The following is a 72,089-nucleotide window of genomic DNA, read 5'->3' as shown; positions in this document are numbered from 1 at the left end:
AACAAGGGATTAGACACTGTAGAGAATGACGTAGCCAGCATTGAGGAATCATGTCGTGCTAACACAAAGACAACGACAGAGTTCAAACGGAGGCTAGCTACAGTAGAGAGACAGGTGAGACCCTTACATTCACTAGCAAAGAACAAATCGTCGGATAAAGATGGAACATCCCACCTGAAATCCTCAACCAGTGAGGTAAGAGAAAGCCACACTAGCGAAAATGAACTACGAGAGACTGTGTCTGACACTTTGCAATATAACGAACCAGCATGCACAGGAACAGTCAACCTGTGTCAGCAAATAGACACCGACTCCCATGACTACCCACAGAGTATAGGACAACCTAAAAAAAAACAACAAAGCATGTGGTCTTGACAATATCTTCTACGAGCACCTCAAACATGGTGGGAAGTACTTATACAGCATGCTCTCCAGCCTCTTTGACATCATACTGAACACCGGATACATCCCTTTACAATGGAAGAAAGGCGTGATTGTGCCAATATATAAAGGTGGAAAGAAACCCCGTACCTCTCCAGACTCATATCGCGGCGTTACTCTACTGCCAGTAGAAATGGTCATCAGCAAAAGGATATCCCAACTCATTGATAGTAAAATGTTCCCAGCCAAACAACAGTGCGGCTTTATGAAAGGATTGTCCTCTTGTGACACATCTTTCATCGTGCAAGAAACTATAAACCACTACATGGAGAGATCAGACTCATTATATGTTGTCTTCTTAGATAGCTCAAAAGCTTTTGACACAGTTTGGCACGCTGGTCTTATGTACAAACTACACAACATAGACCTTTCTGACAGATTGTGGACAATATTTGACAACATTTATAGTTCAATGGAAAGTTGTGTTTTGGTTAATAACCAAGTATCTTCATGGTTTCCACTGTCCAGAGGTGTTCGACAAGGCAGTGTGCTCTCTTGCGAAACTCTACCTATTATACATAAATCAACTCCTCGAGCAACTGTCCTCCAGTAACAAAGGTGCAGTAGTCCTTGACCTACAGATCTCATCCCCAACTGAAGCAGACGACATAACTATCATGAGTCCGGCTTCAACGTGTGTGCAGCACATGCTATCAATATGTGAGAGTTATAGTGCGAGTTGGCGATTCACATTCTCGCCCTCTAAAAGCAAACTGATGAGGCTCTCAAATAAAAAGACGGACTTGGAGGAAATTCGACTCTATGGCAAAGTAATCACGCCCACTTCAGAGATCAAACTCGTTGGGATCATCCTGGAATCGTCTACCACTACATGGGAGAGGACACTTGATGCTGTTTCCAAACTGAGGTCCTCATCTACTCCACTCATTAGCTCAGGTCTCCACGCTAAAGCACTGAATCCCCTAACTAGCTCTAAACTGATTCAGTCTGTTTGCATCCCGAAAGCCCTCTTTGGCTGTGAACTCTGGTCCTCACATGAACTTACTGCTCTTGAAAGAGCTCAACGTTTTGCTCTAAAACTAGCACGAGGCCTTCCTCGTCGCACGAGAACGGACATAACTAATTCCCTACTGGGTTGGCTCCCAATAGAAGCCAGCATAAATGCAAGAAAACTGTTTTTCCAGGGTCATCTTTATCATTGTGCAAACCACCTACTTCTAAAGAAGCTGTTTTTGACAAGACTGTCTCTTCACCGTTATAACTGTGCTGCATCCAGCTCAGGTTTTATCCACGATATATACAGATTCCTTTCAAAGTATGGACTCGTAGATGACCTTGAAAAATTTGTTATATCCGGTTCATTTATGGCCCAAAAGTCATGGAAAAGGGAAGTAAAGGACACAGTTAGGCTATATGAACTAGAAGCGTGGAAGCAACGGTTGGCTGCAGACCCAGACACACGTCACTTCCTGGACATTCACCCAGTCATCACCCCTCACATGGCCTGGAAGGTTGCAAAGGTGTCTTTGAAGCCTGCTGCCAGATTCGTGGTGAACCTTTGTGCTGTATGGAGACCGGGAGCTGCTTGTGGACAATGTGCAATGTGTGGTCAGACGTATGATGACCTCCTCATTCACCACATATGTCACTGCACCAGTTTAGAGGACATCCGAGATGATTTATGGTGTAAAATCATATGTGTCTCACCAGTAGACTGTAGTGCCAAACTACACGCCAAAGCAGACTATGACCTGACCACCAGTCTACTGTCATGTAAGCCTCCCATAGAGCTGGACTCTGAGATATCCATGGACTACTCCAGAGTGATAGTCCGAGGACTGTTTGGTTTGAACATACATCTGCAGAGACATGCATCTTAATTTTCGCGGATGTCGCATTATCGCATTGACACATTTTTACTGTAATCATTATTTAATATACTGACTCTAATTCATTGTACTCTCTTCAAGAGGAATAAAAGTACATATATATATATCAAGTCATGGTGGCGGATTCAGGAAGCGCTCCACTTTTTCTTGTATGTACAAATACAGTAAACCATTTCTTCGCATTCTGTTATAGACGAGAGAGAAAATTACAGCGCGTCTCTTTCACGACAAAACGTTGTGAACAAAGGGTCGTAGTTGGAGTGCTGGTGCAACTTATATCAATTGTATATCAGGCACTCTCGGTGGCATGGAGATAAAGACTGTCAAATATTAATATTAAAGCCATAGATGGGGCGTTTCTGTCGGTGTTGAATAACGACAGTAACCGACAGACTCGTTGTCTGCACATCAATGCGTTTCATTCACTCTTTCACTCGCTCATTCACACATTCACTCCTTCATTCACTCACTCACTGATACACTCACTTCTTCACTGATTCACTGACAATATCCCTTTCACTAATACACTCCTACAATTACTCACTAACTCACTCACTCACACATTCACTCACTCACTGCCGTCTGATATGAAGGGAGTGTCGACGGGTCTAAACACAGCACAACAAAATTCAATATCCCACAGCACATACCCATGTACTCTTTATTTCGTTCATAAACACAGTAACATTCAATAGTTTAAGGCCCGCTTTTATCAACCCGGATTTCTTCAAGCGTGACCTTTATGAACATGCATACTCTCGTTCAGGGCTGATAGCCTATCTGGTACTACGCCAAACATGTATATATCATGAGTTTCGTGTACATTGAGCCTTCTGAAAAATGTCGGTGACATAAATAGACGTAAATAGATAAGGAGACAAGTATAGACACTGAACGAGCTATTCACGCTCAAAACACCCATTAACGTCCGTGGACAAAGGTAGCAACCCGCTCACGGGGAAGTAAAGATATATATATCTGATGACATGTTCACGTCGGGCATCAACGACGCATGCTTCACACTTTGTTTCCTTTTTAGGGTTCGTCAGTCAGTTCACACGACACCGTGCCAGATCTGTAGTAGTAGTGGTGGTGGGGATGTTGGTGGTAAAAGTAGCACCAGCAGAACATCACACTGACTGACCGTGTTTTAGTCCCGCGCATCAGGCATGGAAACAACAAATATGTATGACATGGCGTCCTTGAAGAGGGAAAGTATGTACCGTAGCCATGAGTATCAAGTTGTCAGTATCTGTCAAGACGGTGACACATGTTCTGCGTGAGTGAGTTTAGTTTTAAATAATCTGGACCAGACAACCCAGTGATCAACAGCATGAGCATCGATCTGCGCAATTTGGAACGACAATCTGCGCAATTGGACATGATTGTGTCAACCAAGTCAGCGAGCCTGACCACCCGATCCTGTCAGTCGCCTCTTAGGACAAGCAGAGTCGCCTTTTATGGCAAGCATGTGTTGCTGAAGGCCTGTTCTATCCCGGACCTTCACGGATCCTGGCCTCAAAGAAATGATAAAACCAAGAAAATGGCAAATTCATGTTCTCAAAAGAATAGACACACCAACAAATATACAAACCAAAGCAACCCTTGGAGAATATGACTTACCAAAGAACATACAGAAAAACTGACTCGAGAGCTACTAGTCAGTTAAACCGTATTTTGTTATAGGCATTTTGAATAAAATAGACAAGTTGTCGGTACAGAAACAATTTCTTATATCCGCCAGTTCCTGATAAGTGAATTCGTTGCAAACGTAGTTAATTGTATTCCCCAAAAGGAACAGTTTATACCCGGACTGTCGACAGCAACAAATTGGAACAGTCCGTCCAAATTACTAGTCGACAGTCCGGGAAAGGGAGATGATGTTCCACATGAGTGACTTAACGCCCAGTGTGCTCGCAATTAACAAACCAATGTTTGTTATACCCCCGATAAGTAACGGGGTTATATAGCGTTCATTCTGACCATATGTATTCGCACAATACGTTTTGGTATAGATATTTATTATATAAGTCAAAAATGTATTAACACTGGAGAATTGTGATGATAAAGTCCATTTCAGTAATGTGAATGTTCAGCCAAGATGAAGCAACTCTGACACGTGGTCTGTGTAGTTCAAGTCAGTAAGACTGTCGGCAAGAAGGTCGGCCTTCAACCAAATACGATGGACATGTGGCATCTGTACATCCCCAGTATGTTTTCTGAGCTCTGTGTCTGTTGATTCTGTACTTGAATCCATTGTGGTAAAGATTCTGACCTCCAGTAATGTTGTCAGTCAGTGTAACCCGCACCATAACATTTGCCATTTTGACAATGATAACAACAATTTCCTGATCTATTATATATTCCCAAATAATTCATGTTTTCAACAGGATTTCAGTAATTCTGCTACTCCCAATTTCACAACATAACTTCCGGGGATTTGAGTGTTTTGTGGCATGTGAAACTCCAAAATGGTAATCCTTCCATTTGCACAACGTAAAATAATAGTTTGTTTGCAGCCTTAATTATCTTACAAATTGTTAAAAAGACAAAGTTAATTCATTTCCTCATGATACGCGTATAAAGTCAAAAAAGTCTGTTTGCAACCTTAATTCTCTTACAAATTGTTAAAAAGATTAACTTAATTCAATTACTCACACATTGTTAAAATGACAACGTTAATTCAATTCATCCTGATATGCGCATAACGTAAAATAATAATCTGTTTGCAACCTTATTTCGCTTACAAAGTTTTGAAAAGGTTATCTCAATTCAATTACTCATGATTGACTAAGTCACTAATTAGGCAAACACTCACTTTAACACCGACACGGTTTGCTGACTACGCTATGTCGACACTCCGTGTTTTTAGTCTGTCGACGATTAGCAACATCACAATTTTCATTTGTCGACAGATTGGGCTGGCACCAAAGGAACGACATTTGACTGAGTGAGTGAGTTAGTGAGTGATATTCCACCTCCAAATAATATTCCAGCAAGTTTATGGCGCGGGACACCAGAAATGGGCTTTACACATTGTACACATCGATGCTCATGATGTTGATCACTGAATTGTCTGTCTCAGATTGGATTATTTACAGACCGCCGCCATAAACCTGGAATATTGCTGATTGCGGCGTAAAACTAAACTCACTGACTCACTCTTTGAGGCCAGAGTTTGAGCCCAGACAGATATGTGCATGTAATAGTCGTTCAAGGCTTAGATGTGTTGGGTTTTAAAAATGAATGTTGCTGTAGAATCTAATGGGAAAATATTGAGGTTTGCATAACCAGAAGTTACTGTTCAGTCCTGAAGTGCTGTAATACAAAAGTCGTAAATGCGGCAAGTTCATATTTTCTCAGTTTTTCACTCCCCAAACCCATTTCAGATGAAATTTGATACCACTTTCGTACCACGTTTGTGCAAATTCCCCTTGTTCTGACACAATTTGAAACATTTCAAAATGGAAGTGATTCCAAGGGGTATTCCCCGGACTACCCAGTCGTAGGACAAGTCAGCGAGTGAGCGGGTGAGTGAGTGAGTGGGTATGGTTTTACGCCGCTTTTAGCAATATTCCAGTGCTGGGGAACATCAGAAATGTTCTCCACACATTGTGTCCATGTTAGGAATCGAACCCGGGTCCCCGCTTTAACACCTAGCTGTCCACGGCTGAGTGTTATGATTCGTGTCAGCTAAATGCGGCATAACGCGGTCTTGACAAACCAAGGGCCATAACTAATGAAACCTTGGATCCTCGTACACCTAAGAGAGGCAACTTTACATTGCGAATGCCAAACCAGGGGCTTAGCTACCATTATGAAAAAGTCCCTGCTTACATATGATTGTTCCTTAAAAGGTTGGGCAAAGCCCTCAATACTAAATATAGAGCCTTGTAACCTATCGATCTCACACGAAAGAAAATGGCTTGCTACACGCATGCAAAACCTATGGGCAGTCCAAACCTTTTGATGAAGCGTGAGTTCGTGAATATCACTTGGGCATCAACAGAACACTTGACTTCCTTCTTCCTTCGGCCATTCAAGACAACTTGTGTAACCCCGACTTTGGAAGTTTCAACACGAAGCTCGGTATCGCGGAATATGGTCTCGGTATAATCGTCCCTAATACTCCAGGACCTATGACGGTGGCCAACTGCGTTGGGCGGTTTAACTGATGTTTCAACATCGGATCTAACATCCAACCTATATTTCTATAACCTATCAAAAATATGACAGCACAACGACTATGTAATGTCTTAAATTGACCCGTATTACGCAAACCACATCACACCTCACTCAGTTTTAAGTCATCACTTCAATTTCAGAAACATGAAACACTCATTCTTTAAAAAAGCAGTAGGTTAAGATGACAGATCGTTCTAACATCACAGAACTATATGTCTGTTTAGCCATTTGAGAGCTAATCTAGAACATAAAATTTTCCAGATGAAAATCTAGACACAAAATCTAAACACTAAAACAGCCCCTTTGAAAGGACCTATATAGAATACTGGGACCCAGGACTGTTTCTAAAGAAAAAATATCATAACCTATCATATCATAAGTACTCTGAGATTATGTGTTACGATGCTAAGCCGAGGGCATTTAAGCCCGGGTTGTTTGAAACATGAGAGTTACGTCCCTTGGTGTGTGGTCTGCGCGTCTGCGCTTCTGCTGGGCAATAATTCCCGTGTCTTCCAAACAAGGTATAAATGTATTGAATTGATTACTTGACAGTATCAAGTCCTTTGTCAACCCTTTTGTGGTATGATAGTAAACACTGTCACATAATAAGATCATATTATTGTCAGACTGACAGACCTGTTATGAGAGAGGCCCGTTAAGGTCCGGGTTAGAATTGATCTTCAGTAACCCATGCTTGTCAGAAGAGGCGCCTAACGGGAACGGGAGGTCAGGCTCATTGGCTTTGTTGACACAAGTCTTCGATTCCCAGATCGATGCTCATGCTGTTGATCACTGGACTGTGTTCACTGGAATATTTACAGACCACCGCCATATAACGGGAATGTTGCTATTTGAGGTGTACACGATTCTTTACACAAAATAATTGTTATCACACTTAATATACTTAATACTTATACTTAGATCAATGAACCATGTAGCTGGAACATTGCTGAGTGCAGCGTAAAACTAAACTCACTCACTCACTCACTCACATCAATGAAATAGTGTCAGATATATTGCGAACTAATGGAAATATTGAAATAACCTTGGTTAAGCTGCTTGTTTTACTCGAAATGCATACAACGAACGGTTATGACGAGTGAGAGTAGTTTTACGCAGCTTTAAGCAATATTCCAGCATTATCACGACAGGGCACACCAGAAATAGGCGCCACCCATCTTACCTATGTGGGGAATCGAACCCGGGTTTTCGGCGTGGCGAGCGAACACTTTAACCACTAGGTTACCCCACCGTTCCCCGGTTACAAACTCAGATTAGTGGTTCTTTTGAGTTCGTTTTAACTCTAGTTTGCTGGATTTGAATATAAGAATTCGGGTGAAAAAAACATACACAGGCGAACTGTATATGTAAGAAGAAGGCGTGGTTTTTTATAGGCGTTCCGGGTTGTACAAGGTATGAAAATTACTATACAACAACCACTGCCCTCAGCCATACACTGCTGCATTACGACTAGAGAGCAAATCTAGGTCAATGCGAGGTCGCACTCTTTTATCAGTGGCTGTTTGCGGGTAGCCCAGCTAGCCTGTTAGCCTTACTGCACAGTCGGGATATATATCTGAGTAAAATCAATGATTTATTACTTGAGTGTATCCTGGCATATCTGTATGGTGCGACAACGTCCTAGTGTACACGCTCGCCCTTTATGTCCGACACGTTGGCACTATTTTATTGTGGCAGTGTTTGCATAATATAGGTACACTGTGAAGTATATTGTCCCCTGATTAACGTGGTATATAGTGGAGGTTGCATTATGCATCAGTGGGTTATTCCCGAGAGGTAAAATTTTGCTGTTACAGTATAGTATCCCTGATGCTCTGTCGGTGTTGTTGTTCGGAATAACTTAAGTCACTGGGTGCTGTGAAATTCTGAACTATGTTGTGGAATATGATTCTACACCGCATCAGTTGAGGGGAAAGGGTTCACATTTAGAAAGGGGTCTTGAGTGTAGGTCTCTGTGGAGGTTGCGAAAGGGTCAAGGCAGATGGTAGTTAGGATAAGATTGGGATGGGTGGTAGTCCGAGTTGGATAAAGGTGAGATAGGCCGGGGTAGTAGTCACGATGGGATATGGGTGGTAGTCTCCGAGTGGGATAAAGGTGGGATAGGGGTAGTAGTCAGAGTGTGACAAGGGTGGGATATTGGTGGTTGCCAAGGTGGGATGTGGATGGTTGTCAGCGTGGAATATATATGGGCTATGGGTGGGAGTCTAAGTGGGATGAAGGTGGGATATGGGTAACAGTCAGGTGGGATGAAGGTGGTATAGGGTGGTAGTCAGGGTTGGATACAGGTGGTAGTCATGCAGGTTGGAATAAAGGCGGGATAGAGGTAATAGTCAGAGTGGGATGAGAGTAAGATAGGGTGGTAGTCAGGGTGGGATAAAGGTGGGATAGGGTGGTAGTCAGGGTGGGATAAAGGTGGGATAGGGTGGTAGTCAGAGGGGATAAAGGTGAAATGGTGGTGGTGGTCATGGTGTGAGAAAGGTGGGGTTATAGTGGGATATAGCTCTGGGAGTGACCAGGACTGTCGACAGAATATGAATCGAATATTAATTTATATCAGGGTAGGATGTATATGAGGGTTGTGGTGTATGAGCCGGGGTCAGGTACAGGGTGGAGGCTCAGAGCTGAATCAAGGCGGAAATCGGGAATGCTCTATGGAGGGTTCTGATAGGGTGGTGATTGTTACAAGGAACATTTTAGACATGTTTGCTGAGGCAGCGATGTAGTTACGACATTAAATGTTACGAATACCTTTTCTGTGAAGTATTATCAAGAGACATTACAGCAGCATTGAAAGTTGCTTGCAGTGAACGTCTTGTAAGCCATGTTTGCTAGGACGTTCATGGGTGTTATGATGGGGAATTTTACGACACTAACTGTTACGTGTAGTGTTATCAAGACGCATTACGACAGCATTGAATGTTGCTTATAAGGAACGTCTTTTAGCCATGTTTGTTAGGGAGTTCATGGGTTTTACGATGGCGAATTTTCCGACACTTAACCGTTAAGTGCCGTATTATCGAGACGCCTTACGACAACATCCCAAACGGCCAGATTGTTTACATCCTGTTTGCGACTTGTGTTAACCTAGTTCTTATCTATCAAGCGATATGATTACACTTACTGGATATACAGGGAGTGCACGACTTGACTGAATTTGGTTCATTCTAATAGAAAGTATGTTAAATGACACACGCTTAAGACACACACATCAACGCACACTCGAATTAAAGTGTGAAAGTTTGTATATTTCCGTAAATAGACAGTAGGTACGTTGTCAATTTTTATTATAATAGTGGCGTTACAGTAGGTATTTCTTCAGAGCTTGAAGCACATATTTAGCCAAGCAGTTAATACTGCCGTGTTAAATAAATGATAACACTGCTTGTTTGATGTCTGCTTTTGAGGGCAACGAAATAGACTGACAACCCGAGAACTTTACAGAGGTTTAAGAAAAAGACGACCTAGTTTTCAAAACACATAAAGTAGAAGCAAAAAGTAATATGTACTAGAAAGATAAAAATGTCAACGAATCTCAACTCGGCGGACAATATATGCGCCTATGTAATTACAATCAAGTTCAAGGACACGTCATATACCGTGTATGACCGCCTCGTGTATGACCAGCAGTCTGATGACGGTAGTGAGATGCGACACCGTTCTGTTATTCTTCTTGCTTGTTATTCTTCTGTCCTAGACCAAAGCGGGGCGTGGTTTTCACTTTTTCTGTTGTTTTTTTTTTTTTACATAAAAGAAACAAAAATACATTGCATTGCTTTCTTCATGGAATATTGTCTTGTTTGTACTTTAAAATTTGCAATGTTTATCTTAAAGTGGTAAAGATTATTTCGGCTGATTATTTCGGTATTCATATCATCAGCATCATTGTAAAATATACATTTCAAACAGAAGCCACATTATTCTGACTCGATTCCTGGGACAATACAAAATGGACGTAATCTTTCAGTTCGGACTAAACCCATCTTTCTCAGTTCTCCAATTAATAAAACATCACTCAAAACAATACGACACGTTGGTACTGTTACCTTCGTCAAATAAGAAACATTATTTTCAATCTTTGACCTGCTGTATTTAAGCCAACAATATTTCCCAGCCAAAGTACATTCTGATCGATAACCCACTAGTGGCGAGCGAGTGTTGCAAAGCTACTGATACCGCTTTAAGCAATACTCACTCACTCACTCACTCACTCACCCGAAACAAACCACTCTAAAACAAAACAAATCACACCTGGAGTGTCCAGTAGTTACATCCAGTCACCATGTCAGCTTAATAAGCCAATTCGTAAATAATATAATCATGCTGAAACAATATTTCCTTACCAGCACTAAACTGTCCAACCTGTGCAGACCTAGGTGAGAATTGATCTCCAGCAACCTATACTTGCCATGGGCGACTAACGGGATCGGGTGGTCAGACTCTCTACTTTAGAAATTTGACATGTCATCGTACCCTAGTTGCATAGATCAATCGTGTCCCTCGTCGTGATGGTGATGGAATATTGCTAAAAGCGACGAAAAACTAAACTCACTCACTATTCACATTGACATCTTATGAAGTATGCAGTGAAATGGTGTCTTCACCGTTACAGCTGACGTCCTCATCGATCATAGTATTCAGGGTGGTCTGTCACAATATATACTACCTACCAAAAGTTCAGACTCACTAAAAGCACTCGCTGAATGTTACATATATATATACATATGGTTACATCGGAGCTGAATTTCTCCACTAGTTAACATGGGTGAACCTACTGCAAATCCTTATGCAAATGCACAAAGACCATGCATCAAGTTGCTGAAAGGCATCTGCAAATATATATATATATCGTGCATGTGAACAGCTGCTGTTTGGTGTAAATGTTTCTGAAGAATTCGCCAATTTTCACAGTGTTTTATCATTTGTTGATCTCACAATAACTTTTTTCAAATTTACATAGTTGTTTTACGATACGTCAGATCATGTGTAAACAGTACCTTTAAACAGTATGGAATATTTTGCAAAATCTAATATAGAACAGCTGACTGAAGCTGCATTTACACTAGTGTGTCTAAACTTTTGATGGGTTATATAATCGGGAATTGAAGGGGGTGAGGGAGCGTTTTACTTCGATTTAAGCAATATTTCAGCACTGCCTGAGCGGCTGAAACAAGCAATGCTTTACACGTTGTACCCATGTGGAAAATAGAAGCTCGGTCCCAGGTGCAGGGAGCATGCAAACACAGCAACCACTTGACTACCCCACCGTCAAAGTATTACAACCCCTCGTTTATTTTGACATGAAACCCCCAATTTATAACGACCTATAAAACCCTTAAGATTATCGACTTCCATAACACCAAACAGGTTTTCCTCAAAGTAAACACTGAATTCATTGGGATAGCCTGTCTTACAGTTCTTGAACCACACTACTTTGCCTACTGCCAAGCCCTCTCTGTAAAGCCAAGACCCTAAATGAAGAAAGTCTAGCTTTCCTCAGGTCCCGAAGCTCTGGTTTCCATAGGGCTCCTTTTTTCAATTTAAACGGATATACAAGTTAAATTCGTTACTATTAAATTTACTGAGGGAATAAAATAAGGGATCACAAGAAAGCACAAGTGTTCCGTTATTTTTTTTACAGGTTTCTACACAAGCTATGCGATACAAAGCTTGAGAAGAAACCTTGGAAAAAGTAAAGGTACACTTGTCCATGCATTTGATCCTATATATTTTTACCCACAGTATATATTCAGAGACTAAGTGTTACCGCCATCAAAAGAGCAGTGCCGAATATCAGTAGAATAACGTCCTATATAAGTCATAAACAATTAAAGAAAAATTGAAATCGTCTTAAATCCGATATGCACATAATATGCACACTATAAAAATATGTGTATGGTTTCTGGTTTAATAGTAGATGCAAAGTATTCAGTAAAAAATAATCAGAAAAATTCAAACAGCACCGTGAAGCTCGTGAAGTTTCGGTTTGATATAGCTATAGATGACTGTGGTTGTTTTCCAGGAAAACAGGATGTATTCAACCATCGAGAGACTGGCCTACTGCGACAGCCATTCAAATTCAAATGACGCATTGGGGCAAGCGAGCTGAACGTTACGCGGTCACAGCATACGTGGACTGGTTTTTCGTAATCAATAAATCACCACCATTTACATTTTACTCAGATAACAACGACGATGAGACAATATAATATACACTTTAGATAAATGTATGAAATCGACATATACGAAAGATTAGCTTGAACATCTTTCTCAATATTGCACAACTGACACCCGCCATGTTTTCGACCTCCGAAAATACAAAACTGGTTTTTCCACGCAATCCATGTCGCTTAGGACGAGGGGAGACAACTTTGAAGGAAAAATGGCGATTTTAGTAGATATCTCCTTGATCTGAACTCACACTAACAAAAATGAAGGAACAGAAGATGAGAAGGACCTGATATAAACAGAAATTGTTCGTCTCACGTGATACAAACTCATGAAACACCTATTGTGCCTTGCGCAATATGGCGACTCCGTCTCGCTGAAATGAATATTTTCTATTTATATCTGCCACGTAAGTCCCTAATGCACCGGGGGAATCCCCAATTATTCGGAATACGTAGTTTTGATTGGCTGCACGGTGTCACGTGTTCCCTGGGACTTTCCCTCCTGCTCAGGTCGGTGCTTTCCTGAACCATGTTTCCTTGGGAATTTACGTTTGCTGAAATTACAAACTTCGTCCATGGTTCGATTCGAGAGGGAATTGGATTTGAGGGTGTCCCTCCTCAACAATGACAGCCACTTTAGTTGAATTTCCTACAAGTTTCCTCAAACAAGAGTGTTTTAGAAGCGTTATTTCCACCAACATGGAGGTTGACATCGATGCGAAGGAGCTAGCGGACAGAATGGCGGCCGCTGAGGCGATGTCTGCTCTGTCGTCTGTTGTGCGCGTCAACCCTGGGGATTCCCCCGCCTCTCCTCGGACCTCGAAAAGGATTGCTAGCAGAGGGACGCGAGGAGGAGGTAGAGGTAGGTCCAGAAAAACGAACCAAAGGGACAAAATCCCGAATTCAGAATCGACAAAATCTAGGTCACGTGTGAGGACAAATCATGACACGACAAAAAGCAACGTGACTGACTCCTCCCGAAATAAACCAACACGAGTGGCGTCAAAATCGAAAGGTGATGCACAAGAGCAAGCACCTAAGCGGTCACCAAGGAGAAAATCTAAATCAGGTCAGTCTGAACCAGAAACGCCCACGAAAACTAGAACGAAGCGGAAAAATTCAAGTTCAGAATATGGTGAAATGCCAGTGCTCGAACCTCAGGTCACAAATGCAAGTAGCACTGTGTCAAATATTCCAAGTTTACCAAGTACTTTGTCTTTGACTCTACCCAGTTTGAACATTCCATCACTGGGCACATTGCCAACATTAGGGAGCATACCCATATTTCACCCCGATACCAACAGCGGGGACAAGACAAAACAAGACAACAAGTCATTGCCTTTCAAGAAGAGGAGGTTGATAAACAATGAACACAGCGAAGATAGTGAAGATCAGGAGAGTAAAACAGAGGGTGCACAAACTCAAGGTTACTGTCAAGAAATTATTTGTATGCCTAAATTCTAAATCCTAAATCCTTGAATAAGCATGAAAGTTTGATTTGCAATATATAGCAGTAACTAACTTTTTCAAATTTCTTTTCAATAAAATTTAAGCAGTTAGACTTGATACGTGTATATATTTAAGTCAAATATGTATTTTTTCTGAGTTGTTGGTTTACCATACTTATTCAAGGATTTATAGAATGCACAAATTATTATTTAATAATAATAATTATGAAATTATAATTACTATGTCATAATTTGTTAGAACTCTTTAGATTCTAATGAGCAGTGTATCACATTCTTCTTAATGGTTGTAATTGGTTTAGATGGCAAATAATCCTACATTACTGATGCAAAACTGATTCTGAACAAACAACTAACTAAAAATTTGAGCATTCATTCATGCATTAAAATGACAAAATGCCCACTGAAGTATTTAGCCGGCATGAGGCACGAAACCCCTGGAGATATGTCTACAAACTATTCTATATTTCCCCAAGGTCTCTATATTTCAGGCATACTGTAACAAGACTGAAACTATGGTCAGGTTACTTCTGTCATTTTCTTAACTTAGTTTACATTTATAATCAGTCATGATGACAGCCCCTGCACATCGTGCATCAATGTTACAGGAAAGACGTTGATAAAGCTGGGTGGTGGGATAGCCTTGTGGTTAAAGTGTGTGCTCATCACACCAAAGTTCCAGCTTCATATCCCTACATGGGTGCAATATGTGTGAAACCATGCTAGTGTATCAATCACTTGTCATGTTTTTTTTTGCTGGTTTCTAGATTCAAAACATTACTGATAGCCATGCTGTGCATATCTTGTACAGTGGAAGTTGTAGAAACTGGCATCTGTCTATTCCAGCAAGTTGTCAACACCAGCAGAAAATCCAAGTCCCTTCCGTGGCTTGTACATTTGTCATCAGCTCCGCAATCCGGCACATTGCCTAAGCGGATTATTTCTTCAGTACCAATGAGTGCCGGATTAGACAGCTGTATTTCTTGAATGCAATCAATATTTAAAAAATTGCGTTTGTCTTTGTGCTGACTATTTAGCACTTAAATGTGTTTACAACCACATATTTCATTCTGGGTTACTTCTAAGTAAGGCTGAACATTTTCCAAAATGCAGTTGTTTTTCATTGTGTAATGTTCTACCCTGTCAGGGGGCGGACTCAGGATTTTGGAGGAGGGTGTACACGTGTCATGAAGTCCAAAGGATAGGAGAAAATACTCCTCAGGGAAAACCTTTTTAGGGCAGAAACTGGTGTGTGCACCTCGATATTCCCCGTCAGGATCCATCCCTGCTTGTTCATTGTAACCAGGTGTTGTCTTTTCAGCTTGTTTTCTGTTTAGTGCTGGAGCGGTCGAGTGAAGAATCAGTCCATAGACCTGTCTCTCTTGCCTCAGTGGTTATCAATGAACTCTAGAGCTTAATCAATATTCCTATGAAATTTAACTTAGACAGTATGGTTCTAATTGTTATATTTGTTAAAGAAACATAAACAACTCCTGCAAGCAACAACATAAGCATCATGTTTGCTTGTATGTCACAACAGGATGTACTCACAATCATCTTGATCATTGTATAATTGGTGCCTGTTTCATTTGCTCACTTGTATCAGATTGTACTGTAAGGTTTCATTGCAAGAACTACATATTTTTACCACAAATTTTAAACAGTGAGTATTGATGTGCGCCCAGGGGGATGCAGTATGTGTAACTTCCTGCGTCCATTCTTTGCATTAGTGGACAGAGGACTGACATTTCTGTATTGGGTAAATTTCATTGCAGCAGTGTATTGATCATATTTTTTATGACACAATTTATACGGTATATCAGTATATTATTTACACGTTAATAACCCCACTAGTTGATAACATTTCCAATGATTTATCTTTTAAGCCAGACCTAAACTGCCTTGTGTTGCACTCTGTAATTCAAAAATCTCACCATTTATCTGTAAGATTATGTAACATGAACTATGATTAAGAGATGGAGCCAAATACCATCTGAAAGAGAAACATACACAGAATAAGTTTTTATTTAGATGTCAGTTAACTAATTTCAAATACCCAATAAACTGGACCCAGGAACAATATGAATTATTGAATGGCTGATATAAGACATGATGATGACATGCCTCATACGGTTGCATGTGAACAATCAGTTGCGCAGAATGTGAAGAATGAGTGGGTGATTGAGTGAGTTGGGTTTTATGCTGCTTTTAACACTATTCAGGACAGTAGGGCGGCCTGGTGGTAACACTAACAGCATTCACTAATCTTGCAGAAAACTCGGTTTGGATCCCCACACGGGTACAATGTGTGAAGCCCATTTTTGGTGTCCCCATGCTGTGATTTTGCTGGAATATTGACAAAAGCAGCATAAAGCTAAACACAATCACTCACTTAAACACTATTCCAGTTATATTACTTAAATTTAACAAGACCTGCAGTAACACACATTGAGTTTCATGCTTAAAGGCTTGTACACAAACTGCCCAGAAAGTCTTTAGAATTTTTAAATGATGACACGTTTAGAAAGAAGAGGAGATAACATATGTGTTAATAACATTTGTTAACCCCAAAATAACTTGTGCCAATTTCTTTTGTAGGTAAATATTTTCGCACAATGAAATTTGACCCCCCAAAACACAAGGAAAATGTTCCATGAACACGCTACTTTACTTTACTAGTGAACAGTTATACCTGAACACTTTTGTATTGCGCAGGTGATGTGCTTCATCCAAGGTCATACACAGGATGTATGATTTATACGATTTATATGAGTAATCTTTGATTTTGAAGGGGTGTAGAGAGGGGTCGCATTATACGCGGGGTCGCATTATACGCAGATATACACGGTATATGCAAACTTAATTTTGGAATTCAGAAATTTCAAGGGTTTTTCAAAGTCTCAATCAAAGGGAAGATGTGAACTGTGTAATTTACAGTTTCACCTAATGAGGATTCAGCCATTGTAAAAGAACCTTCATAGAGTTTGAATGGATTTTTTTCATAATGTTTACTTAATATCCAGGTTAGAATTGGTCTCCAGAAATCCGTCTGCCTTACGAGAGGTCACTAATGTTATTAGTTTGTTATATTTTCGTAAGTTTGTTGAGATATGTCATCCTCATATTTTGATGCTCATGATATCAGTCACTTGATTGTTCAAAGATAAACGTCATACTGCTGGAATTTTACTTTACATAGTGTGATACAGCAGACAGTGAATCAATTATTCTTGTCAAACTGGGCAGTGAATGTCTGAAGGAGTTTCCTGTGATACAGTACCGAATATTGATGTCAAACCCAGCATTTATAGAGATTGGGTGGTCAGACTATCCTAAATTATTTACAGGTTATTGCTGACTGAAGAAATATATAAACACTCAACTACTTACTCACTCAACCATTCACTCCCTCACTCAATCATTCACTCCTCACTCATTCACATTCTCACTCAATCATTCACTCACAACCGCTCATTCACTCACAACCACTCATTCACTCCCTCACTCATTCACTCTCTCACTCATTCACTTTCTCACTCAATCATTCACTCACAACCACTCATTCACTCTCTCACTCATTCACTCTCTCACTCAACCATTCACTCTCATTCACTCATTCACTCACAACCACTCATTCACTCTCTCACTCATTCACTCACGACTCATTCACTTTCTCACTCAATCATTCACTCAACCACTCATTCACTCTCTCACTCAACCGTTCACTCATTCACTCACAACCACTCACTCACTCTCACTCAATCTCATCACTCTCTCCCATTCACTCTCTCACTCTCACAATCAACCACTCACTCTCTCACTCAACCCCTCAATCAGTTCATCAGCTGCTCACCCATTACTTACTCACTATTTCAACACATCTTCATAATTTCTTTGGAGCATAATCACATAAATCACAGTGTCTGAAACAGTTTCTAACACACACAAATATTTCAGTTATCTGTGTAACATGCTCATTTATGTCTCACCCCCATGCATAGATTGAAAAATCCCATCACCCATCGCCCTGGATAAGTCAGTTTTCATTTCAGGCAATAAAATAATGGTATCTTACTTGTCCATGGGCTGCCAGATAATTTCTCCTTATGGTTTCAAACTACAAGTAAACTTTGATTTCATTTAATATCTGCTCAAAATGTAGCCATTTAATTTCACAATGATAACAAAGTAGAGTTATCTTTCTTTGCTATTTATCACTTCTCAGTAAATAGTCCACTAAACATTAACATCAGATACTATGTTGATTTATCATTCTTTCATAATTACAGCATCATGAAAGAGTCATAAATATCAGGGAAAATTAGCATGGTTAGTCAGAACAAGTTACTTTCATAAGGTCACAAGTGGCTTTTAAAAAAACTGAACCCCTGCCATGTCAGATTGTCAGGATCTGATTGGTTCATATGATCTTAAAACAACACCATAAATCCTGCTGGAAAGAAAACAAGTTTGGGGAGAAAAATATCCCTCTAACCAGACAAGAAAAACCAAAAGCCAGTGGTTTCAATAACATGACACTACTGAATCTCATCCCCACAATGAAGTAAAAAGTTGTGTTTTATATAAGTGGGTGAAAGTCAAATGACACAGCTCAAATTAAGCCAAATTCTGACACTATTCCAGTTATATTACTTAAATTTAACAAGACCTGCAGTAACACACATTGAGTTTCATGCTTAAAGGCTTGTACACAAACTGCCCAGAAAGTCTTTAGAATTTTTAAATGATGACACATTTAGAAAGAAGAGGAGATAACATATGTGTTAATAACATTTGTTAACCCAAAAATAACTTGTGCCAATTTCTTTTGTAGGTAAATATTTTCGCACAATGAAATTTGACCCCCCAAAACACAAGGAAAATGTTCCATGAACACGCTACTTTACTTTACTAGTGAACAGTTATACCTGAACACTTTTGTATTGCGCAGGTGATGTGCTTCATCCAAGGTCATACACAGGATGTATGATTTATATGATTTATATGAGTAATCTTTGATTTTGAAGGGGTGTAGAGAGGGGTCGCATTATACGCGGGGTCGCATTATACGCAGATATACACGGTATATGCAAACTCAATTTTGGAATTCAGAAATTTCAAGGGTTTTTCAAAGTCTCAATCAAAGGGAAGATGTGAACTGTGTAATTTACAGTTTCACCTTATGAGGATTCAGCCATTGTAAAAGAACCTTCATAGAGTTTGAATGGATTTTTTTCATAATGTTTACTTAATATCCAGGTTAGAATTGGTCTCCAGAAATCCGTCTGCCTTACGAGAGGTCACTAATGTTATTAGTTTGTTATATTTTCGTAAGTTTGTTGAGATATGTCATCCTCATATTTTGATGCTCATGATATCAGTCACTTGATTGTTCAAAGATAAACGTCATACTGCTGGAATTTTACTTTACATAGTGTGATACAGCAGACAGTGAATCAATTATTCTTGTCAAACTGGGCAGTGAATGTCTGAAGGAGTTTCCTGTGATACAGTACCGAATATTGATGTCAAACCCAGCATTTATAGAGATTGGGTGGTCAGACTATCTTAAATTATTTACAGGTTATTGCTGACTGAAGAAATATATAAACACTCAACTGCTTACTCACTCAACCATTCACTCTCTCTCTCAATCATTCACTCCTCATTCATTCACATTCTCACTCAATCAGTCACTCACAACCACTCATTCACTCACAACCACTCATTCACTCTCTCATTCACTCTCTCACTCATTCACTTTCTCACTCAATCATTCACTCACAACCACTCATTCACTCTCTCACTCATTCACTCTCACTCAACCATTCACTCTCATTCACTCATTCACTCACAACCATTCATTCACTCTCTCACTCAACCATTCACTCTCATTCACTCATTCACTCACAACCACTCATTCACTCTCTCACTCATTCACTCACGACTCATTCACTTTCTCACTCAATCATTCACTCAACCACTCATTCACTCTCTCACTCATTCACTCTCTCACTCAACCATTCACTCTCATTCACTCACAACCACTCATTCACTCTCACTCAATCTCATCACTCTCTCTCCCTTTCACTCTCTCACTCTCACAATCAACCACTCACTCTCTCACTCAACCCCTCAATCAGTCCATCAGCTGCTCACCCATTACTTACTCACTATTTCAACACATCTTCATAATTTCTTTGGAGCATAATCACATAAATCACAGTTTCTGAAACAGTTTCTAACACACACAAATATTTCAGTTATCTGTGTAACATGTTCATTTATGTCTCACCCCCATGCATAGATTGAAAAATCCCATCACCCAATGCCCTGGATAAGTCAGTTTTCATTTCAGGCAATAAAATAATGGTATCTTACTTGTCCATGGGCTGCCAGATAATTTCTCCTTATGGTTTCAAACTACAAGTAAACTTTGATTTCATTTAATATCTGCTCAAAATGTAGCCATTTAATTTCACAATGATAACAAAGTAGAGTTATCTTTCTTTGCTATTTATCACTTCTCAGTAAATAGTCCACTAAACATTAACATCAGATACTATGTTGATTTATCATTCTTTCATAATTACAGCATCATGAAAGAGTCATAAATATCAGGGAAAATTAGCATGGTTAGTCAGAACAAGTTACTTTCATAAGGTCACAAGTGGCTTTTAAAAAAACTGAACCCCTGCCATGTCAGATTGTCAGGATCTGATTGGTTCATATGATCTTAAAACAACACCATAAATCCTGCTGGAAAGAAAACAAGTTTGGGGAGAATAATATCCCTCTAACCAGACAAGAAAAACCAAAAGCCAGTGGTTTCAATAACATGACACTACTGAATCTCATCCCCACAATGAAGTAAAAAGTTGTGTTTTATATAAGTGGGTGAAAGTCAAATGACACAGCTCAAATTAAGCCAAATTCTGACAAACAGCTGTTGTTCATTTTAGTATATTTTGTATCAATGTAAAAATCCTTCTTACCAGGCAGTGAAAAAAGCAGGAAGTGTATTGTTTAAATGGCAGGATAATAACTCCCCTGAACCCCACTATAAAACAATGAACTGCATATTTATTGCATTTAATAAAAAATAGTCTGAAATCAAATGGGCAGCTGATTTTTATCAGTTTTGATATAGTTTGTGTCAGTGTTAAACCTACTGATATAATAACTTTGTCTTACTACTTTATCCTTTCTAACAGAGTTTAAAGGATTGAGAACTAAACAAAGCCTGCTGTTCTACTTAGTTGAGATTATTCAGTCCTGGGTCATGTGACTCTCATTGACTGACCAATGAAGATCTTTGCTAGAATTGATCTTCAGGAACCTATGCTTGTCAGTGATTTGGTTGACACGTTATGCTATTGATCACTGGATTGCCTTGTCCAGACACAATTATTTACAGAACTCTCCCATGTAGCGGGAAATTTGCTGAGTGCTTCGTAAAAAAATAAACTCACTCATGAATGAATGAATGCCCCTTGTGATACTGCTCAGCTTTCTTACACAGTCATTCTGCCCTCAAGGAACGAACAAATATGTTTCATATTAATGAGCCAGAATGAATTTCCTCATGGCCACTGTCACATGAGAATGACTTCATTAACTGAATTTAAACATGAAAGAATTATAAAAAATCACTAATATAGATCTTGTCAGAAGCCTGTAAGAATCTGCAACTTGGAATCTTAAAATTATCAGATTGTCATGTAAATCTTGCATGTTTTTTATAAATGTATATAATGGACAGAAAAACACTACACCATAATCGAACAATTGCCACACAAAATAATATATTGTAAGTTGATTAGACTACAGGATGTTTGATATTTATATAGTGGCCATTTCCTTTGAAAATGACTGAGTGTTCAGATTTAAATGAAAGAAAAATAAGTTCAAAGTTAACTAATTCAGATATGAATTGTTTCTTGATTTGAGTAAGGATTTTCATGCAAATATATTCCACAGTCCCTATGAACAGAAAAACCTACAAATTCAGTCTCCAGAAAGTTCAGCTACAAATGAATCAAAAATATGCTCTTAGTTATCATTTAAATGGAATCTCTAAATAGTGAAGGATAATTAGTTTTTTCTTGATTTCAATGTATAGATATTTATACATTTTATACCAGGGATGGCAGTTATCCACAAATCCACAGAAGTCCACATATTTAAATAAAATTCACTCAATCCAGGACCCTGTTGGGGACCCTCCCCCCAGCTGATTTTCAGCTGAAATCACTTTCACTTGTTCCCATCCCTCTTATACCCCATTTCTTAGGAACATAACAACGTGAAAATTCAGCTTAAACATTGTTCAACAAGTGAATGAAAAATATGCTTATATATAAGTTCACAGTATAGTAGAATGTTGACAAAGGAAAGATAATGAATTTTTTCTTGATTTCAGTAAAGATGATAATCTTTTATCACCATTTCCTAAGATCAGCAGTGATAAAGTTTTACGATTTGGCTTATTTCGTGGCATTGCCCTTCCCCCTTTCTCAGATTGTTGATATATTTCATTCTAAATCCTCTTTTTGTCTTGTGGCCTTGTAAACCTATCAAAATGTATATAAAGCCCTTAGTATAACCATTCTTATATGTATTAGTGGTGGTCCTTTACTTGAACTAATGGAAGATAAGCTGCAGTGACTAAGCAACCAAGCAGTTAATCATATTTTCTCATTATTGAACACAAACAATTTACATTTCAGAAACACATTGCAAGCTCATACCCTGTCATGATTGAATCTGTTTTAAAGACTCCAGGAAACTTATGTTCCAAACGTATTAATCACCATTTAAGATGTGAAGTTTGTAGACCCTTGAAGTTAAATAGGCCTTCAGCAATACATGATTGCCATAAAAAGCAACTGTGCTTGTCGTAAGATGCGACTAACGGGATCTGGTGATCAGACTAGCTGACTTGGTTGACACATCATTGGTTCCCAGTTGCAGATAACAATGCTCATGCTATTGATCACTGGATTGTCTGGTTCAGACACGATTATTTACAGACCGCCGTCCTATAGCTGAAAAATTGCTCAGTGCAGCATATGACTAAACTCACTCACTCATTCAGTGAAAAGTTTAATTGCATATTGTGCAACTTGTGAAAAAAACAGAAACTGCTTGTTTTTTCTATAGCTTTTTTGTGCACTAGTAAACATAACCAGGAAAATTTAACACCAACCAGTTACTTTCGGTGACTGATTGGTTGTAAAGAATCAATCATCAATTAGAAGATTTTAACCAATCTCCAACACTAATATGCAGTCATGACATAAATCTGGATAGTATTTATGTGTTGATGATCCAAATCTTGCATAAAAGACATTATGTCTCCCAGTATGAAACCGAGTGTTCAACTTCAAGATGTTTGCTTGTCACACTGAGGGCCCAGGTTTGATTCCCAACATATGAAACCATTGCTTGAAAGCTGATAAAAGTGGCATAAAACAAACTCATTCACTCTTTTAATCTTATCTGAAACAGTCCAACAAATATGAGTTTCTAATGTGGCTACTTAACACTATATAGAGTGATGGCTATCTATAGGGGAACATCAATAATTTATGGGAGGGGAAGAAGGAGGGGATTTTATTTTTAGATGGGTTACTCCACCTATATTGCTCTTGGGGGTAAGTGGGGGGTAATAATCAATTTTGTATATAAAATGTTAAAAAAAGAGTATTTAAAACATATAGAAAGAAGGGGTTTACTGATTTTGTAGATGACATGCAGTAGGGATGGGTAGAGTGTCACTTACTTTGTGCATGAATTTTAAAGTGGGGAGTGGGTGTCACTCACTTAGATATTACATGCTTCCCCATTGAATAATTCTCGAAGGTCAGCTGATCGATGTCACGTACATGGTCTGATGTCACATTCTCTACCAATTCTCTAACTCACTTCTTGAGAATGTTTAGGTAATATTTGGTAAGTCACAGCCACTTTCACTCACATTACTTCCTGAATTGATTAAATTGTGTTTCATACAAGCATATTCAATAATCGTCTTTTTTTAATTTATATATCAGCATCCATGATAGTGTTTCAGTTTCTAGTAACATATACTGACAGTTGAAATCAGTAGTCTCATGACACCTGCACATGTTAGTCCATACCTCCACACTGACCAGTCAAGTGGGTCCAACTGACTAGAAACAGGAAGTTGACTGCACAGCTCACAGGGGGAATCCCAGCATGAGATACATTTAGCTGTGTTTTCTAATCGTGTAGGTTGACGAGGTATTTAGTAAACAAATTTCAGGAATAGGTTCATATGTTACAAAGTGGAAGTAAGATATGCATCCTCTTTAGACGAGTGGGCTATGTGCATGAGTGGCTTCACTGAAATGTACCAGTCATTCATTGCAGTAGGAATGTAGGTCAGCGATATTGATTACGCAATACACGCCTGTGATACTGAATCACCAGGTGACTCTCTCCATTTATAAAAATAGTCAAAGAAATTCCCAAATATGAATTCTTACTGTTGTGATTCCTAGTTCTAAATTAGAAACATAATTCCCACTGCAGATGAAACTTGAAAACATGTGTATATTCCACTCAGAAAGCCATGGCCAAGCATTCGTTGTGACAGCCATGGAGCCTCCTGACCCAAGAGATAAATTTTATAAGCTCTTAGAAATTGATAAATCTAACGCAGGCAAAAACCATCAAGAAAAGAGGTATATTGACAAGGAATTGTATGATAAAACTATTCAAGCTGTTGAATCTCGAAAATATGAACGCTGTCCAACAGGTGATGCCCATTTTAAAGACTGGGCTAAGGGATTTTCGGTTAAGTGTGGATTAGATGGTGTCAAAGTTCTTTTGTCGAATCCGGACAAATTGATTGAAAAGCGAAGAAAGCAGGAAATGCAACGAAGGAATAGACAAAGAAGAAGAGTGGAAAGCGAGCAAGAAGAGGAAGATCTGGATGGTGTGAGGAAGAGACCCAAGAAGGAAACTAAGGAGCTGCCAGTTCTCATCAAAGAAAAGTATTTTGACGAGATTTTCAAATGTCACCAGGAGGCCAAGCATAGTAAAGAAGGGACATGGAGGCTGGTAAGTCACATTATGTTTTGTAGATTGTATTACAATGATTATTTGAGTGTGGGTTCGAATCCTGAATGGCCCTCTACTTAAAGTACTAAACTGGCAAAACCTTTCATTATTAAATCAACCTAACTGTATAAAAAAACAAGGGACTGATACATGATACTCCCCCCAAAATATTATTATTACTAGCTTTTCATAAATGTATTTTGAATGAGATTAATTTGTGTTTGGGGATTAATTTGATGAAACAAAAAAATATATAAAAAAATAACCCCATAATGTTGACTTGAAAGAAACATTTTATTTTCATAAATGTATAAAAAATGGTTCTAAGATACTAACCTAAGTGTCAAATCCTGGAAAATAGTATTATTTTTTTCATTAATGTATTTTGAATGAGAATGATTTGAGTTTGGGTTCGAATCTTGATGTGGTTTCTCCCCACAGAAAGTATTAGACTGGAAAGAACATTTCATTATAGTACCATATTGAAAATTGTCATTGTATGTGTGTGTATGAGCTCACGCATGTGTGCATCCGTGTGTGTGTGTGAGAGAGAGAGGGAGAGAGAGAGGGAGGGTGGGGGCAGAGAATGCACTGTTCACTTTCAACAGCTGTTTCCACGTGTGTTTCAGTGGTCTTCAAATATACATTGAGGGCAAAAGGGAGGGAGCTCACCCTTGCCAACACAAAAAACGCACACATACACCCTCCCCTTCCTCCATTGTACAGTGTGTATTGAAATCAAACAATGTACCTGATCCATATTAAGGTACTACTTACGGCAACAGAGAACAAGTTTGTTTCAATTTCCTTAAATGTACATTTAGAAGATAACATTATTCCGTTGAGTAGTTTTCAGTATAGTGATTTGTTAATCTGGAAACTACGCCAGTGCGACATATGTATACGACAGATATCGTCATATTTTAGCAATATTTACAAAATCAGTCTACTGTTAATTGAATTAATGAATCAGAATTAATTGTGATACTTAATTAGCCATTTGCCAGTGTGTCCAGCCTGTTCACTGTTGCCAATCACGTTTTTTGTATTTTGCGGCTGAAGGGAATCATTATCGTGTAAATTGATGTTTTCTCATGACTGAATGTAACTGTTATCATCATTTCAGAATTTCTCATGTCATTCATGAAATAATGTAGAATGTTTATATCCTAAAGTAACCTCGATTGATTGACTGACTGCTTGATGGCGACTGAAACATTTAATGACTTTTGTGAACTTGAACTTGCTATTGTTCAGATTGTCTGATATGCACCCCGTGAATGTCCTGGGTTACAACAGGCCTTCAGCAACCCATGCTTGCCATAACTGGCGACTATGGGTACAATGTGTGAAGGTCATTTCTGGTGTCTCTCTGTCCCCCTCCCTCCTTCCACCATGATGTTGCTGGACTATTGCTAAATCAGTGTAACACCATACTCACTCACTTACCATATTATTATATTTTGGGGGTAGCTGTAAATGGCATGTCCCATAACTTGACCCAGTGTTTTATGTGCCTTTTAATCACTGGATGAACAGGGAAACCTTTTGCTCATCATCTACCGTTACACAGAGGAACGTTTCCTTGGAAATATATGCAAAATATTTTTAAGTAAATATCTTATGTAACTTAATGCAAAAAATAGAGTTTGATATGCCTGATATTTCTTATATGCCTACAAATATTTTAGCTTGACCAAGTTAATGTTTTTATTAAGCATGCAGTTAAACATTTGTAGAGTGAAACAACATCTTCGGTTTAATTTTTCTTTTCAAGATAATGTTATAACACATTTCAAAATAGGATCAACTTTCAGTTTATACATTTTTGCAATAAGGTTGTAATAGATATATGTGCAAGTCTGATGGTGTGAACCATTAATATAGTGTGATGCTCATGATGTCAATCACTGGATTGTCTGGTCCACACTCAATTATTTAGAGACCGCTATCATTTATCTGTAAAATTGCAAGCGTAGCATGAAACAACAACTGAAAAAAAAAGAATCACTTAGAGGGTGATTTGTTATACACCCTATATTCATAATGACCCTGTTGTTATAGGTCCATTTGAGGGATGGGAGATATAGACATGTAGTAGTTAAATGGTACACTTATGTCACAGAAGATATTGCCCATGAAAATACAGATTAGAATTGATCTTCAGTAACCCAGTAACTAACAGGATAGGGCAGTTGACTTGGCTAGTTCATGTTATGCCTTCCCAATTGCGTAGATCGATGCTCATGCTACTTGTCATTGGATTGTCTGATCCAAAATTAATTATTTACAGACTGCCATTATATAGCTGGAATATCGCTGAGTGTGGAATAAAACTAACCTCACTATCTCAGAGATGATATATATTCGATGTTACAATCTGAATGTATTTTTTCTTTCAGGTGAAGGATCGTTGGTGTATGGTGACCAAGCAGATAATAACCCGATTCTGTCAGACATGCCCGACCTGCAATATCACCCAAAAGAAGAGGACTTGCCTGGGTCCATCTACATCAGATTGCTCTGCAGCAAAGAGAGCATGTGCAACCTCTGTCACAGACACTGAGGCATCTTGGTCAAGTTATAGCTCATCTCAGACTGATGAAACTACACCAGTGATCTCAACCGAGGTCACCCCAGGCTGGAACCAGTACACACCAAGGACATCTGAGATCATGCCAGAATTTCTAAAAACCTTCACTGGCCATTCTCAGAACCTACCATCTGATTTACAGAGAGTGGATTTGCAGACTCTGGACCCAATGTCAGCTACTTCAAGTTCCTTTGGATACCAATGGTTGCCAGCTCCATCTTTCTCTGTCAGTCCTGGCTACAATGAAACAAGAGGTACACAGATGCGTCAGCGGTTTTCCTGCTCAAGTGTGGATTCATCAGGATCCTCATCCTCATTTTATCACCAAGAAGCACATGGGTCTCTTGCCCTGAATTCACCAGTACACTCTTCAGTTCACACTATAGCCAATCCAAATCTGACAGGGAGCAGGTCACAGGAAACAAAAACCTCCCATGGATTTTCAACAGATTTTGGACAATTTGAGTTACGTGAATCCACAGTTCCTAATCCAGTAGAGTCCAAAAATATAGGATTTTCCAGTTTGCGTCCTCTCATGACAGCAATGCCAGGCCAGGGAAACAATGCTAATGTTGGATCACAAGTACCTGTACAGACCTTTCCTCCTGAGCCTGAATCCAAGGTGGCATTAGCCACCAGTCAAACCATGACCACATCTACAACAATGACTCAGAGATGGGTAGCCAGTGTCCAGGCAGAAATGACCGACATGTCCAGAGCAACACTTCCTCATCAAGTTGAAAAGGTATCCAGAGAGTTTACGCAATTGCTTGACAGTTCTTCCTTAGCCTCATCCTCATCTCAGCAACTTGAACCACCCACTCAGCACACACTGAGCATGTCAACAATGATTCTTCCATCTCAAAACCAAGCTGCATCTAAAGAATTGATTTCCACTAGCCCTATTATGAGGGCAACCTCTGCAGAGACTTGGGGATGGGTGAGTCCGACTCAAGCACAAACTGCCCTTATACCACAAATGTCTCTCACAGGAGCCATGTCTCACAGACTGCCCAATGCCACCATACCTCAAGTCTTTACATCAGCGCCTGGACTAGAGGCCTATTCACTGCAAGAGGGAGATGGCCAGCCCATCACCAGCATAGGCCAGACTCTCAGTAAGTCAGCTGTATTAAACACCTCAAGCACACCACAATCAACATATTCCCAATCAAGTTTGGGCTCAGATCAGACTCAGACTAGGATAGATGTCCTCCCAAGATCTGAGAGTTCAATGACCCATGAGTGTCAAGCTCCATCCCATGTGATGGGTTTTCCTCTCAGTTCTTATCTGCCCCCTAAGGAATCCTCCTCAGTATGCTTATCCCCAGCCCCAACCCCAGCCCCAGCCCCAGCCCCAGCTCCAGCCATCCCTTTCACTCAACATCAGGTCCAGTCTGTTCACACATCGACTGTGCCCACTAATGTCACTTCTGATCATGGACTTATTTCTATGTTTCATCAACCCAGTCCAGGTTTGATGTCACTGACATCCAGACCTACTCGTATGTCAAATCAATCCTTATTACACTTTTACGAACAGGGTCAAATGTCCAATTGTCCCAGACCTGGTCAGGTGACCAAATCACCCAGACATGGTCAAATATCCAAATTGTCCAGCCAGGGTCAAATTTCATTCTCACCTCAGCCTAGTCAAATATCACTTTGCCATAGACAAGGTCAAATATCAGAGTCTGTAGTTACTGTGAATGCTCATAAACTTACCCCTGAAGCAAGCGTTTATCCAAAACAAGCACATTTTCCTTCACGTTATCTATCCCAAGCATCATCTCAGAAGACATACAAAGTCCCTGTGTTTGGCACTGAATTTCCTCAGACCAGAGAGTTTAGTTTTGGAGTCTCAGGGTTTTCAACCTTAGATGATGCCAACAGCCAGCCTGTAATAGCAGACACCCAAAGAATCACCACAGAACAGGACCTCATTACTGCAGAGAACTTAGTTCCAAGTTCCCAAAGCCAGGGCAGGTCTGTAGAATGTGATGTCCTCACTTCAAGGACCTTTGTTTCAAATAACCAAACACAGGACAGCTCAGCAGAACAAAACATCTCTGTATCAGCAGTTGACCATCCAAGGTGGACTCCTGCATTACAAGATGTCCTTCCTAAGAAGAGCTTAGCAGAGCCTGATGTCCCTAAAAGTTATTGCTCTCTTCAAAGTCATAACATTCCTGAGAGAACATTATCAGAACAGCAAACCAGGGCAGAAAGTGATGTGTTTACTCAAATGAGTTGCACAGAGCTCATCCAGAGTGTGGAAGAGTCGGACCTTCTGCTGCAGTGGATACTGGAACAGACTCCTGGACTCACTGGGGATCATGGCACACATGGAACCCCTGGAGATCAAAGCACTCCTGGCCCGGATTTCTCAAAACAAACTTGAGTCTGAGTTTTACTCAAATTTGAGAAAACACATTTCACAGAATGAACTGAAATCGGTATAAAATTCCAACTACATGAGACAACTTGAGTTTGGTGGATTAAAAAATGCAGTCATTTTGAGATTTGAGTGAAAACTTAAGTTAGTTTCAAGAAAAGGGCCCTAGACTCACTGGGGATCATAACACTCCTGAACTCCCTGCAGAGCATAGTGAAAGGAGTGTTAGCTTAAAATGATCAAAAACATTTTCCGTAGAGGGAGTAATAGATGAAGGTCAAAACCGTCCACTGAGATCAGATTATGAAACATTGGTGTTGCCTGATAATGGAAGTTATGGTTGTAAATAGGTCTTGAGCTTAGTGATGTTGTTCATGGTAGACGTGACATGAGGTCACTGTGGAGTGCAGGAGTTCAGTGTGGATGCATAACTAGTCACCTTCTAACTGATGTTTTTTCATCTGTTGCTCAGAGAGTGTCACCATCTGTCTCATATGCTGTGTCACTAGCAATTGGAATACTGTTCATAAAAAATATAATTCATTTTAAAAAATAAATATTGAAAACTGTCCAGGTTTGGGACATGTTGGACATGACGAATTGGATTGTCCTTCCCAATTTACCAAGTTTGTCAGAAACAAATCCCTGAAATTGACTGACAATTTGAAAGAAATCCTTATGTAATTTTTGTATATGTATTTGAATTCCTCAGAATTTCTGATTCTGTGGAATGTAGAATATTCTGCACATGGAAATGAGTGAAAATAAATTAATTGAAAACAAAGTGTTGCTAATCTCCATGAAAATCTAATTGTAATGAAATGTGGAAATCTTAAATTAGAGTGAGGATGGTTTTGAAATATTCCAAGATGCTGTTTTTAACAATATTCCAGCAATATTGTCTTGGGAAACACCAGAATGGGCTTCACAAAATGTACCTATGTGGGAGGATCGAACCTGCCTCTTCAGTATGACATGCAGATATTTTACCCACAAGGCTACATCACTGCCCTGAATTAGAGATTTATGGCCTATTTGTGAGTTATGATTCAGATGGGTTAATTTCTTAAATCCTTTGTATTTTTGACAGAAAGAAATTTGTAAGACTCGTAATTCCATTGGTTTTTAACTTTACATTGTAACTTAAATATACAAGTGAAAAATTTAGGTAGAAATTCTTCACATTATGACTTAGAGCATATTATTAATAGAGAAATATAGAAGTGCATTTAATTTTATGTTATCAGATGGTCTTAACTGGGTGGTGGGGTAAACTAGTGGTTAAAGCATTCGCTTGTCGCACATGAGTTCCCCACATGAGTACAATGTGTGAAGCCCATTTCTGGTGTCCACTGCCAGAATTGATATTGCATGGAATATTGCCCAGCTCACTCAGGCATAAAACCGAACCCTCACTCGGAATTAGTAGGTAGATAATCAAAATGTTGTGAAGATTTCTGATGAAGAGAGGAAATCCTTGTATGCATATTTCCTGACAAGAATATCGTTGTGTACTTGTGCTATATATGAATGATGACAATTCACCATTTGTACTTTTCTAAATGGCTGGGATTTCAATTTATTTAGATTTTTAGAAAATCCTACCCCAGGTATTGTTCTGAAATATTTTCTACTCAGTTTTATGATATATATATTTATTTATGTTTGAATGTTCACAAATGTCTGTTTTGTCATATTTATAGTTTATTTATGGTGAAATTTACATTTATTTATTGCCTGAATTACATAAATGTTGTCTGATGTTGCATCATCACCACTGCCCAATTTGATAGCTTGTGACATCTAAATTGTCCTGAAGACATATAATTTTCAAAAGATTGTTTTTCTTAATCATCATCATCATCATCATCATCATCATCATCATCAATGATAGTGCCTGTTTCATTTGCACAACCTTTTAATGTTGTCCTCCTATTATTGTCCCACGACTTTTGTGGTGAGCTTTACAATTACAGTCGAATCCATTTCAGTTACTAAGCACGAGTTATCAATATCAGTTTTGTGAGTGGTAACAAGCACTAGTTCTTTAAGTCTTTTACTCAGGTATCCTGAAGCAGATATTCACCACCAGTTCGCTTTGACTGCATTTTGTATATATTGAGTCTTTTTTAGTTTATCTACACTGCCAGGTCTTCAGTTTTCTTGGATTGTTTATTTGATTGAGTTTTTTTAAACTGATTGCTTCACTGTGGTTGTTTGTCAATAAAAGATGATCTAATGTTTGTTTGGGTTCAGGACATTCGTGTTTTTCCCTGATAATGTACGTTCAAATACTTTTTACTTTTAATTCAATATCCATTTTTTAACATTAAAATTGTGGTCGCATAAATGTCTGCATTGGCTTACTAGAGCAATCCTGTTGCTAATATTATTTTCTGTTTTTCATCAGATTTATTAAACTGAGCGATACAGCTTTTTGTGTGGGTTTTTTTTCCTGTTTTTTTTTTAAAATTTTTCGAGAACATTAATATGAGAGTTTGAGGGATACAGGATTTCAGCATTGATCTTAAGAAAAGCGGAAGCTTTCCTTATGAGAAATAGGGTTTGCATTTGCTAAAAAACCCCTGAAATTTGGATATTTTACCTTAAAAAGGCGGAAATTTGTTTTAGCCTTGAAAAGGCTCCATGTGCCAGTAGTGTTGGTCCGATTAATTGACATAATTGAAGAAACGTCGCAGTGACCAAGCAGTCAATCATAATGGAGCACAAAAACATTTGGAACACTTGCTTACTTTAATAATATTTATCAGAATGTTGGTTTTTTCTTCTGTTACATCTCATAAGCACTACCAGCTCTTTCCAAGTCAGGATTGAATTTATCTTAAAAAGGCCTTACATTTGACAGCTGATAATTTGTCTGAATCCTGATAAACAGTGCTTGGAATCGGAAACCAAATTCACTATTGATTATTGGAAGACTTGTGGCAAACAATAATTCATTATAATATTGATATTAATACCTACATTATTAATGTAAGCCCCATCTTAAGAGCTTTTCCCCCAATTTTTTTCTAATTAATGTTTTTATTACAACTAACACTGTCATGCAAGAAATGCATTGAAACTGGGATTGTTATTAAACAATAAAAGATGTAAAATTTTACAATGCACATAGCTTAATTCTGTTGGCGGGGGGACATAATTGTTCATAAATATTCATCAAATTTAATGGTAAGTTTACTTCATTCAAGTATGTTATACTAAAACTTCAAAATTCCAGTTAATCAAAATGTGCTTTTTACAGTCAGTAATTATATTTAATCCATTTTTTTTTTCAATCACTTTTCAATTGTTTAGGATTATTGGAACACCACTACTGATAAGGTTGTGTTGGTCCCTAGTGTTGGGAATTGATTAAAATCTCACAACTAATGATTGGTTCATTACCAGCAAGCTGTCACTGAAAAAAAAGTCTTAGGGTTAGTCTCACTTTTCAGATGTTCCTGTTGTTGTTGCAGAAAAGTATAATTTGCTTCACTGTTGTGCTCAGTGTAATTTAGAAACTCCACAAATACCGTTTGAAACTTTCACATCCAGTGTAAAATGATGCAACTTGCTGCTTTGAAGTGATGACTTATATATCATGAACATAAACTTCGTGGAGTTTTCATGAAATATTCAGTAACTGAAATGAAGTTTCCAAGAATTGAACAGGTTTCCTGGCCCAGAAAAATTCTAAGATATGTTCCAACATCAAGTATTCCAAACACTAAAATAGCAGTTCCAAAATCGTTTGTGTTCTATTATGAGAAAGTGTGGTCAATTGCTTGGTCCTTTGGTTGGTGCAACCAATCTTCGATTTCAATTAATCAGAACACCACAATTGGTCACAGGATTAGAATCAGCTCTAGACACATGAAGACCAGGTTGTCCTTTCTATGCAACTGGAGCAAGAATAGATTCATCAGGGTCTATGAATGTTACAGAATGGAAACACTTTAGCAACCAGTCTTTCATTTAGGTCTTTAGACAGTAATATGTACTATGATACCCCTATATATACATAAGTGGTTTTGGAACTAGTGAAGATTTGGGTTAGAATTGATGAAATTTGGGTTAAATAGGTCTCCAGCAACCCATGCTTGTCGTAAGAGGCAACTAACAGGATTGAGTTGTCAGGCTTGCTTAGTTGGTTCACACATGCCATTGTGTCCCAGTTGTGTATATCAATGTTCATGCTGTTGATCACTGGATTATCTAGTCCAGATTTGATTATTTACCAATGGCCTCTATATAGCTGGACTATTGCTGAGTCTGGCGTTAAACTACAACCAACCAGCCAACCAACCATTAGTGGTTCGGCGATGGGGTAGCCTAGTGTGTAGTGTTCACCCTCTCATCAAAGAATCACTCAGCTTATGTATACTCTATCTCATACATATAAATATACAGTCCAATCAACTTGCAAGATTTAAGAGTTCTGTTCTAGTAAATAAGTCATACATTTTACTAAATATACTCATGGAAACAAACAAAGGAACACATGGAAGGACGTTTTCCTGGAAAAAGAATATAGGGACACCTTTGCTTTCATGTGTTCCCTTATTTGTTTCCATGAGTATATACTCCCAAGATCTGTGTGCACAATTTAGACAATTTTCATTATGTTCAGTTCAGGAATTAAGACTGTGAAATGATTTGTTTGCACTTTAACTTATACTATATTTATTTGTGTTGTAAAGAACTCTAGTTTGTGCCAGAAATATCGGAAATATATCACATGGGAGGAATGACTAAAGCTAGCAGGACAAGGTTCTGTGATTCATACTCATTCTCTAAAACATATCTCACTAGTCCACAATCATTTCACGGAGTTTAAGCAATGGCTGATGTGTATCACATAATAGTTACATGCTGTTGAATGGCATATTTTATTATGTTCTGGTTCTGTGAGCCAGTACTGAACTGAATGGAAATGCTGGTGTTGCCCATTGTGTACATGATATATTTGTGCAGTGCTGCATCCAGGCTGCACAACTGCAGGATTCTCCCTGCTGACATACATCTCCCACAAAAACTGAAATCAGTGTGCGACCTGTCAAGCAATTTAAATGACAACATATCTATCATATTGTGTCGACTCTGTTCAACGTGTGGGTCTCATAGAGGCATTTATATATTGCAAATCAAAAGCGTCTTTGTAAATATATATGCAAAGCCACGAATCATGTTGATATACTCATCCATTTATCATGTCAATTACTATTTTCTCTCTTTTCATAACAAATACTCAAAGCAGTTTCTTGACCTATATCATCATTGTGATGACATCAGCATTACCGTAAATACCTATCTTTTGTCAATATGTGATACCCCTGCTTGATGTATGGTCCCCTCTTTGTAACAGTTAAGATGCATGTGCCCTTAATTTCAAATTTGTGGATGCAACACTGTTGTGTACACCTCATTCTGGATGCAGCCAGACAGAATCATATGAAATAGCTGCAATCCCTGATGTTATTTTGCAGATCAATACATGACAAGGTCAAGTATTAGATATTAGTCTGTCGGTCTGAAATTGGGCTAAGGTCAGGACAAATCTATTGTTCACTCATTAGCTCATCTCAGGGTACATCCAGGGCAATAGTGTTTTTTATACAGTGCTCCCATAATTTTATCGCTATTTTGCATATAGTTGCCAAAGTGATAAAAGTGAGCTACAGTACTTGTATTTGTTGTTTGTTCAGTGATAGTGTGTAATAGTTGGACTGTGTGTTTGAGAATAATTACGACAGGCTTTGGGTATTTGTTGTAGGTTCATTCAGGGATAAATATTTCTACTGTTTGTTACAGAGCAAGGGCCAAGCACCCCCTCACATAGCACCCCCAGTGTCCAGATTGACCCGAGTCAGCACTTCCGGCTGTTCCAGGAAATCCAGGCAGCACTGACGGCTGATGAGGATGGGGATGTGTGAGTACCACGGCTGAATTCTATTGCGTATTCATTGAATTGAACCTCATCAGTTCATGACTTCTATTCCTTGTTCATGATAAGGGACCATTTCTATTTTATGGCATATTTTGTATAATTTGACTGATGGCCCCCTCCCCACTTAAAAAAGCAAAAACATTATGTACAAAGTAAGTGACACCACCCCAACCCCAACCCCACATGCCAATTTACAAAATCAATGCCAACAGCTCCCCACTCCCCCATGTTTTTTAAGCATCATTGTAAATTATCTCTAGGGACAAAATTGCTACCCATCTCCTATTACATGTGTACAAAACTGATGACCTACCCTACCTCCCCAGAACAAAAAGGGTGGCCCCATCCTCTTCTCTTTACCACCTAGTAGAGTACAAGTAGAAGCGGCATCAGTCAAACTAAACTCACTCACACAAATACATAGATCCAAGTATATCCCTGCACCTTGTAAGACTCCCTTCTCTGTTACAGTCCACTGCATCTGGCAGTTGTGCATGAGCACATACCTTTGGTGCAGAAATTTATCCAGCTCATGAAGATTGCTAGGAAGAGTGTGGATCGCTTCAATAAAGACAAACAGGTAAATTGTAGCTGCTTACTGATGGATCGTTCATTCGTTCGTTCATTTGTTCGTTCATATGTTCTTTCATTTCTTCTTTCATTTGTTTGTTCACATTACCGCAATAGTGATCAAAGCAGTGCTAATCCCTTCCCCTCCCTCACATGATCTTATTTACGGCATTCACAGATATAGATGACCTACATAGCTGAGTAAAATGCGCAGAATGAAATTATTATCCATTTCAGTTTAAGAACTTGGATGAACAAAATTAATCCAATAGTGTAGCACAAAGTATGTATTTCAACAGACAGCATATAGATCAGTAACTGCTGTTTGAATGTAGCAATCTGTTAGTTGCAGCAACAACAACAAAAAACATGAAAGAGGCATGTCTTTGTTGTTAAATAGTCATGATTTCTTTGCTTTGTGTTATACATTTGGGTATCACGGGAACAGATGCAGAATTAACTCAAAACATGGATTTTTTTTTAGAAATGCTTAATCACTGGCGTAAAAGTACCAAACAGACTGGACTCAAAGGAAAAGTTTTCATAATTTATAAAATGTAACTACCCAACAGCTAAACATGATCTCTGGAGCTCAGTTGATACTTCTCACTTTCCTCCCCACAGACGCCTCTCCATTTGGCAGTTAAGCTGAACTTCCTAGAGGGAGTCAAGGCCCTCCTAGAAGCAGGAGCAGACGTCAACTTTGTGGACAAGACAGGCTGTACGTCCCTTCATCTGGCAGTCAAACACCAGCTGCCTGAGTGTCTGCGACTGCTAGTCAGTGGCACCAAGGAGAAGGCGGACTTTAATACCAGGAACTTTGAAGGTTGGTTACAATAACTCACACCTGGGATATATCTGGCTCATTGTTGTCCTGATGTAAGACAGGCGTTCTTTCCAAACTGGCTTTTACAGGAGTATCACTTGATTGCTTTGCAGACCATTGTGATGTCATTGGTAACAGTACATCAAAATCAAATGACACAATAGATCTTCCTGCCATATTAGCTGTAGTATATTATAGACTGTTTTTATTATTCACAAGCTGAAATTGATTTGGAATGAACTTGTGTTTATTTGAGACTTTTCAATCTGAGGTACATTCTTCCCAATTTCACCACCACCCCACTCATCTCTAAAGATGTTATCATTATTGGCACACCCTTTCTTTTAGAACGCCAATTTTTTAATTTTATCAGACTTTAATCTCACCACTCACCGTCTCCTGTAATTAGTAAACTTCTCAATCCTATGAGTGTTATTTTACATTGATCTGCCGTGTTCAGTACTTTAGATGAGACATCTCTATTCTTTCCTTCTCAGGGTTAACTCCCCTGCACACTGCAGTGGAGCTTAGAAACAAGAACCTCTTGACGTTTATCCTGGACCATGGTGCTGACATCAATATGATGGTAAATATACCGCCAGCCATTTGTTGTTTGCTTTTTAAACTCGAGTGTGACAACAGCAAACTGCAAACCATGCAAATCACAACTTCCTTTGGAATGTGATGCCCTGACACCTACAGACAACACGGCTCGGTATTTGTTATTCCCATTTGGAACTACTCTGCGTCATTGTTTTAGAGATGCAGTGATTAGATGCGTTATTCCCAATATTTGATGGGAGGTGGGATGTTTAAGTTGGTAAGTGGATCATAAAACCTAACCAGGTGAGATCCAGGTTCGAATTGATTTGCAGTAACCTATGCTTGTCATAAGAGACATCTAACAGGATCAGGTGGTCAGGCTCGCTGGCTTGGTTACCCAATACCCCAGTTGCAGAGATTAGTCAATCAGTCAGTCAGTCAGTGATGTTGACTGGATAAGGATGGACTGGTGATTATATTATACTAAAAGAATATTCCCCTTTGACAGACAGTATTTGTAATTCGTAACTTACCCCCAAGATTTGTGCTCGTTCATGTATGTTTGACCTATGCCTCTGTCCAATGGTTAAAATACCAGAGCAGGGGGTTGTCTCCCCTAGCACAGTGTGTGTGCAATGAAGGAGTTATCTCCCTTGTACATCCAATGCATTTTTAACCCAGTATATGTCTCTGGTGTTAATCAGTCCCATAGGAGATAGGTGTTTTTCAATGCCAACTTGAATCCAAGTTTTACTTCAGGTTTAAAGCAGGACCCTTCACTGTGGAGCAGTAAAGGAGTTCTCTCCCTTTGTATATGCATAGTGGCATGTACTGTTGTTCCAATGATCTTAAATCATCGAAAAGTGGTAGTGTTTGTGAAAAACATATTTTGATTCATTGGAAATTTGTTGTTTCTGTATAACCTGGTTGGATGAAGAAAACTAGCATTAAATTTGAGGAATACAATATAAAAATGTACATATTTCAATTATAATTGATAATTGTTCACCACAAATCCTCTGATGATTGATAGTGGACTTGGTTTATGATTTCCCAGACACCTGTAGCATAACTGATCAACTTGAATCTTTCCTTCACAAAAGCTTTAAAAACTTGAATTTCACAGTGGATTTTGTCTAGACACATAATGATATTTTTTTGTTTTGGTAAGACTGTACGTTCTTGAGGATAGTTCTTGTAAGTGTTTTCGTTGAAATCATTATTGACCACCTCTGTTGTATTCTGGTAAGAGTGTCTGCACGAAGTGTGGAAGGTCGTGTCATACCAAAAGATGCTAAAATACGGTACTTGTTTGTCCCTGCCTGGTGCTCGGCATTAATAGGTACAGCAAGGGGTATTCATGCTTAACTGAAGTATAATGAGTCTGAGTGGGGTATTCATGCTTAACTGCAGCATGGTATGTCAGTAAGCTAACACAATAAAACCAGCTTAAGTCTGGGCTAGTACAGTAGCCACCCATACACAGACATGCATGTCATCATATGAGCGAAATATTCTGAAGTAAGACATGACATCAAATCATGATTAAGTAACAAGAACAACACATAACCAAACACAGATTATGAAGATCACTCACCACTTTAAATTTTCTCTTTTGTGAACCCTTCAGTGTGAGTTAAGAACAAAAAATTAATGGCCATCAACTTGTCAAGGATTGATCAGACACAATACTCCATTCAACCATGAAGTTGAAGTTTAATTGACTGATATTGAAAATTGATATCATTTTGTTTCAATTCTCAGTGACTTCATGTTATTCTTTATCAGGTGGGCCTTGACATGATAGTGTCAAAAGGAGAGCAAATATGTATAGTAAAAGTTATGTGATAGCGCATTTATCTAGCCGAATGTTTTTACAAAATCCAAAGAAAACAATATCCATCGAACATTAGAATGTTTTACTTCAGTTTAATCCTCAGTTGTGGCAAAAATTTCCTTACCGCCATGTTGACACCAACTAATCTATTTACCTCAATGCAGCACACATTACTTAAAGACTTCACGATGCACTCTTTTCTCACTTCGTGTGGTCACTGAGGCATGGCAGGATATTATGACTTTTGAACTCCCTGCTCACTGATGGTGACGGGTGTACATGGAGTATCAGGGTGTGCAAGTATCAGAGTCATATGAACCAATCAAAACTCGACATTCTTACATGGGGCTGGATAATGTGCATTATCAGGGATTTGCCTTGAGTCATACATGTGAAAGTCCTTGGGACTCATACTCCTAACTTGAAGGGTCCTGTGTCTGCAAAATGGGGGTCCAAAACACTTAAATATTATTATCAACCCTATGTTGTAATATTGTTGTAATTAATTTACTGGGATTGTAGTACATATCATGATCATTGTTACAGTTACTTTACAAATAATACCAGTACGCAGCTAGTAGTACCTCAGTAATAGCTTATTGTTACTTGGTCGATATTTTTACAATAAATATTTGGATTGTTTTATGTCCATGTGGAGGCGCTAATAAATACTGTTGTGTCCATTGTTATTTTTTATGCATATGGGATGCAGGAATTTGCTTAAATCCCTGCATTGTAGAACAAACAAACAAACTAACTAACAAACAGACAGACAGACAGACAGACAGACAGACAAACAAACAAAGAGACAAAACATTGCAGAGAAATGGAATCCCATATATAATATGTGTTCAATGTGACTTGTTTCTTTATCCCAGGATGGCAAAAGTGGACGTACGCCCATGTTCCATGCAGCAGAGAATAATGAAATAGACATGGTGGAGTTGCTGCTAAAGAGGGGTGGTAACCCTGATGTTTTGAACTATGCTGGCAGCACGGCCATCATGGCAGCTCAAGCCCGAAACTTCAATCAGATCACAAAGATGTTGAGTCGGGCATCAGAGTGGAACGATGAAGAAGGAAGTGGAACATCTTCTCCAGCATCAGAGGTGTGTCAGGTTTGTGTGAATATCTTCCCACTTGAAGCTCCTCTTGCATTGTGAATGTCTTCGCCAGGTAGAAACCAGGCCCCGATTTCTCGAAACAAACTTAAGTCTGAGTTTTGGCTTAAGTTCAAGTTTTTGCTCAAATCTGAGAAAATGCAAGAACACACATTTTCCAGAATGAAAGGAAATTGGTATCCAGATCAGACATAGTGGACAATCTGAATTTGGTGGACAGATTTCTTTAGTTGTTTGAATTTTTTTGGTCTAAAAATGCAATTGAGTAGAAATTTCAGCTGTTTCAAATTGTCAAACTCAGTTTGAGATTTGAGTTAAAACTTAAGTTTGTTTCGAGAAATTGGGCCCAGAACCTTGTGACTTAAAGTAGTCTAAGCAGGGATGAGAATTTTCCACGAATTTTCCTCTTTTTTCACTCATACCTATTCCCATCCCTGTCTAAGCTATCTATCTAAGTGACCAGTTTTGCCACACTTCTCTGAATATGCGTAATGCATTTCATTCAATAATACTAACCATCTACCATACAATTCATAGTAAATATACTATGTCTTAATTTATTTAATGAGTTTTAATGAATTTATGCAGTATTGCATTAAATCAACTCTCATGCCCTTTACCAACCAAATATTGTTTCAAGCAGACCCCATAGAGTTTTGGAGTGCTGGAGTACTCTTTATGAATAACCTATGCACAACTGAAACCAGCTCAGCAAACCACTGACACAATAGCAGAGCAATTGTTTACAATGTACAGAGCAATTGTTTACATTCCATAAATGGCAAGTATTCCTTGTTTGGAAGGTGTCTGCATCAGTATTTCAAGTATCAATTTAATGTTTACGCTCCAAATATGGCAATTGTTCTTTGTTTGGAAGATGTCTGCAGCAAAGTTTCAAGTATCAATTTACGGCAAGTTTTAAGGAATATACATCTTTTACTGCAACAATAAGCAGCTAAAGAGAGTGCATATGCCCTATATATATAACACAGACCAAAATATTTTTGAAAATGTGAAACATTGTGCCTTTACGTTGACAGCTGTGATGAAACAGTGTCAAGTTTCTTGTGTTTCATGAATGTTGTATTATGTTGTTACAGGTCAACGTGTACCTCCCAGAGCCAGGTGTAGGAGTATGGAAACATTCAATACCACTTCGGAATCCTGCAACGACCCAGAAGGGCACCACACAAACTGCCCAAACATTTCCCCAAGCTTCATCATCTGTAGCAGACAACGAGGTGAGCCTTACTCAGACGAGTGCTGGGAAGTCCTCAGATACTGTGCCCCTCGTAACTGCCAGCAACAGCTTCATGGACAAGTCAGTGGTGATGGAAAAGAGGTCATCAGAAATGTCAAGGACAGTGTCAAGGTCACCCAAGGATAATTCTGTGACTGTGGATGACGTAAAGGGGAAAGAACAGGAGAAAGGGAACAGTAGTAACTCTGCTCAGTCTGCTGAGAGAACACCCAGTTTGAGATCCAGTGACTTAAATATGGTTGACTTTTCCAAACTTCCTCCTCAGCTTGTACAAAATATGATGCAGAGAATAATAGCTGCAAAGCAGCAGATGATATCCTCATCAGGTCCCGAGAAAAGAGGAAGTGGTTCTGTTCCAAAAGCTGCTTCTGATGTGATTGTGTCACGCTGCAATTCCACTGTGTCCATGACAAAGGTTTTGTCAGCAGATCAGGCTGTGACATCAAGCCCTGGAAGTGTAATGTGTCAAACGCCTGTATCTTCATCCCAGACTGCATCTCCTCATCCATCTGTGACGTCACATCCATCCGTGACGTCACATCCTTCAGTTGTATCTCATCCATTTGTGGCTTCTCATTTGTCAGTCACTTCTCAAGTGCCTGTAGTGTGTCACCCATCAACAACATCTAACTCAACGGTGACTTCTCACCTTCCTGTGGCATCACACTCCAACGTTTTTTCTCATGCAGTTGGCATTGTGACATCTAACCCAAATGTGACATCTCACTCAGCCAGAATAGCACCCCCGTCTGTGACCTCACATCAAATATCTCGTCAGAATGTCACGCCATCCCCACCATCGACAACATCCCATAATGTGACACCATCAACACAGATTGTGGGAAAAGTGTCCCAAGTTATTGAAAAGCTACCGCAGCAGCCTGAACGGATTATCAGCACTGGGATGGTGGTGGAGCACCCTGAGTTTGGACTTGTGTTTCGGCCATTTAGCACTGGACCTCTTCATAAACTTAAGCAACCAGAGTCAGCTCAGAAGACACATCCCCCTTCCCCAGCGATGAGACTTGCTGAACTGCCCATGCAGGAGTTACAGAATGTGTCAGAAAACAATATGTCTGAAAAAATAATAAAGAAAACTAAAAGTCAGACTGATGGAATTGCCGCCTCCTCTTCAACCAGGAAGTCGGGCAACGGAGGAGACACAAAAGTTACCTCCTCTATATCTGATGCTATTTCTTCAACTACGGAACAACCTTCTCATCCTGTGACGGAAAAACTTCTCAATTCAAAACCAAAGTCAACATCCATTCCAAAATCCAGACCTGAAAGTCAAACTAAATCACTGTCTGGAGCTCCACCTGCTGACACAAATCAAGTGAAATCAATAGCTAATTCAGCCATAGCTGCAAAGCTGCGTCAACGGGTTCTCAATTCTCCTCATGTGGATTCGGCAACAAAGGCACTGGCTAATGCCACAGTGACAGTTACCCCGACGACACACTCCAGTGAGACTGTAACAACGGCTCCAGAGCGGGTCCCGAAGCTGCCGCAGTTTAGTCCCCGTCCTCTTAACATCGCACCCAATTCCAAAATCCTTGAGCAGCTTTCTAAGCCAAGGTTAAGCATCGATAGCAGTAAACTAAACTCTGATGGAAGCGAACAAAACGCTGATGGGGGAAAGAAGACTGAGAAAAAGAAGAAGAAAGTTCCTGGTTCTGAAATGAAAAAGAAAACAGTATTTATTAAGAAGGAGAGTGAGGAAAAGACCAGTAGTCGACTGGATAACCCAGTCAATGTGACGTGACGAGGGATGTGGAAATCAAGGAATGTTCCCTTTACTTTGAAGAACATAGTTACATTGATCTTGGCATGGAGGATCTGTGAATTACCCTAAACAAAACTGACATTTTTGTAACAATCTTCTAGCTACCAGATATAGAGTTGTTCTTTGTTGTACCTAGATCGTGTATCCAAAGTGGAACCAAACACTCTGCCATACAAAGAAGTAGGTTTGTAATATGTGATGAGTGAGTGCTTTATACATAGATGTGATGGAAACAATGATGCATTCTTTTAGACAGCATTCAGTTGTGTTGGAGAAAGTGTCTGATCATGTTGGACACAGTGTTGCATTTTCTTTTACACAGTGTTGCTTTGTGCTGGAAAGTAAAGTCAGTGTCTGTAAAATATGTTTGACAATGGTGTTTCTGCTAGCATGTTTGACAGCTGGATATTGACCAAGGAGCATTTCAAAAACCGGTCATTTGTAAATTGCATCGGTCAAGTGATCACGCTTTTCATTGTGCAATCAGAAATGTTGAGGGTATCTCAATGCATCTATGCCGCAATTTTTGGCCACAGCTTTTCCAAAACTGCTATTTTGTATTGACAGCATCTCAGTGTCATTGTGTAAGCGTAATAGTTTTGGAGGTGAAATAAATTGACAGAGAATTAGTAAGAAAACTGATGTAAAATTTGGCGGACACAATGACAGACAGCCTTTAAATTACTAACATTCAAATTTGTTTTAGTCAAAGTCTGGTATATAATCGATAATGGACACATTGAACATTATCTTAGACAGTGTTGCACCATAATTGAGAGTGTCAGTTGTGTTGGAAAGTATAGCACCAATGTCAGACAGTGTCACATTGGCATGAGACAGTGTCACACTGATGTCAGACAGTGTAGCATCAATGTCAGACAGTGTCATTTTGGTGTCAGTGTAGCATTGATGTCAGACAGTGTAGCATTGGTGTCAGTGTAGCATTGGTGTCAGTGTCATACTGATGTCAGACAGTATCATAGTCGTGTCACTATTGGTGTCAAAAGTGTCACGTTGATGTCAGACAATGTTACATTGGTGTCAGACAGTGAAGACAGTTCATCCTGTTTTGCACAGTGCTGCTATGTGCCAGACAGTGTTACATTGTGTTTCACGACGTTGATTATGAGGATGCCTTGTGTTTGACATGCTGATTGTTGAACAGTGTTGTAGTATGTGAGACTCAGTCATCCATTTTGTTGGACACAGTGAAAAATTAAGTTGAATATGTAAATCACAGAGGATGAACATGTATACCAATGGTAAACTGAATTTTTGTTCAGGGACAGACTAGGATAAACAGAAGAGAGAGTGAAGACTTAAGTACATTCATTATTGTTCGTTTCAATTGTCATCTGCATTTAATGAAAGCAATGATAACCCACTTATCTTTTCAGTACATGGATGTTGCTGGCTCTCTCATGATTAGACTATGATATTGCTAGCTCTGGTTATGTGGACAGGGCTGAAATAAAGCTGTATGATTATCTTGTAATATTGCCGTGCTGGGTTTCCGTGATATAGCTATAATATTCATTGACTTGGGTCTGTGATATATCAGTAATTTCCCTAACTTGTGTTTCACTTGTATACATGTAATATTGCTGACTCGGGTTTCTGTAGAATAGCAGTAAATATTGCTGACTCAGATTTCCGCACTATAGCTGTGATATTCTGACTGGAGTTGCCTGGTATAGCTGTAATATTGCTGACTTGGGCCTCCTTGGTTTAAAAGTAGTATTGCTGACTTGAGTGTCCATGGTATAAAAGTAATATTGCTGACTTGAGTGTCCATGGTATAAAAGTAATATTGCTGACTTGAGTGTCCATGGTATAAAAGTAATATTGCTGACTTGAGTGTCCATGGTACACCTGTAGCTTAAATATTGCAGACACCAATTTCTGTGGAACAGCAGTAATTTCACTGAGTCAGGTTTATGTCGTATAGCTGTAATATTAGTAAATCTGGTTTTGAGGATAGGCTTGGAATACTGCTGTCTGTAATAACGGGATGTGGCTGGAATATTGCTGTCTGTAATCCTGGGATGTGGCTGGAATGTTGCTAACTTCAGGTTTCCCTGATATAGAGGCAATGTTGCTGATTCTTTGATATACCATTAGTATTGCAAGTTGAAATGACACTGATATATGGAGACTCTCACCCACGTGTCTCTTGATATCAAATAATGTCAGTTGTTTGTGCAAGTGATGGAGGTGATTGGGCTGGTTCCTCACTGTCAGTCTCACTGTCGCAGTCAACTCAACACTCAATTGCTTGTCAAGTGATGACACAAGTCCCTGATTAGATTCTTGCTATGTTTTGATTGAATACTATAATCCGTTATCACGAGTGTTAAGTTGAAATTGTGAGAACATCCTAATTAGATAAACAAACAAGTGACACCTACAACTCAGTTAGCCTTAATTAGCTTATACTACAGATACCTTTAATTCATGCCGCAGCATGTGTGTAAACACGTGGAGAAACACAGTTCAGATGGCTGGTTATCCAAGAAAGGTAGGTACATATTGACTTTACATGCAAATATCAAGTTAAAAGGGTAATTGTGAGGACCACGAAATCATAATGAGATAATAAATATGGAGACATCAGTATCGGGTTAAAAGGGTTCAAATAATCATAAATAATGAAGGATTTTGTCGGGATCGAGAAATTATATTGAGACAACCGAGATAACAATTTATCAGAGTTCAACACAACAGTGTTCAGCTATATTTCAAATGAGTTGATAAAGTAACAAATAGCTGAGGTAAACCAAGGATATTTTTACCTTTATCAACGAGTGTTGACATAATTGATATCAGTAGACATGAGGGTGAGAGTCTACTCATGGGCAGAACCAGGAGGGGGTTCAAGGGGTTAGAAACCCCTGCCCCTTTTGAACATGACTTATGACCACATTGAAGATTTTTCTTTTTTTCCAGCATCGGCGGGGCCAAAGGGAGTTCAGAGGGCTCAAACCCCTTGAACAACCAACATCCCCCACCACGCCTCATAAAAATTCCTTGATCCGCCCATGCTGTTTATCATCCAAAATCATTCTTCATTAGATTTCAGTGAAAAATGTACACCTCGGAACACACTACTGCCATTAGATTTGCAGTGCCACAATGTCATAGCATTATGATGTCATCAACTTCACGACATCATAGCATTTTCAGGGCATTGTACGAAATCTACTGTCTCCAAGGAGATACCGTCTGATCTCACAGGTTTGGATGATAAAGCCGAATATTTCTTGCAAATATATCAACTGTGTCTCACTTTGTATGTATCGCTTTTAGCCTGGTCAGCTAAAGTCTTTGGATTTTCTTATAGTATTACAATGAGCCAAACTTTCAAAAGTGCTAATTTTCCCTAATTACATGAAAGGTAAGTTTACTGAAATTCTTCACAGTGAAGGTCCCATGTTGTGTTTACTGTTCCAGGTGATATGCTTCATATATATCTACCACATACTTCATTCTGTTTCTTCACATTTTTTCCTGTCTTACAGTGGTTTTTGAGTTTAATAGTTATGGCATTTGTATGTATGTACTTGACAATGGCAGCACAATGGTACAATTTTTCATTAATCAATTTGCATCATTTTCATCACAATTTTTGTATCTGAATGTTTAGTTCACCTCACCAATGCTATTCTTGTCAATTCTTCACTTTGTTACAGATATTCAAACAGATTCGATATATAGACTATTTTGCACTACCATCAACATCGCTTAATTGTCAGGAATGGTTATGGTATTGTTAATAGGGCCATGGGTGAGTATACTTATTTTCTTTTCTCTGCAGTTATTCATCAGTAGGGCCTGTAAGTCTCGTGAGACATTGCTTGCAGGACTAAGCTGGTTCTCAGCTCCCTTTGTGCGTGCCCTGGTACCAGATGTTCGATGACAAGCATATATTAAAGAACCAGTTCTGGTTCCAAATTTTGCTACCACCAGATGTGGTTATTTGAAACTGGACCAAATGTTTGTTGTTTGTCAACCAACTTGTGAAGTGTCATCGCCTACTTACAGGCCCCATTTTTGCTTCCCCATTAATGCATGGGGATCAAACCCAGCACTTGAACGTCCTTCCTACCCACTGCCCTGCCTTGTGCTAAATAACTGTAACTGACAATTATCATGATGCACCATGAAAATTGGAGAATGCAGTCTTGTGAAGTAAGCAGTGGGGTTACTTCATGGTTAAGACGTTTGATTGTAGACCGGGGCTTGATTCCCCACATATGGGCATAATGTGTGAAGCCCATTTCTAATGTTCCCCGCTGTGATGTTGCAGGAATATTGCTAAAAGCAGAGTAAAACTAAACTCACTCACACTTGAAAAGATTTGTCAGCAAGAGATTATATGTTATCATTGCACCAGAATGATCACTGGTCAGTATGCCTTTCCGGTAGAACCTGAGAAAGATCTGTTTTATACACACAGCTGACATGTTAAATTTGGCCTCAGAAAAGATGATTTACAAACTGCTGAAGGTAATACAAGGCAGATTTGTCAAGTGTGGACCTCACATTGTCAGCTGATGGGACTCTTGAAATTGCTCCTGACTTGATGATGCTCTCACCATGGTGCTGTCACGCCACCTGGTGAAAGGATCCAGGATGGCATGTTCTTAGGTACTGAGTGAAAGGATCCATTGTGCCATGGTGCTGTCACGCCACCTGGTGAAAGGATCCAGGATGGCATGTTCTGAGGTACTGAGTGAAAGGATCCATTGTGCCATGGTGCTGTCACGCCACCTGGTGAAAGGATCCAGGATGGCATGTTCTGAGATACTGAGTGAAAGGATCCATTGTGCCATGGTGCTGTCACGCCACCTGGTGAAAGGATCCAGGATGGCATGTTCTGAGGTACTGAGTGAAAGGATCCATTGTGCCATGGTGCTGTCACGCCACCTGGTGAAAGCATACAGGGTGGCATGGTGTTCTCAGGTTCTGAGTGACAGGATCCAGGTTGGCATTGTACTCTTAGCCACCCTGAGTTCATTATGCAGAGTACCATTGCTTGGGTATGACAGAAACCTTTGATTGTGAGCTCCCAGTTTGGCCATACTGAAGTGTTAGCAACCAATCAGACTGTATTTCTGGGTTTCACAGAATCGCACCAATCCCATTTGGGTTTCACCCAAATGGAAAATACCCAAAATCTGCATTACTTTGACTTCCAATCACTAGAACATTCCAATGTCTCCACCTGAAATAAATAGTGTTCAAACTGGCATGAACTAATAGTTGCAAGAACATTCATACCATATTTAGCAATTACTGCTAACAGTCCTCAGTAAGATCTTATAACGAGGATATGTATTAATATATTATCATCATTATTATCAGTATCATTATTATTGTAGATATGTTTTGTCAGTGTAAATTTGTAAATATGACAGCTAATGATTTTGCTTTGCCACAGGGACCTTCTCAATAATTATTCAACCAATTCCATGCACAAATATTATTGTATGCAAATCTTTGATAGGTCCCTGTTGTTATTATTATCATTATTATTATGCACACTGTTGTGTCAATATCAGTAATATCGGTCTCTTCAATTAATGATATGTCAGTCGATAAAAGAGAAGGCCCACTTGAAAGGCTACACTCATTGATAAGCTAAAAGCTTTGATTTAATTCTTGTTAGAAATAAAATGATTGTTTTCAAATGATGGTTTATTTTCTTTTCACCTCTTTACTAAAGAGATGGGGTGGGGTAGCCTTGTGGTTATAGTGTCTGCTTGTCATGCCGAAGACCGGGCTTTGATTCTCCACATAGGTACAATGTCTGAAGCCAGTTCCTGGCGTTCCCCAAGGTCATGATATTCCTTGAATATTGCTTCAGCGGCATAAACCACACTCACTCACTCTTTAATAAAGGGGTTAGAATTGGTCTTCAGCATCCCATGCTTGTTAAAAGTGATTGAATGGGTTGAGTGGTCAGGTTTGCTGACTTGGTTGTTACTTATCATTGCATGCCAGTTTTGTAGATGGATGCTCATGATCACTGGATTGTCTCATCCGGATCATATAGCTGGAATATTGCTAAGTGCATGTTTAATAAATACTGTCCTTGTCAGAGATTCTGACCTGCGGCTCCTGACATACTGACTTTCACAATGACTTTCACTTTTTAATGTTTTCAGTGGTTTGACGTTCATATTTAAATAAACTCACATGCTGAGAATGTACTCTCTCATTTTCTCTTTAGGTAGTGCATGAAAATTTGATTTTCAATGCATGTCTTCCGTTTGGTAGGGGAACCGAAAGTTTCAGGTTGGATAGTAAGTATAAGCATTAAAAACGTTTCAAAGACAGCTATTTTGTAAACGCATCACTATTTCTTTTATCATCGTCCTTAAACAAAATACATATATATATATATAATAAAGGAATGAAATAAAATGTCACACTTTCACTTAATTTCTCTTCATCACTTGTTACTTCCTTAGCTTAAGTTTTACTTAAATGGATATCCTGAGATATAATTCTTTCACGGTCTAAGTGTCTATTCAGGTTTTTCGCCCAGTTAAATCTTTGCAATTCTTGTCTAAGGGGTTCGTTACAAACCTGAACACTTCTGTAGTAATCATCTAGTATAGGTCTATATCCCCAACGATCTTCATCATACTGACAATGGCCAAGTCGCCGGCGATCCTCAGAACTGAACTTCCTTGGCCTCTCCGTCCCTGTCGTGTGATCAGTCCCCACTCCTGTCTGAATATTCTTCCAAGTTTTGTGTTTTGCGTTACACTCATCAGTATTCCAGCTATATGGCGTCGAACTAGAAATAATCGAGTCTTGACCAGGCAATCCAGTTATCAGACGCATATGCATCGATCTCAGCAACTGGCATACGATGACGTCAGTGTGATGGCGTCTTAGCTGTAGCTTGTATCGTTATTGCATCATCAGAAACACACCTCGAACATGACTCCAATCTTGTCAGGGGCTCTTTGACTCAACGGGTGATAGGCTGTTCTAAAGTAATGTTAGATGTTACTTAGACCTTCCGTATATGTCACCTAGATTCCGTATATGTTACTTAGACGTAGATTCTGAAAATGAATGTTTGTCGCATGACGAGAATCCGTTGACATGACCGCAAAACTACCGACCACAACCTTATTTTAACCATCATGTCTCGGAAATGGCGTCCGCATAAGTAAGGCCACAGACGTATTTTTACCATTACGGAAATGTAGTCAACACCGAGGGAAAAGATGAATTTTTATGGTCTGAAATTTATCTTCAAACCATGGAAATACAACATGAAATAATACATAGTTAAAATTCAAATGGGTCAACCTATTAGGGCAAGTTACGCAGAACACTATTTCACTTGTTGTGTGTGGAAGATCGAAGTTGGTTTTAGATGTTCACAGCGAACATGGTGGGGCGCTAGCAAACTATGAAATGCTATCAGGGCGAATTCATGTCGATTTGACCACACATTTACTTTGATATACATCACGTATCATATGTTTAATTAGGGACGACACTTTCTCAGTAAATTCTAGATTCTATAACGTTTGTTAGGGGTTGAGTCCCCTCGAGGATTAGAACCCGCGAACCAGAATGTCTAAGAACGACATAATCATCTGCACACGAAGGCAGCGATCTAACCCACCCAGCCACCTAGGCTTCCACAAATATGAAAGTATGTCAGCTGCGGTGTTATTCCCTAAAACTGTACATGACACCGCATATATAAATAATTAAATAGGTATAAAAACAATATGACACACACACACACACACACACACACACACACACACACACACACCGAAGAATCTTTCATCGTAACCTCTGGTGTTTCAACAGGTTGTTTTGTCTGTCGGCCTTTGTGAACGCGTATTCTCAACTCCGCTTTCCAGTCTGCTGCAACTACATATTGTAGTCTTACACATGTATATCCAGACGCTAGGTGATAGTCTGTGTGACTCTTATACGTGCGATTACGTGAGATTCATGAGATGTAGCGATTTTACGAGCACATGAAACAATCAGAAATGAAGGCGCCAAGACAATGATTTTAGTTCATCTCTCTCCTCAGTGGTTGTATCCTTTGTGTAATCAGAGCGGCTTGTTTGTTTGTTTGTTGATGGTGGCCTGGTTGAAACAAACTTCGGTTGTTTGTTGCTTGACGACACATTCTGTGTAGTACAATGAAAAAAACCCAGTTTGCTGCAATTTGTGGTGTGGATGAGCCTGACACATTGTCGATCAAAGGGAGACTACTCTTCAACTCTCAGAGACATACCTTTAAATGTTGAAAGGCATAGTCAGCAAGGTGTTTGTTTGGTTGTTCTAGTATATTTATAACCTTCCAAATAACCAACATGCCATGAACATGCACCTTAATGATCCCCTTTGACATAATGAGAACAAAATAGTTGTGCCTGTGTTGGTCTTTTTGGTGAAAAGACGCTGAAGTAACAATCATTAAAATGTCTGTTTGTTTTGGTGTCAGAAAATGTGATGTAGTCGCAATAAACGTAACAGCTTACTGAAAAAATCACTTACAATAAAAAAGTGTTTATCTATATATTGTAATCTTTCCCTTTTTTAATGTGTATGACAAGACAAAAATAATTACACAAAATCGTTTTGATAAGATTGGTTTTGAGGATTTTTTAATATTATTGATTAGAATTATCTGTTATTGCACAATGCCATTTCGAAAGTGGTCAAATGTAACATATGTTATATTTGGGATTATACTTTACAAAGTTTCGGACACCACTTTCCTAGTAAAGTTCATTCCCATCTGTGATTCGAACCCTCACCCTCAGATTCAGGCACCTAATCGCGAACACACTAAAAGTGTGTAATCCCAAACATGACATATGTCACATTTGACTCCTTGCTAAATGGCATCTTGCAATCACAGTTTTTGGCCGTGGGAGCCGTGGCGGTTAACGGTTATCGGAGGTGTACACAAAGCCCGTGGTTTAGACTACCAGCTGTCCGACTTCATTTTGTAGACGTCGCGGTGGCTGAGTGGGTTAGGCGGTTGACTTTGTGTGCTGGCGAATAGGTGTCTGAGGGTGTTCGTTGGAATATGAGAACTGAGCTAAAAGGTGCTAGAAGTCGTACTTTACTAAGAAAGTTTAATCCCAAATATAAGAAATGTTAGTTTTGTCTGTTTTGTCTGTCTATTTCAGATATTGGTGCATAGGTATTCAAATGGCAACAATGTATTGACAAAAGTCTACATAACCAAAGGCAAGAACTTTCAAATCAATAGCTTTCCTTTATGTTCTTCTCAAGCATTTAATGTCAACATTAATAACTTTTGACAGACATATGGAGGACATGTAAGAACAAAATGTCACTGCACGTATAGTTTGCATTAATATTAACCAATCAGATTGCCGAAGGTCCTAAAGCCCCGCCCTTGGCGACCTAGTTTTGTATACTTCCGGCACAGCAACTTTAGCGATTTGATAAGGCCTGTGTTAAAATACGATATATTCAATGAAGAGTCGTGACCATTTCCAAACAACCACGCACATCATTTTTTTAAATATGTCTAGAAACAAAATCCTTGCTACCGGAAACGTCAAGACTGCAGTGAATGTCAACACGAGATGCAGAGTTTGAGGTATTTTAAGAGTGTTGTGAATACAGACACACAGTGATTGTCTTGCATCACTCGTCTGATGGTTTCGGCTCAAAGTAGCTCACAGGTTAATTACCCAACCATACGTGTTAGAACGTTTATACACATGTTTGACAATCTCGCTAAAAGTTAATGTGTCTGAATAACTGGCTGCCTTTTGTCTGCAGTAGAAAGCCTTTTGTTGTTCATTCATTCGTTGATTCGTTCGATTCAGTTAATTATCTTTTTCATTTGTGATGAGGTGTCTCTCTCCCTCTGTAATTAAATCAAGAAACCTATCCACCCTCAACAACAGGAGCAAACTCTGTTCATACCTAACAGTATCTTAATGCTTGGTATTAAAGTATTGATATGAAATCCTGTTTCACAGTCCAGCTAGTCTTGTCTATATGACCGGTGTCACTGGGTAGAACATTAATGTTATTCGGTAAATTTAAGATTCTAGCTTTGGTAAATATCCTGTCGGTAAGTCAAAACATGCATTACAAAACGGTCTCGTTTCATGCTGAGTGGGTTCCTACATAATGTGCAACGTAATGCAATAACCAGTCCAGACATTTGAGACCAAATCATTCAACTGGATGTATAAATATTAATCAATATTTTACATCTATTCCCTTGTATACTGCAACACTTCGCTCCTTCTAATCCTTGCAAGCACGTCGTACAGCGTGCTTTTTTGTGCAGCGTGACAAGCGGAAATTGGGAAAATCTCATTATGAGGCACGACCGCTACAAAAGTTTGGCGGTCTGGTACGGCGTTACTATTAAAACAATCACATCATACGTTTAAAAAAGACTCCGAATAAGCGCAAACAACACATAACCGTGCTGCTCGCCCCATTTCTTTGATCAAATGCACAGAACATATCACTCCAGAACATACGGCTCTCCACTGGCTCTCCACACATTACTCCAATCCTAGTTCGCCACTATACTGAAAGGGTTTGGGATAGAAGGATCTCACGAGGTAAAGCTTTCTTGTAAGGAAAGTTATGCTAAGCTAGATTTCCTATTATATTTATCAACCAAATGTTTCTCAAGGATCAAGGCTTCAGAATATATTGATCGTCTGTTGAGATGGGCAAAGGTGACATTGTGTGAAGACATGATTTCTGAACAGAGATTCATGTATCACACACACTGCCAACATTCAACTTGTAACTAAATGTCAGTCAGATCATCTTTCAAAATAAAACTATCCGTGAAAACCTGAAACGTCAACAATGGCAGTTGATGTTGTGAATGCATGGTGTCATAACACCTCAGACATCCTCCACGGGGAATATGTCTAGTTCACATTGAACTAGACGGAGTATGACTGGAGGTGTGCCATTTCATAATATCATGGTCTAACTTGTACTTTATGGATACTGAGTTAGATGTTTGGTTTGCCTGATGTTGATTTGAATTTGGATTGAATTAGAACTGTAATTGATGGAGTTTTTTTTGTTTTTGTTTTGTTTTGTTTTGTTTTGTTTTGTTTTGTTTTGTTTTGTTTTGTTTTGTTTATGTTGCTTTCTTTGTTTTGTTTTTTTTGTTTTTTTGTTTTGTTTTTTCATAAGTGAGTCTGGACAGGATACTGTTGATGTGTAGTGATCAGCGAAAATAGGTTGCGTGTTCCATCACGCAATATTAACATCACGCAGAAGTGTCACACGTAGGTCTGAAGTGAATTATAGAACACCTCTCCATGTCTTTCTCTCTCTCTCTCTCTCTCTCTCTCTCTCTCTCTCTCTCTCTCTCTCTCTCTCTCTCCCTCTAGCTCCCTCTCTCTCTCCACCACCAACGTGTCTTGCACAAGACGGGGTAACAACAAGTGCAATCCTATTACTTCTGAAAATACGACAAGTTGAACAAGTGGACTCATTTTCCTTCCGCTGTCCATACATTAAACCACTTCAGATTAGTTGACGTCAGGGAATATTGTTACATCTATTCTCCCATTGGTGACAGACTTCCGAGTGGTAACACTCACGTATCATGTCACATTAAAGTTGTCGATACCAGCACTCCACTCTCCACATATTCTGTGGCACTGTGGACAAAGAAGCGGATGTTTGAATAGCAGGACATTGTGATGTCTCTTAACAAGTTTACAGCTTGCAGCAAACTATCAATCAGATTTCAATCAGTAAAGACACGATAGTAACACTCCGTGCTGAAAGCCTTAATGGAGATTCCGTTTTATATGTTTGGTGATACGTTTGGTCTAGATGCCAGAGCATACCAGATCATACAAAACTGAGGTCTGGAGCGAACTAACGAACCAGGTATGTCGTTGACTGCAAAGAGTGATAATTGCCGGGCATGGGCCACGCGTAAATCCAAATGTTCTATAGATGTGTGTGTTTAAATGAAATACACAACCTGATTATTGGACCGTACCAAATTTCTGAAAGTGTGTCACATGACCGCATATATCATATAAGGGGTAGGTTCTTTGACTGCAAGTACGCAGCTATGCAAATATCACAACATACGAGACTTAGATTAGAAAGATGCATTTGCGAGGACACCAGTTAACATAGTCACGCCAGGCCACCTCTGTGTTTATCCCCTGATAAAACTTAAATATGTCCGAACTGTTTCCTTCTCTTTAGGCCACCGTGCAAACATCTGATTCTGCAATTCATAACACCGGACAGGTGGGGTAGTCCCTGAACAAAGGTCACTAGAGTATCTTCCCTTTGATAAAGGGCGATTACTCTCACGGGCGGACTGAAGGATACCGCAGGCCTCTAACTAGGCGACAGGCCTCTAACTGGCCACGTCGCCCAAGACCTATAACAACAAGGATAGCGGCAAAAGGCACGGAGAAAATGTTTTGCTAAATACATTTTGTACGCCGCTTTCAGCAATATATTAACAATTGCAACTTCACGACGGGGGACACCAGAAATGGGCTTCACATATACTAGCATGTAGGGAATCGAACCCAGGTCTTCAGCGTGACAAGCCCACGCTTTAACCATTAGGCTACCCTACCGCCCCTTGAGTATTTAGGGGTCGTCTGCGCACGAATAGTTTGGTTGTAACACACTAACCCTTTGTCTTTTAGTATGATCTGTTGATTGTTCATTGATCTTGTTTGTTTATAAAGTGATTTCACGATTTAGTTCAGCTCATACCGATTTTTCGGCGTTCCAATTTCCGTATCTGCAACAAAAGTAAATCGATTCTTTTGACGCAGACCGTCCACTGTCCCGAAAATAGTCATATTCGTGGGTTTGTTCGTACTTTACCTCACAGCAGGAGCCACTCCGCTGCTCTTGATAGTCATGTAAGAGTTCTAATAGATTTGTGAGAGTGGTATTGAAAATTCAAAGCCTCGAGTAAAGTAGTCAAGTGTTCATAGTGTTGTATGGTTTTACAAAGCTACTCGGGTGATAGGGTAGCCTGACGCTTAAAGCGTTCACTCGTCACCCCGGTGACGTCCATTCTACATGGGTGCAATGTGTGAAGTCCATTTCTGCTTTCCCCTGACGCGATATTGCAGAAATTGTGCATAACGCGCCGTGAAGTCAAAAACCCACCACCCATACCCACCATCCACACTAAAGCTACCATAATGGTTTGTCGCTGTAAACAATCTGTAATGTAACTATGCAAAAGCGTAATAATGAGGTATGCGATCTTTTGTGTAAAGATAAACTGGCTCTGAGAAGAAATGGACTTGCAGCCATTCGATCCCAATCTTGCATGAAATGGTGTAAATTTGTGTAAATTTGATTTTCATAAATGTTAAAGCAGTATAGTTATGTTGAAGGGGAGTTAAAGGACTTTTAACTCTGTTTTATCCCGTTGATATTTCTGAACAGAAGTCACCATGCTTCTCTGAAGGTGTGGGTTGGAATCCCGGATGGCACTCAACCTAACAAAAGTACTAGAATCTGTACTTTACTAAGAGCGTGTAACCCCCAAAATAACAACGCTACACCACTACCACGTTTCTACACCAATCTGCGTATATATACTTCGGTATCTGACACATCTTTTCAATGGTCAGCCAATAGAGCAATAAACACCCAGTCACCACACGTTCGCTCTGTGAACAAAGGACGATGGGGTAGCTTTGTGGTTAAAGCGTTCACCCGTCATGCCGAAGACCCAGGGTCCATTCCCCAAATGGGTTACAATGTAATTCCACTTTCAGCGATCGAGATTTCCATCAGCGTGGATACAGTCGGAGAAATGAACGTTTTGTCCCTAATTGCATTCGACAGATTTGGTAGCGGAAGTATCATGCTGTGGGGTGGGACATCCAGCACACAAAGATCTGATTTAGTGGTGGTTCAGGGGAATTTGACATCGACGAAATCATTGCTTCCGATTAGCTCACCGACGTGGGATGTTGTACCTGCAAGCTGACCGACGTAGGAAGTTGTTCCTGCAAGTTGACCAACGTTGGGAGTTCTTCCTGCAGGTTGACCGACGTAGGGAGTTGTTCCTGCAAGCTGACCGACGTAGGGAGTTGTTCCTGCAAGCTGACAGACGTAGGGAGTTGTTCCTGCAAGTTGACCGACGTAGGGAGTTGTTCCTGCAAGCTGACAGACGTAGGGAGTTGTTCCTGCAAGTTGACAGACGTAGGGAGTTGTTCCTGTAAGACAACGCTACTTGGCCTGCAGTACACGTTCATTTCTAATATCTTGCCATGAAGTCCCAGATCCCCAGCTCTATACCAGACACAATGCCTATGGGATGAACTCCATCGAGGTGTCCGTCAGCGTCAAAACACGCCTCGGACACTTTCAAAACTGACCATCGTACTGCAGGAAGGGCACCTTCGACGACTTAGTTTACTTATATTACCTCGGAGGGCATGTTGTGGACCCTCAAGTAAACAGAAGCATCAATATGTAGACCGATATTGTGTTGGCGAACTCTTTGTGCATGGACGTCTGAATTGTCACTTTTGTACCATAGAACTTACATACCATATTTGCTTTCAAGCTAACGCAATTCTTCTAAAAATGACTTATGCGTTTCTTTCTTTAAAGGGTGTAAGCAATTACATGAACAATAATGAACTTTAAAAAGAAGCGATCGTATGACTGCATGAAACTCAGTAAAACGTACAAATAACACTTCCAACTCAACCAAGTCGATGAACATCACATATGCAACATCCCCAAAAGTACAGTGGTGATGCTCTGCTTCCAGTTGTCTAATCCTCCGATTCATACAATCACACAGAGAGTTAGAGTGAAACCATCCTGTGTTCCTTTCAGTATACATTGTGATCTGTGTTATTGAACTCCCATGTCGATTGTCTGTTTCTTCTAAACGGATATAGTTGTTGTTGACTCATATCCACTAAATGTTTGCTGACTGCAATCAATGCTGGAAACTGTCGTTCAACGTAAAGATATACCCAATGGCTTAATGATTAAAACGAAGCGCTACTCCACACCAAGACAGATCATACGCCATTGTGCTTTATGTAATAGTGAGACTGAAAGTAAGTGCGTCACATTCATATACCTAACCTGACATGAGTACAATAAGCTGAGTGAGTGAGTGAGAGTGAGAGAGAGTGAGTGAGTGAGTGAGTGAGTGAGTGAGCGGGTGGGTGGTGAGTGAGCGGATTAGTGGGTGGGTGAGTGAATGAGCGGTTGGTGGTCAGTCAGTCAGTGGATTTGAGTCAGTGAGTCAGTAAGGTTTTACCTCGCTTTTACCAATATTCCACCAATGTAACGGCTGCCTACCCCAGAATGGGCATCACACAATGTACGTTTACGTTAACAGTCGTGTATAGTCAGTCTACAAGAACGAAAGGAGGGCTCAAGTTCATAAATGATGCTTTTCCTCCCGTCCAGTCGCTGTATTTTATGATCCTCTTACTTTCATACTGTGTGTCACTGTAGTAAGAATACAATCTGGCAATGAACACCATCTCCTGAAACTAACCACGGAGAAGTACTATGTATTTAATTCGAGACTTGTAGTCCATCTTCTGAAATTGTTTCTACAGTGTTATGCTCTTGTTCAACTGCTGTCAATGATAATGAAGCATGCGTGTACACTTTTTGTACTATTGACATAAGTGATTGACATACGCTGTTCACTTATCCATCCCTTATGCTGGACGTGAACAACGTTGTACGAAACATAACTTTATAGGTGACAACTTCTTATTTATTTTGTTTCAAAGGTTGTTTCAAAGGCATTTAGAAGTTGGAGGAATCAAACTAAAAGTGCTTTAAGGTTCAACGGAAGGTCCTAGAAGCCATTGCAATCAAGCGGAACAAGCCCTCAATCAACAGAGACGGAGGTGTTTACTTACCCAATGCATGGAACCACCTTATCCTCAGTGACTAATCTTTATCCAAACATCTGTACCTGTAACTCGTTAACCTAATCAACACAAGCCTGCACACCAATCAGTTGAAGCCTGTACATAAGTTGAAGCCTGTACATCAATCAATCGAAGCCTGTACATCAATCAATACAAACCTGTATATCTTGTTACCCATTGTTATCGGTCTACTGTTGTGTGTATATATACTACAACCCTTTAGTTTTATCCTCACCTCACCTCACCTCACCTCACCTCACCTCACCTCACCTCACCTCACCTCACCTCACCTCACCTCACCTCACCTCACCTCACCTCACCTCACCTCACCTCACCTCACCTCACCTCACCTCACCTCACCTCACCTCACCTCACCTCACCTCACCTCACCTGAAGAAGAGACTAGAATCTGTCTCGAAACGTTGTGACCTTGTATAATAAAGAAGTTGAACCATAAAGCACTTTTAGTTTGGTTTCTTATTTATTGGATAGAGATGAACTTTCATCATCTGGTTGCAATAACGTTAAGTTCTATAACGATGTTAGAGAATACAGTGAAACGTTGCTGTCTGCAGTAATACAGAAAAGCTGGCATACCTAAAGGTGTGTCTCGTTTTTGAGTCACCAAGTACTACAATGCTGATCAAACAATTCGGACAATTGTATGTTTATGAAAATATTTAAATAACTCCTAAAGCATGATAAACATGTAACTATTTATGATTTGCACTCTTCATTTAATTTGAGGGAATATTAAGTGACCTACGTTTTACGCCGTTTTAGCAATGTTCTAGCAATCTGTTTGTAGGTATAATAACATATAATGTTACTTTTATTGATTGCGGGAATGTTGGTGTGGCCTCGTGGGTAAAGCGTTGGCTCGTGATGGCAAAGACCCGGGTTCGATTCCATACATGGGTAAAATGTGTAAAGCCTGTTTTGGAGGTTCCCCGCTGTGCTTCAATGTTGCTAAAAGCGGCATAAAATTAAACTCACTCTGTAGTTGATTTAAACTGCACAGTGTCAAATGTACAAACACGCTTTACAATATCGGGGAATCTGACGTGAAACTTTCAGATAATCTGGGTGAGCCATTTTGGGTACAGTTGGTCCACAGGTCTCTTTGCAGAATTTTGCTCCTTGTGAACATAAGGCTCTAATGGTGCGTTCGCAATCTGCCCCAAATATCGCCTGCCAGCTCTGTACCCGTATTAGGGAGATTCACCAAAGTACTAAACTTCGGGCTTTTCTTACTCACAACATTGACACACTGTGTTACTGCATATTGTTCAAAGGGCGCCATGTGTGTGGGCGAACTGGACATATCTAACTCAAAAGCAAATCGTAGATGACTCAAACTCACTCACTCACTCACTCACTCACTCACTCACTGGCAGGGCTTACCGATGTTAGGTACGGTCCATTTGAGTCACAAACTCCCAATGAATTGCACTCTAACTCAAAAACAAATCGTTGTAAATGACTCAAACTAACGCCAAAATAAATACGAAAAACATACCAACTCTGTAGAATTTTGTTTAAATTGTTGTCAACAAAATATAAAAGTTGTTTAACAAACCAATTTGATTAGATTTGTGACATAGGTGAAGCAACAGCTTAGGTAACAGCCAAGGAAGCGAGAGGTACGGGCAAATTTGTCACGTGACGGTTTATTCCACTGATTGAGCGATTGATTCATCTCACACAATGAAGTTTACTGCTGATGTTAAAGTTTTAATTTACAAGGTCTATGACTTCTTCAAGTCTGAAAGTCAACGGGACAGACCATACCAACTTTGGAAATTCATAACTTCGGATTTCGGTACACCACACGTAGCTGGTAAGTGAGACATATTCTTTGTGAAAGATCAGATCTTGTGCGAATGAGAAATAACACTTTACGCACCATACGTCAAAAGAGTGACGAGGGGTTTGAGCCTGGTTATCTTGATGAGACTTGGTGAATGCAAGCCACACTGCAGGAAAGCAATGGGTGGCTAGCACTGAAGAGTAATGTTGCAGAACACTGCCAATAAGAAAAGGAGAGGACTCATAGTGCTTCATGCAGGTTGTAAATCTCTGGGATACATTCACGATGATTTCTTATTGAGTTAAAGTGCAATTCATTGGAGAGATTTTGACTCTAATGAACTGGACGTCCTTGCACACAGCGAAGTTAGCGCTACAATGATTGTAATTCCCATTCCCTTTAGGCTTAAGATAGTCATAGCGCTAAGATCGATTTGAGCAAGTAGGCTCTGTAACATAGCAAATTTATTTAATCAATCAATATATCCTTCTATTTGCCTTTTCAGTTCCGTTTATCCAACCGCGGCCAATGCTTTAGATATAACAATACATGTTGTTGCCCCTTTCACGTATGTTCATCTGTTCAAGCATGGGAGTTACGATCACCTTGTTCTACGAGTCTAACAGTCCTATGTTCAAGTATGTGAGTTACGATCACCTTGTTCTACGGGTCTAGCAGTCCTATGTTCATGTATGTGAGTTACGATCACCTTGTTCTACGAGTCTAACAGTCCTATGTTCATGTATGTGAGTTACGATCACCTTGTTCTACGAGTCTAACAGTCCTATGTTCAAGTATGTGAGTTACGATCACCTTGTTCTACGAGTCTAACAGTCCTATGTTCATGTATGTGAGTTACGATCACCTTGTTCTACGAGTCTAACAGTCCTGTGTTCAAGTATGGGAGTTACAATCCGTCCATGGCAGTAGAGCACAATGCAGCAATATCAATTTATTGTCATGAAGCTTAGTGTGGTCTCCATGGTGTTCTTATCGATTACAGTATGTATGTAAAAGAGTAGCGTTATGCTTAGTGTCCCATAGTCTATTACAGCACGAGATAAAGCATGAGGTTTTAATTGGAGTCATGTTGGCATATTGACATGTAAACAAATTTTGTTGTTGATAAGATCAAACACAATAACGTATTTGAATTAGCAATTAAAGTACTTAAATAGTGCATAGTTTATAATAGATCACTGTAAATTAACTTTGATATTTAACACACGTTTTAATTCTTCTGCTCCAGGTCCGATGCAACGCATGCACTGCGACGGACGTCCCACTGGTGAAAGAAGACGATAATATTTGATGGCACGGTAGGTTGTCACTTTGATTCTGATTTGTCATGAAGGTAGACTTCTGTGGTCTTCTTCAGCACCTCGTGTTTGTCGTAAGGGGGAACGTACCGGATGGGTGGTCAGGCTAACTGACCTGGTTGAAAGACGTCACCGTATCCCAATTACGTAGATCGATGCTCATGTTGTTGATCACAGGATTCTCTGATCTGCAGAGAACTGCAATAAAATACGTCAATGTGAAAATACTTTACGCCTCCTTTAGCAATATCACGGCGGAGGACACTAGATATGGGCTTCACATATTGTGCCCATATGTATATAGAGAATAGAACCCGGTCCTTCGGCGTGAAGAGCGAAAGCTTTAACCACAAAGCTACCCCACCTCCAGAATAAATCAGTGATGATTCATGGATCAATGTACTCATGATGCATGTAAGTGTCTGTACGTACCTACGGCAATAACGTTTTGACTATTAAACTATTACAATTACTTGTATGTCATATATATAGAAATATATATAGATATAGACACCCACACCCATACATATATATATGCATATGTGCCCATATATATATAATGTATAGACAATGGATGTTTAAACACAGATGATATTTTACAGTTTTAAGATACACCCTACAAAGCGACCAGCGTTTTGTGTAAAGAAGAAAGAAAGAAAAGAAGAAAAAAACAATTATTTTATTTAAGGGTACATTCAGTGGTACAAAATTAATAAACATATTACAAAATAATACAAATTACCCCGCACAGTTAGCCAATGAGACACAAGATTGCTTAATATATATATAACGCTGGAAGGATATATATATACACACCCATACACCCATACACCCATTCACCCATACACCCATAAATATATATATTGAATATATATATATTTATGGGTGTATGGGTGAATGGGTGTATGGGTGTATGGGTGTGTATATATATATCCTTCCAGCGTTATATATATATATATATATATATATATATGGGTGTATGGGTGTATGGGTGTGTATATATATATCCTTCCAGCGTTATATATATATATATATATATAACAAAACAAGCAAAGCACACAATCACACCACAGATGGCCATTTCACTGTGAATTAAATTCAATCATATGTGGTGAAAACAAAATATGCAGGCAACTTTGAAACAGCACCAAGAATAAAAAAACATAGTCATTCTCCCGGTACTCTTTCAGTGTCAAGCCGTTATTTGCGGTCTAGGGTCTAGATTTTTTAAGCCCCCTTTTCGCTAAGAGGGTCGTATATGTCATACATTAACAATGATTTACGACTGCCTTAACGCTAAGACAGCTTTGAAAATCTAGGCCTTGAACTTCAAGATAGCTGGTCTCTCTTCTAAACCTCTGTACTCTTTTGGGGGTGGTCTTTGGTCGGCTTTTATCACATAGTTTTCTTCAGTTCAAAAGTATACATATATTTGTGTAGTCTTCACATACAGTACATTGAATCCATCCAGATTCATTTCAATGTAAAATGCATAAGTATCAAATATTTTTTCAAACTCTTTTGCGACCAAGAGGTAAACTGAGACTGGAACTTTTGATCAATGAGCATACTCACCAGTGATCTCCTGTGTTCTTTGTTGTTCTTTGTTGTTCTTCGTTGCTATATATCTTTCTGTTTTCATTATCTCTTTGAGAGATTTCTTGAATTTCTAAAATATCGGAATTTTACTTTATATGCTCATATTATGAGTGTATTTTGGGGGGGCAAGGAAGATGATATGATTTATACGATAATCGGAGTATTGGGAACCAAAAATGACTGTGGACTTATTTAAGATAAAACTTAGTATATTGTCTTTCAAAAGAGCTTCAAAGTGAAACCAGAAGTTTGGGGTATGCTGACAGTAATGTTACGCAGGTTCTATATCTCCTCTTTCTTCAGTAAACAATGAACAATCATCAGCATGTTTTATATATAGCAACTCACGTTTGGTGAACATTGTCTTTTGAATAAATATGTATTGAAAATCGATCAATTTAACATCTTTGGCACATTTTCTAAATTTAGTGAATATAGCTTTCCAGTTCATATCTTCTGGAAATTGGGTTTTCCATTTTGTACGTACCTAAGGTAGATTGTCTATCTTAATTAATATGTCATAAAGGTGTCTACAATATTTTAATATATTTCTTAATGGTTCAGGAATGTTGATACTTTCTCTGGTGAATTCTCTGTTAGATGTAGGCTTTCTTCATTGATAAGAAATATTTAATAATATTTTATTGTAGAATAGTACAGTACCATTCAAGGAATACTTGTCTTTTAATTGCGCGAAAGGTAATAAACCATTGGAATCACATATATCTCTAATAGTACAGAGTCCTTTTGAATGCTATGGCTTACTAATGAAGTTTTGATGAGTAAATTGATAGTTAAGCCATAGTGGTTCTGTAGAATATCATCTACCTAGTTTCAATCACATTTATTACACATTCCAATATTCCGATACATCAAAAGTGGTTCTCCAGTGAAACAAATGTATTGATGTTGAGTTTAAATATATCATCTACAAGAACATATTGTATATGTTTATTGTTTCGCGTATATTTCTGGAGATACGATAGGTTTAAGGAGGTAATAAACAAATTGGCATTTATCATTCCAACTCTTTGATGAAAGATTCTGGTGGGTTAGGTAAAGCGGTGAAAATATATGTACTGGGGTTGACAACGCTAGTGATTTAATAACGACTATTTTACCAACTATATCCAAATTGCGTTTTATCCAGTTTCCTAATATTTTTTTAATATTATCTAGCTTTTTATGTGTGTTAGTCACCATTAGGTCTTCCAGCTCTCTGCATTTAATGTGTCTCCCAAAACATAAAAATTACCTTAATCCCAGTCTAGTCGGTTATCTTTGCATATTTTAAGTATATTTGACATTTCGTTAAACAAAGTGTTCATCTCTGCCTGTAGACTGTTTTCTGACTCGTCCAGGAACAATTCTGTATCATCTGCATACATCAAACAATACCTTATTCTGTCTAATCATTATCCCCAATATTTTTGTGACTAATGAAAACAGGTAAGGGGACATTTGGTCATCCTGTCTACAACCTCTTTCATTATTGAAAAATGAAGAAAGAAGGCCGTTCTGAATTACGTAAGATTGATCGTTATTAATTAATATTTGATTCCATTTTATCATATTGAAAATATGTTCCTAATTAACATTTTTAAAACACATTTACAATAAATCATCTGAAACAATATCTCAATACCTGAAACCATCAATACCTGGGCTTTCAATTTTTCATGGTCTTTACCGATGCCGCAACTTCCAATAGTTTTTTTTCTAGTGATCTTTGTATAACATCGTCTACTGTAGGGGTTGATATATTTCTTAAAGTATTTGTATTCTATGTTTCAATTACAGGCATAGCATATAGCTTTTTGTAAATTTCACTTGTTCCTGTAAAATATCTTTACCATCTACAATAATATCGCCACTATTGTTTTCTATTTTTGTAATACGTTTGTGAGTAAAATTCCTATTTTCCAAATGACAGAAGAAATTTGTTGGTTTTTCGCCTTCTACTTCTTATTTCTTGTCCTTTACGTTCTTCCTGTTTAATGCTTTCTAATTCTGTTTTTGCTTTAGGTAATTTTGATAAGACATTTTCATTTACATTTGGAAGATCATCTCTAATTTTATCTTCAAGCTTATCAATAGTTTTTTTTTCAATTCTAATGTTTTCTGTGATTTATCCTTTTTACGGCATAAAGAGCATGATACAGTATTTCCTCTTGTTTTCATCAAGAATGTTTCTACAAAAGAAAATCTCTGATATAGTCAGTTTTATATTTTCACAATTTGTCTTTATTTCATCTATATTCATATTTTGATCTTGATTATACTCAGCCTTCATATATGTTAATGTTTTACTTACGCATACCCGGTCATAGTAGAGATTTGTACACGAACAAGTGTGTAATGGTTTCTTTATTAATCATTTCATTCATTTCAACACGGTAGGCAAGTGTGACGTCACGTTCACTTGTTCAACGACGCCCCAGACGAAAGGATTGCTAGGCAATGTTGATATGTGCACGTATGCACATATGATATATATAACACTGGTTGTGTTTCGCTATATGGATGATGAGTGGAAATGTTACATGTTTTACTGCTATTACTGCAATTACGTTTTACTGTTAAGAAGACGAAATCATTTGACAGAAAACAAAGACGTAAGAATGAAATGTTGCCCCAATTTTCATTATCGTGTCCTCTAATTCTTTTGCAATAACGACTGATTGTTGCAATCTGCTACAAAAACATGCTTTTGCGCCAGTAACACAGTAGACAGTAAACAGTAATACTATACTTAAGAGAATACATTAAGATGTATTCGTTGTGGGATTTAGTTTTAATTTTAAACATATACATGTATACTGTTGGAGTTTCAAGTTCCTATATGTTAATGACGACTACGTTTGAAAAGATTTCGAAATGATGTTCAGTAGAGCCGCCTTTTGGTGACATAAAACATAGAAACTCTGTGCTGGCCCTCTAGTTTTTATTAGTGTGACCGTATAACTGCAGTTATACCTACTCTAGGGTAGACTTCATCATGTTCCGAGTCACCTACTCGCATAAGATTGCTTTATTTCAACATCTGCTCAGAAATGGCTGGATTTTGTCATTTCCCATGAAAATCTCCCCTGAAATTGCTTGATATCTTCTTCAATCATGACATTTGCTTGACTTCACCCTCTTTCCTGAAATACTGGATTTTATCTTTTCCCCGACATTCTCTTGAAATTGATCGATTTTACATTCTCCACAGAAAGTGCTGATTTCATCACTCCTTCTTTCCTGAAATTTCTGGATGTAATCTTCTCTCGAGACATTTCTAGACGTCTTCTTCTCTCCTGATTCACTGGAGTCCATCTCCTTTCCTGCATTTACTTGGTTTTATCTATTTGGGGTTTATTAATTGTGTTAAAATTCTTGTGTTGGATAGATTGTTTTACAATATTTCAGGAAAAGTTTGTGTGTTTAATCACAAAATCCAAAGCAAAGCAACCCGTAAAGGTCCCAGGGTAGAAAAGGCCTTCAGCAACCCACGCTTGCCACAAAAGGCGACTATACTTGTCGTAAGAAGCGACTAATGGGATCGGGTGCTCAGGCTTGCAGACTGGGTTGACACATGTCATCGGTTGTCAATTGCGCAGATCGATACTCATGTTGTTGGCCACTGAATTGCCTGGCCCAGACTCGATTATTTACCGACGGCGCGAAATATAGCTGGAATATTGCTGAGTACGGCGTAAAACTAAACTCACTCACCTTCTCTCCTGAAATTGCTTGATATCATATTCTCTGAAGAAATTACTGTTTTTCTCCTTTTCTCTGGAAATTCTCAACTGCAAATGCAGGATTAAAATGAGACCAATATGTGTACATTATACATTGGTTTCACATAATCAGATGATGGATTTCAGATGTCAGATCTTGACCTTTCAAAATGTTGGAGTCACGTGAACAATGAATGTCAATAAGAGAGTTCATTCCGAATAACGGAAGATTAGAATGATCGTAAAATACGATAAACGGGATCGGGTGTTTAGTCTCGCTGATTTGCCTGACACATGAGATGGTATGTCAATGAATAGATGCTCATGACATTAACCTTGGATTGTGGGGTTCATACTGATGACCGTCTGACCGTATCTTCAACATATTTACGACCCGTGATGATTCGGGGCTGGGCAGGCCTTCAGCAACCCATGCTTGCCATGAAAGGCGACTATGCTTGTCGTAAGAGGCGACTAACAGGATTGGGTGGTCATGCTTAATTGACACATGTCATCGGTTCCCACTTGTGCAGATCGATGCTTATGTTGTTGATCATGGATTGTCAGGTCCAGACTCGATTATTTACAGACCGCCGCCATATAGCTGGAATATTTTCGCGTGCAGCTTAAAACTAAGCTCACTCACTCAACATAGGTACACAGCGTTTAAACACAAGTATGTTCGTTCAGCGCATTATGATTAACCTGACTGTCATGGATGCTCTTTCGGGTCTTCAGAATACCTTCTGCGCTAGAACCCGACTGTTGTGTTTACGCTGTCTCCACAGATCAGACATCTACTAATGAACCATTCATTGCTAAGCTACCACCGATGCCACTAAACACACCAATCACCATTGTGCTTTGATTCAAGCTTTCTCATTTGTTCTGTGCTTGCTCGTCTTTTCCATTGTCCGTGAGACATCAAGTACATTGTTGTCTATGGTTCCGGCAAGGAGATACATTGTATCAGTATTGTGTAAGTAGCCCTTACTTCATTGTTGTCTATTGTCCCGACAGGGAGATACATTGTATCAGTATTGTGTAAGTAGCCCTTACTTCATTGAAGTCTATTGTCCCGACAGGGAGATACATTGTATCAATATTGTGTAAGTAGCCCTTACTTCATTGTTGTCTATTGTCCCGACAGGGGGATATACATTGTATCAATATTGTGTAAGTAGCCCTTACTTCATTGTTGTCTATTGTCCCGACAGGGAGATACATTGTATCAATATTGTGTAAGTAGCCCTTACTTCATTGTTGTCTATTGTCCCGACAGGGAGATACACTGTATTAGTGCTGTTTGAGTCAGTGGAGATTCTCATGGTGAACGACACTGTGCGTCAGTAGACCCGGGTGTTCGCATCAATGTTTAGCTACGCGTCAAATCTTGCAACCATCAACATGTCTGTCTTGCTTAGTGCTGAAATGCAGATATTGATAACATTTTCCAGAGCCTGAATACAGCGTTCTTGGATGTTAAACATTATAACCAGGATTGGTCAGTTCTCTGTCTCATGCTTCCCGATAACGGTACCATTCACTCATTGAATACAATCGAACCCCTTTTACTCGGAACCCGCATATCCGGAACCCGGCCTTCCGGGTGATTTTTATGCTAAACGAAACTTACATTCAGTAATTGTACTCGCTTAACCGGACCCCGCGCTTCCGGACCAGGACGGCGAATATAGGTTTTGTTCATGAGCATTTGTTAGTTTACAGACATCATAGTGTAAGGTTTAATTTATGTTCGAAATATGACCACTGTACGTTGCCTTGTGAAAGTATTAGACCTGCATGATGTTTTGTGAACGCATTAGACTTGCGGGTTTCTTGAGCACATAGAAGTTGGTATTCAAGTATACAACTATAGTATGGATGTCCACTTCTTTATACGCAACGCATCAGGATGGCGTCTGGTGAATGGCGTCTGGTGAATGACGTCTGGTGAATTGCGTCTGGTGAATGGCGTCTGGTGAATGACGTCTGGTGAAGAAGGAAGAGGCAAACAAAAGTCCAGAAACGTTGTGTGGAAGTGAAGGAGAAGTTGACATCCTTAATATTTTGTCTTACATTAAACCTGTATTAGCTATTCCTGTTAATTCTGTTTATCACACAAAAGCCTCGTGGGCATCGAATGCGTGGCTGTTCTCTTTCTCTCTAACATCAAGGGTATATGACAGCCTTCCGTAAACTGTCACATAAACCGGACAATAAACAGATAAATGAGTCACAGAAGTCTTACTATTGTTAAATGTTCAGCTTATTCCATGCATGTTAGTTCAGTGAATGCTTATTGTTCCATGTGATTCGATTTATAAACAGAAGAACAATTGTCATCTGCATATAAACCCTTTCACTCATTTCTACGACCGGTCCTGAGTCAATATGTTCGAAAGATCGTAGTTTAATCGTATCTGGAACATGTCCTGACACAATCGATCCCTGTCTTCAACCAAATGTACAACTGCGATGTATTAAAGTAATTAAGATTTCAGCGAGGAATGTAAAATATGCCGTGGAGTGTTGTTAAACATATGTGTCCCTGTTGCTTCAGACGTCCAGGCATGACGTGCGTGCTGTCGTTGCGGCTGTCGGTGTTGTACGTCGTGTGCTGCCACCTCCAGGTACCGTCGGCGTTAGATGTGTTCCTCGTGAAAGTTGTGTCGTCGCAGATCGTCTGTGATCGACTGTGTGTCTACACATCACGGTGTGAGGCGTATCACTGGGATGTTGCTAACAGAACTTGCCACCTTTCCACACAGCCTGCATCCACTGACACCGGCTTCACAAATCATAAGGTAACTTTGCTACTTTCAGAGAAGCAAAACAAATGCTGTTTCAGATGTGATCGTATGTTTTCTCCTAAGTTCCGTCCTGATACACGTGTGTGTTGACAAAGCAATGCAATCTCACAGTATTATCTACTCAGTGACCACTGACCGTTTGAAGAGAATGTCCTTACCGATTAGAACGGCGCCATTTATAGTTAACGCAATGTTGCACAGGAGTTTTTATTTGATAGGAATAAACGACTGTAGGGACCACGCACTGATCTATCTTCGTGTTCAAAACTTCGAGCTGATCTATCTTCGTGTTGAGAATTTTGCACTCATCTATCTACATGTTGAAAACTACGCTCTGGTAATTCTTTGTGTTTGAAGACTATGCTGCATGTTTAGAACTACGCACACATCACTCTTTGTGCTGCTACTCTCAAGACCATAATATTCTACACACTGATCATTCTGTACGTTGAGAACCACGCACCGATCCTTCTGAGTGTTGAGAACCACGCTCTGATCATTCTGCGTGTTGGGAACCACGCACTTATCATCAAAGTGTTAAAAACCACATGCCATAGGTGTTCACACCAGTCCAAGAACCACGTGTCTAAGACCCACGTCTAGTTCTGCTCTGTTCTAGTTGCTGGCACGATGTTTAGACAGTTGTCTGTGACATCTAAGTGTCCACTGGTCTAATCTTGGATATCTAAATTATATCTGATACGGGAGATCTGATTTGTTAGCCACATTGTTTCTGCTTTGAAGAAGGAATTAGCCTTGACGATTATCATCGATTTATT

At 39.2% G+C, this 72,089-nt stretch overlaps 2 protein-coding genes across 3 annotated transcripts in view; both read left to right on the top strand.

The window, feature by feature from the left end:
- Window positions 1-13,146: 13,146 nt before the first annotated feature.
- On the top strand, window positions 13,147-45,595 carry LOC137288581 (uncharacterized). 2 transcript variants are annotated; one of them, XM_067820798.1, is made up of 7 exons: window positions 13,147-14,090; window positions 36,021-36,138; window positions 36,628-36,736; window positions 37,351-37,552; window positions 38,050-38,138; window positions 40,811-41,050; window positions 42,154-44,174. In XM_067820798.1, the coding sequence occupies exons 1-7, from the start codon at window positions 13,289-13,291 to the stop codon at window positions 44,077-44,079; spliced, it is 3,486 nt and encodes a 1,161-aa protein (XP_067676899.1). In that variant the 5' UTR covers window positions 13,147-13,288; the 3' UTR covers window positions 44,080-44,174. The 2 variants fall into 2 exon arrangements, with proteins under 2 accessions (XP_067676899.1, XP_067676900.1); XM_067820799.1 differs by having other exon boundaries at window positions 13,168-14,090; window positions 40,811-41,041; window positions 42,154-45,595.
- A 25,445-nt stretch (window positions 45,596-71,040) lies between these two features.
- LOC137274253 (uncharacterized) overlaps window positions 71,041-72,089 on the top strand; it is a 7,686-nt gene continuing 6,637 nt past the window's right edge. Inside the window, exon 1 of the mRNA XM_067807351.1 lies at window positions 71,041-71,304. Coding sequence (XP_067663452.1) covers window positions 71,041-71,304 — 264 coding nt within the window. The remainder of the gene's footprint in view (window positions 71,305-72,089) is intronic.

This window comes from Haliotis asinina, chromosome 1 (genome assembly GCF_037392515.1).
Source record: "Haliotis asinina isolate JCU_RB_2024 chromosome 1, JCU_Hal_asi_v2, whole genome shotgun sequence".
NCBI lineage: Eukaryota > Metazoa > Mollusca > Gastropoda > Lepetellida > Haliotidae > Haliotis > Haliotis asinina.
This window is presented reverse-complemented; position numbering and strand designations above follow the sequence as displayed.

Excerpts from the sequence above, each read along its gene's own strand:
- LOC137288581 (XM_067820798.1), top strand. The coding sequence starts at position 13,289 with ATGACAGCCACTTTAGTTGAATTTCCTACAAGTTTCCTCAAACAAGAG. Across the intron at positions 38,139-40,810 it reads GTGCTGACATCAATATGATG|GATGGCAAAAGTGGACGTAC; the intron begins GTAAATATACCG and ends TCTTTATCCCAG. Across the intron at positions 41,051-42,153 it reads CAGCATCAGAGGTGTGTCAG|GTCAACGTGTACCTCCCAGA; the intron begins GTTTGTGTGAAT and ends ATGTTGTTACAG.